Source organism: Heteronotia binoei, chromosome 1 (genome assembly GCF_032191835.1).
Source record: "Heteronotia binoei isolate CCM8104 ecotype False Entrance Well chromosome 1, APGP_CSIRO_Hbin_v1, whole genome shotgun sequence".
Lineage (NCBI taxonomy): Eukaryota > Metazoa > Chordata > Lepidosauria > Squamata > Gekkonidae > Heteronotia > Heteronotia binoei.
The window spans coordinates 82,260,751-82,332,839 of record NC_083223.1 but is presented as its reverse complement, the minus strand read 5'-3'; the positions used below and the strand labels follow the sequence as shown (position 1 = coordinate 82,332,839).

Below are 72,089 nucleotides of genomic sequence, written 5' to 3'. Positions count from 1 at the left end.
ACGCAACAAGTATCTAATCTGCTCATGATGCCCAACACTCTTGAGAATTGTTCAGCTTTATCAGTCCCTCTAACTCTTCTCATTTCTATGGAGGTAGACCAAAGGAAAACAGGAGTAAACCACTCACCCTCCCAACAAGTGAATCCTGAAGAGAAGACTGATTTAATTTCCACCATAGAAGGTAAATTGGATCTCAAGGAGAACCTAAAGTCATCAACACAAGCTGAAATTCATACATCTCCAGTAATGGCTGAGAACCCCCTTCTGAGCAGCAATAGTGAGATCATGTGGCCAAATACAAGTCAACTAATTAAGAACATCTCGAGCAGCTTGAGTAATGGATCTGTGTTTCATGATACCAATGGCACCCTTGAATAAGGAACTAGAGAAGACTGACTCACCACCCCTTTCATACTCTCGTCATCCAAACCCTTCACCATTCTGGATATTAAGATCGTCTCCTGGAATGTGGCCGGCTGGCAGAATAAGGCCAAGGATGCTGAGTTTATAAAATATCTTAATGGGTTAGATGTTATACTACTACAAGAAACCTGGACTCCACACCAAATCCAACCACAGAAGGGTACAAGTCCTATTCCCTCCCAGTCTTCAGTAGTAATACAAGGGGTCATTTTCAAGCAGGATTGTCTGCTCTTCTAATATGACACAACTTATAGTTGCTGATTTTTATGAAATCAAGTGAGGCTGCTATGTAGTTCCAGTGCCCATAGTTTATTTGCATGCAGTCAAAATGTACTGAAGCTGTAATATAATTGTACACAGTTGAAGAGCATTGAAGACTGCATACAAAAGATCTGTTTCCTCCCCCACCCCGACATAATGAAAATAGAGCCTTAGTGAAAAAACCCTCTATTTTCTGTTCAATTGTACAGACAATCTGTGCTTAATAGACTAACGCGTTTTCATATAATTTGGCCTTGATAATGATTCTTCACAGAGTAATACTGGCATACAGAAATGAAATCATAACAATAACAGCAACAGCGACTGTGCTTTGCTCTCTTTCTGTACTTTTCAAGGACTTTAGAGAAATGTTACACAATTAATATTAATCTTACTTTTCTAAAAAAATCAGGAGTTTGTTCACACATTACACTGCAATTAAGTATAGCTTTGATAGTTTAGTCTGATCTGAGCATGTTTATTGGTGAGCAAGTCCTGATGACTTCAGTAGAATTTACTTCCAGATCTCTCTGCTCATGACCTGAGTTTGATTCTGGCAGAAGCTGGATTCAGGTAGCCGGCCCAAGATTGACTTAGCCTTCCATCCTTCCGAGGTCGGTAAAATGAGTACCCAGCTTGCTGGTGGGAAAGTGTAAAAGAATGGGGAAGGCAATGGCAAACCACCCTGTAAAAAGTCTGCCATGAAAACGTTGTGAAAGCAACATCACCCCAGAGTCGGAAATGACCAGTGCTTACACAGGGGACCTTTCCTTTCCACTTCCCTTTTACTACCTATTCATAACTGAACAGACCTAGGATACTGTAGCTGTTATAGTTATATTTCCTTTAACATGGAGGATAAGTTAGAATGATGAAAATGATACTTTGCACTGAAGTTTGTACCCCACAGCTAGCATTCTGCAGCAATGGGTAGAGAGAGATTCAGCTAATTCCTAAAGTGAACAAATGCATAGGCCAAATGGATAGGAATCTGTGAAATCTAATCTCACATGGTAGGAAATGTGCTGGTTAAATTGACCTTTTATCTTATCCAGCAGGGCCATTCTCTCATTCATATGGCCTGAAAATGTGAATTGGGGATTGGAGGGATTCCTTGGCTTCCACCCTACCTAAACAGTATCCACATTGGCATGCATAGATCAGAATTATCACCAGCATATTAGCAACTCTAAAGCAAGACTATCCAATCTGATCCATGTTGATATATCAAAAACTTGCCAGATGATATAAGAGTCCTCTGTTCTGAGCAATTGTCAGCCAGGAGTAGGCAAAGCCATGGCAACTTCAATAAACCTCAGCAAACAACTGCAGACAAGTCTACCACTTGATGATCAAGAGCTTTGTAGACTGCAAATTACAGCCAACAAAAGCAAAGATAAATCAGCTTTGTCTATCATCCTTCACTAGGTCATTCACATTTATCAACCCAGTCTCTTACAAATTCCTGAGTTTTGCTTGAACCATAAACATTTTTAAAAGCTTGAAGATGTACACCCACTACCCTCTCAATAACCCTTCCTTAAAGATAGGTTAGAGAGCAACTAGTAATTAAATCGATCACTCGCCTCCAGCTATAGTTTTCTAATTAGCTGACACACTTTTCTGTTCAGTAAGCATTACCTTTCACACTATCCTAGACAGACTGACCTAAATTCTTTCCACTATCCTCGGTTACCCATGAGGTACAGGAACAATTTCCTTAGGGAATGGCTTTAGATTAGCCATAGTGAAGAATATAGTGCAGGACAGATTGGTTTTAAGAGAAATTATATACTTTGCCACTATGGTTTTAGCACTGTTTGGTAGTAGCAACCAAATCCTGATTCACTTTTCTTTTCACCAAAGATGATGATGTAGAGGCATTAAGCTCCAAAACAATGGTATATTATAACTATATTTTGAGCTGTTTAATAAGATTGTAAACAGAAATATTTCTTCTGGCCAATTCTTTACAGAGCTAACAGCAGTAACCAAAATTATCTTCTTGGTATTGGTCTGTATTACTTGTTGTGAAATGGTAAGTCAAGGAAGTAGGATAAAAATAAAAATTTTGGAAACAAATAATTTTCACTCTGCTGATGTCCAAGTGCTAGGTTGGCATAGCCTTCCCAGCTGGACAAAGACAGGACTTTAGAGTACAGAGGGACTCATCTGTCTTTAGAACCACATCCAAGGCCTTCTAGCATTCCTAACTCCGTGTGTGTGTGTGTGTGTAAGAGATCTGACAAAGGTGCTGTTACAAAGTGAAATGTAAAATGGCTGTAATATCCAGCCAACCCATCACTGTGTTACTTACCTCTTCATCTTTGGCACTGGAAGCTCACACAGCACAGGGCTTCTTCCTTTCCTTGCACAGCCCCTGATATCTCAAGTTGAGGATGTAGGGTTGGACCAACACACGTTTTCTTGGATTCTGGTGGAGCTCAACTTCTTTAATGATCTGCAATTCTTCTTCCAAGTGCTGCAGATGATCTTTCCACTTTCAGTTCAACACCACATCTTTTATACAGGCCACAGTGAGCTCCTGGCAGTACTCTGGGTGGTCCTCTAGACATTGATATGTAATGGCTACTCCATGCAGACTAAAGGGCATGGCCACAAGCTGATACAGGCTACACAGGATAGCAAAGATGTCTTCTCTTTATTTTGAACCCTCAGAGGAACCTGCCAGCAGCCCTTGGTCATATGCAGTGTGGTTATGTATCAGGTTTGACTGAGGCGCTCCAACAACTGTGGAACTTGGGGGCATGGGGTAAACATCAAAACACAATACCTTATTGATGTCCTGGAAATCCAGACACAGTTGGGTGGACCTATCAGGCTTGGGGACTAAAACCATAAGATGGTAAGAGGAGGATTTGGCAGTGACTGCTATCTGGGCCTCCATGGTCAGGTAAGGCTCCAGTAGCACCCCCCCCCTCAAGCTTCTGACCCTGGGCACTGTTGTAAGTGGCACACTGTCAAAAGTTGGTAGGGGGATTTCCCTACCAGGACCATCACAACTCAGGCAAAAGACCTCTGTCTTCATCGGGTTCAGCTTCAGATGACTCAGAGTCATTCTGCCACCACTTGCAGCACCAGGTCCAAATTTTCTGGGACAGTCAGACCGGCAATCCATCAGTAGACAGAGCTGGGTGTCATCCGCATAGTGATGGCAACCCAGCCCATACCTCCAGGCAATCTGAGCAAGTGGCCACATGTAGATGTTAAACAACATTGGGGAAAGCACTGCTCCTTGAGGCACACCGCATAAGCGGGTGCCTCGGAGATGACTGCCCCCCAATCACCACCTTTGTCCCCGACCTTGGAAGGAAAGAGCAAAGCTATCATAAGGCCAACCCCTGAATCCCTGTATCATCTGGTTCTGAGCAACCTGTTTGTCCATCAAATGCTGTGTAGTTCTCCTTGCGTATTGGCCAGCCACAACTCACAAGTCCACTATGGTAATCACTGGTGCCCTAGGTCCTGGATTTGACATGATTACTCAGCCCCATCAGATCCCATACAATCCCTCACTTGTGACAATTTTCAGGGCTTCAGACTGCTCAAAGGCTTGGGTCCCAACAGTTTCTCTCTTAGCCCTTCTGTGCCTATGTCTTCCTTGGTGCCCTTCCCTTTCAATGCTAGTTCCTCAGCGTAAGCCTATCCCACCTGTTCTAATATCCTCACCTTGGATTTTCTGGAAATTGGTTTGCTGTGTCTATGCCAACCAGTCTTCATCCCACCTCCTCCAGCTCAGTCTCAGGCTCCATCTTGCCTACAGTGAGACGTTGAGGTCACTTGCCTTTGGCTCTTTGGTATCCCCAGGCTTGTTTACTGCACAGCCACTCCATCCTGACCTGTCAGCCACTGCTGGTAGTGCCTCCTGCTTTATTCTGGACACCTCTTCCTCCAGTCTCACCTCATCCCCAGTATCTCTCTCCTGCTCTCCAGCTGCTCCTGCACTGCTGTGGTCTTGCCTCATGCCCCTTCTGGCCCAGCTGTGTTTCCATCCAGCTAAGCTGCTAAAAACATCCTGCTTTTAGTTGCATCTTACAGAGCTAGCCACATCTATTATTACCCGCCCCCCAAAAAACCCCAAGCCTTGTAGCAATAACCTTCTTTCCCTTTGCTAGTTGTTTTCTGTTATTTTTCTTTCTACAATTAGCTTAAGTATATATGGTTCTGCCGTTCATTTTATTTTCATTTGTTGGTGAGAGGTGGGTTCAGGGAAAGAAAAAAACCCTTCCCATTGCCAGGCTCATTTAACAGAGAATCTCCACTTCCAAGGGGGGGTGGGAGCAAAAATGATTGCTGAAATGCAGGCATTGTCCCCGTAGGGTATAAAAGACCCCAATATATTTGGGTTTTAAAAAACTTTTTTCTTGCACACCACTAGTACAGAGATTTCTGGTTTGGTATAGTTAGAAATTGCCTTTATGGATCACAAGAGTCAGTTAAAAACTCAAGACAAGTACTGGTGTTTCAAGAGAAGGAATCTGGGTACTGGAAAGATTGTACCAGCATTCTGGAAACCAAAAGAATTAGAGAACACTCAAAGCACACTGAAATGTTTGGGGGAAAACACTGGAACAGAAGCCTCTCAACATAAAGATTTACTGTGAAAAGCTTAAGAAACTCTCAGTCTGAAACATAAGAACTGAATTGTGCATGTACTGGTTTTATCTCAAAAATTTTAACCCATGATTTCACCTGACCATTCCCCTCTATGTTAAATAAAATATTTTGTTATTTTTGCATTTCAAAACACCTCAGGTTCCTGGACTGAGTCAACAGCCAAAGTGCTGTACTATGACAGGGTGGGACAGCCAGAGTTCTCGAGCAGAGAAGAAATCACATTACTAGAGTGGTTCAGTTAATAAAGGGAAAGAAAAACAGAGGGGAAAATCTTGCCCCTGAGGGAGGGAAGTGGCTAGGGCGATCATGGTAACCCTGTCAGCCATGTTATAGATTCTCTCATTACTTGCTTTGGCGAGTGAAATCTCTGCCTCAGACTAGGGGTGTGCATTTGGTTCAGCCGAACCAAATAAACCTCTGAATACCCCGATTTGGAAGTATACGGCGTTGTACACTTCCGAATCCAATTTACAGGCATTATACGGGATCCGTACATGGCTCCTCGTATACTTCCGAATCAATATTCGGAAGTATACGGAAGAACATAGAAAAGGTGGGAAAAGAGCTTCTGCAGCCTCAGGGGAGCTGCTTGCCTCCTTTCCCGCCTTTGGAAGCCTTTTCCCGCCTCTCCCATAGCCTCCCTGGGATCAGGGAGGGAGGGGGAGAGGAGCCAATCCAAAGCATACATTTGCAAAATGCATTGCAAATGCATGCTTTGCAGGGCTGTTGTGTAGTTGATGGCTGGGCTAATCCCATGAGAGCAGAGACAGGTGCGGTGATGGTGAGGGACTATCTTTCGGAGCCCAACGAGTTGCAGGAAACATCTCCTTTGGACTACTGGATTGCGAAGGAGGGGGTCTGGCCTGCCCTCTCCTCTGTAGTCCACCGACGAGTGTGCAGAGTGAGCGCGTCTTTTTTGCATACAGGCGACATTGTCTGCCCACATCGCAATTGCCTGCAACCCTGGACAGTTGAGCAGTTGGTCTTCCTGAAGGTCAACTTGCCTCTGTTCGGCTCTCCGAACGGAGACTTTGAGAGTGAATGAAATGAGCACTGACTTGTGCCTGCATCCTCTCTTGGTCCGCGCTTGGAAGATGTTTGTAAAATGCTCTCCCACTAAACATAGACTAGAACTCAAAGACAGCCCAAAAACTCATTCACAAACTGATTAGCAGTGCACCCTCCACCCCTCATCCATCCAAACCAAAAGTGAATGCTGTTTTAAAATCTGCAAAGCAATCCAAATTTCCCCAGTCCCCATCCACACATGCCTAATAATACTGAAAGGGCCATTGCAGCCCCCAACTATAACCAACAGCACCCAAAGGCCCAGCCAGGATAACCCAGTTTTTTTTTCAGGGGCGAGAGGAAGAAAGAGGGAGGTGCCAGTGATGATGACAGGCAGCCAGCAGTCATACCAATGCTGAGGTCCCTCTAATGGGACAGTGATAGCTGGTGTGTTGCTGCTGAGTTGAGAGAGAAGGAATGGTTCCCTTCCTCTCACACAATCTGAGGCCCTCCCGGTGATCTTTCTCATTTGGGATGCAACTCTGGCTCGCCTCCTCGTGGTGCAGCCTGGGTAACGCAAAAGAGCCTGGACCAGCCAACCATCCATCACTCAAGGTAAGTCTAAATGCTTCTTGCTTTGTCAGATACAGAATGATGTGGAGCTTCTCTTGTTTGAGAGTTGTGTTGTTTGGGGCAGGGCTGGAGAGCTGGCATCTGTATGTAGATTGTGTGTTCTGTGGCAGGGAAGCTGGCATCTGGGTGAGAGACCCAGAACCAGCATGCTTGTTGTGCTTGGCCAGCTCTCCCCATGTTGTTTGGGGCAGGGCTGGAGAGCTGGCATCTATAGATTGCGTGTTCAATGGCAGGGAAGCTGGCATTTGAGTAAGAGACCCAGAACCAGCATGCCTGCTGTGCTTGGCCAGCTCTCCCAGCATTGTTTGGGGCAGGGCTGGAGAGCTAGCATCTGGGTTTGCTGCAGCAGAGCAGACCTTGAGCAGATTGCGTTTTGTGTGGTAGTGACGTTGGCAACTGGGTTTATATTGGCTCCAGGCCAGCAGGGTTCATAGAGTAGATAGATGAATGTAGTGCATTTGGGTCCTATAGAGATTCTCTGGTGTGAAGTTAGGTTTGGCATTGGGTGCCCCAGGAATTGGACCCCCTGGTCCAATTTTTTTTTGGCCTTGTGGGTTTTGCCCTGAAGCTGCACATCAGTTTGGGGGGCTCTCCTCAAAACTCCTTGCTCCCCAGAGCCACTTTTCCCACAATAATTACAGTGGGGGAAGTGGCTCAAATTGGTTTTTTCTCACCATTGGGAACAGTGTTCCTTTTGGAGTGCCCACAGATGGGTACAGTCTTTTGGGGCCGGGGGACTGCATGCGGGAGAGTCCCCTGAAGCTGCGCTGCAGTTTTGGGGCCTCTCCCTCAACCCCCCCTCTGGCCAGAGCCACTTTCCCCACAGCAATTATAGTGGCGGAAGTGGCTAATTGGGCTTTCCCCAGCATTGGTGACAATGGACCTTTTGGGGAGCCCAAAGACAGGGACCCCGTGGCCCAATCTTTTTGGGACTTGAGGTTTTTGTAGGGGAGAGTCCCCTCTGAGTTCCCTGCAGTTTTGGGGGCTCTCCCTCAAACCCCCTGTTCCCCAGTAGCCTCTGATTATGCCCTATGTTGCCAATGATTTCAACGGACCATAGCGTATAATGGTGGGATAGGGGCACCTTCTTTGGGTGCCCCTGGAATGGGAACCCCTGGCCTAATCTTTTTGGGACTTGGGGGGGTTCATAGGGGAGAGTCCCCTGCAAATTTGGGGGCTCTCCCTCAAACCCCCTCCCCTCCAGGTGGCTTCCAATATACCCTATTTTGCCATTTATTTCAATGGCCCATAGGGTATAATGGGGCCATATATTCGGAAATAGCCGTATATCTCCTGTAAATACGGCTATTCCAAGACCGGAAATATACGATATTCTGAATATTTTGGCCCCGCATATTTTCAAATCCGATTAATTCCATTTTTTTGCACACCCCTACCTCTAAGCTGTGAGTTAGGAGAACCTGGTTGGGAGGGTGAGGCTGTCTTAGTACTGATAAGATCATACTGGGCAGAGGCGTGGATGCTCGGCCAGGGGATTCCAGTGCTCCTGGGGAGGGGAAGGTATGATGGTGGGAAGGGACAGAAGTATAAAGGAAGGAGGCGGAGACAAAACAGTGCTCGGCCCTCTTCCAATCTACTTCCCATCCCAACGGTGACAGGTAGTGGGGCCAAGAGGAATTGCCCGTCTCCATTATTGGTGTTATGCAACGCCAGGTCCGTAAATAATAAGACTTCGATCCTTAGGGAGTTCCTGCTTCGGCAGGACGTGGACCTGGCTTGCGTGACCGAGACCTGGGTGCGGGATGGGGAGACAGTTGCACTCTCCCAGATGACCCCCCCAGGTTACTTGGTCTTTCACCAATCGCGGACCAGCGGGCAAGGGGGCGCTTTTCATACGGGAGGGTTACTCCTTCCGGGCTCTCCCGGCCCCAACGATCGATGGTATTGAGTGTGCTGGTCTGGTGTGGGATGTCGTAGAGGGGTTGGCGATCTGGCTGGTGTACCATCCGCCTAACGCACCAGCCAGCGCCTTATCATCCCTGATGGAGGCGGTGGTGGGCTGGGCGTTGGAGTACCCAGAGCTTATGGTCCTGGGTGACTTCAACGTTCATGCCAATGACACTGCCTACAGTCAGGCAATGGGCCTGGTGTCTTCCATGGCAACACTAGGACTCTCTCAATTTGTTACGACTCCTACACATCAGGCAAGGCACATGTTAGACCTGATCTTTGCGTCTGGGATCTTGGTGAACGATATTGCAACAGAAGTGGTACCATGGTCAGATCACCTAGCACTCAAGGACTGTATGGAGACGCCACCTCAACCCTGTATGGGCGAAGAGCCTATTTTGGCTCGCCCGCGGAGCCTGATGGACCCAGAACGGTTCCAAAGGGCTCTGCGGGATCCCTGGCCCCCTGGAAATTCCCTTGATGACCTGGTTGAGGCCTGGCAAAACCGGCTATCCAAGGCTATCAATGAGGTTGCATCTCGACGCCCTCTGCGCCCTCGTGTGAAGCTGGCTCCATGGTATACCTTGGAGCTACGACAACTGAAACAAGGGCTCAGACAACTGGAGAGGCGGTGGCGGCATACTCGTGACGAAGCGACGAGAACATCCTATAGAACGTTTATAAGGTCTTATGAGATGGCAGTCAAGGCTGCAAAGAAAAATTACTTTGCGGCCAGGATTGGGTCTGCAAATTCACGCCTGGCACAATTGTTTAGAATAATTGGAAATCTTATTACACTGCCTCAAGGCAGACCAAACGTGAGAGAATTAGAGATAGGCTGGGAGGCTTTTGCGAATTTTTTTGCAGATAAGATCACATCGCTCCGCCAGGACCTGCCTATCACATTGGATACAGTATATGAACTTGAGGCTCCGTGCCTGTCTTCTGATTTAGTCCTGGATCCCTTCGACTCACTCAGCCTGGAGGAAGTTGACGGAATTCTCTCTACTGCACGCCCAACAACTTGTGATTTGGACCCTTGCCCCTTCCGGCTGATTAAATTCTGCCAGAGGGAGCTTAGATGTCCTTTACGGGCCATCATAAATAGATCCCTCGTGGAGGGGCGTTTTCCAACACCCTTGAAAGAGGCTATGGTCTGCCCCCTCCTGAAAAAAAGCACAGCAGACCCGGCCGAATTGGAAAATTACCAACCAGTCTCTAATTTACCGTTTTTAGGTAAAATTATTGAGAGGGCAGTGGCATTGCAGTTGCAGGGTTTTCTGGAGGATGCTTCCATCCTAGACCCTTGCCAGTCCGGCTTTCGTCCAGGTCATGGGATGGAGACAGTGCTGGTCGCTTTGGTAGATGACCTCCAGCGACATCTGGATCGAGGTGGCGTGACGGTGCTGATGTTATTAGATCTGTCGGCTGCATTCGATACGGTCGACTATCAGCTACTGACCCATCGCCTATCCCAAAGGCACACACTAGATTGTGGGGTGCTGCAGGGAGCAGTCCTCTCCCTGATGTTATTCAACATCTATATGCGCCCCCTTGCCCAGATTCCCCGGAGGTATGGGCTTGGGTGTCACCAATATGCAGATGACACTCAGCTCTATCTGCTAATGGACGGCCAGCCTGGCTGCATCCCAGGGAACTTGGACCTGGCTTTGCAGGCCGTGGCAACTTGGCTAGGCTGAGTGGGTTGAAGTTGAACCTGACAAAGACAGAGGTCCTTTGCGTGGGTCGCAGCGCTCTGGGGAGGGAAATTCCTCTCCCGGTTTTTGACGGTGTACCGCTGAAAGCGGTGCACCAAGTCAAGAGTTTGGGGGTTCTACTGGAGCCTTCATTATCAATGGAGGCCCAGATAGAGGCCACTGCCAAGTCGGCATTTTTTCATCTGAAGCGGGCACGGCAGTTGGCCCCCTCCTAGAACACTGGGACCTAACAACAGTGATTCATGCAACGGTCACCTCAAGATTGGATTACTGTAATGCCCTCTACATGGGGCTGCCTCTGTGCCAAACCCAGAAGCTGCAGCTGGTGCAGAACGCAGCGGCTAGGTTATTAGAGCTCCCGAAGTGGGAGCACATATGGCCGGGCCTGCGTGGACTGCACTGGCTGCCAGTAATATATCGGGTTCATTACAAAGTGCTGGTTATTACCTTTAAAGCCCTATATGGCCGAGGACCTGTCTACCTAAGGGACCGTCTCTCCCCATATGAACCCCAGAGAGCACTGAGGTCAGCGGGGAAGAACCAGCTGACTATCCCCGGGCCAAAGGAGGCAAGACTTCAAAACACCCGCACATGGGCCTTCTCTATTGCAGCGCCACACCTTTGGAACCAGCTCCCAGAAGAAGTGCGGGCCCTGCGGAGCCTTGAACAGTTCCGCAGGGCCTGCAAGACCATCCTTTTTAAGATGGCCTTTGCCGACTGAATGATCGAAGGATTTGCTTAAAATGATTTGCCATCATATTCGCTGATAGAATAGCACCAGAAATATTGATTTTAATTTATAATTAGAATGTTTTTAAGATTAATGTTGTTTTAATATCCATTGTATAATTTATTGTATGAAATGTTGTTAGCTGCCCTGAGCCTGCTCCGGCGGGGAGGGCGGGATATAAATAAAATATTATTATTATTATCTCAGACTACCTTTTTGCATGCTGTGACTCTATAACATTCACAAGAGCCTCATCTTGTTCTGGGGTGATAAGCCTTTAATTTCATAGGGGAATTTTCAGGATTTTTTTTTTTACTGCTTTCATTCCCCATTTTGGATCTTCACAAAGCAAAAGACTAGTTGTAGAATTTCTTCTGTGGTAGTTTTGCCTTTTCCACCCCACCCAAGTCCACTTCTTTGTGATAGAATTTACCCCAGGGCACAACATTCTTTTGTATTCTGACAGTGTCCCAGATTGATGGGAAGTATGGGTGGGATTTGGGAGCCAAAAAGGGCTCTGGAATAGGTTCTCCCAACCTCTTCCCCCCATAGAGGGCGTAAGGGGAGGATCCCGCTCACCACAGCATCCAGCACTGCAAAGGGTATTTTTACTCTGATCCAGATGGCCCAAACTAGCCTGACCTTGTCAGATTTCAGAAGTGGAGTCAGCCCTGGGAAGTACTTGGATGGGAGACCACCAAGGAAGCCCAGAGTTGCTATGCAGAGGCAAGCAATGGCAAAACCACCTTCATCTCTTGCCTTGAAAAGGGTTGCCATAAATTGGCTGTGACTTGATGGCATTTCCCACCACTATCATTTATAAAAAGATATTTTAAACTACCAGAACAAGAAAGAATATACCTTTACTTACCTCTGCTGATGACAAGGATCAAAAGTTATTATTTAGTTGGGAAAGGGGCGATACAACTACACAGGTGAATTCCCCATAGAAGTCAAGTGGCTAGGGACCAGGACCAATTAGGTAAGTGCTATTTGTCATCGAACAGAGGTGCCTGTGGAACCTGTTCTGTCACACACCTTCATAAGCTGACTTAAAACATGGATTGATTCCTCACTAGCAGTTGCTCCACCGTGGGCTTCTGCTTCCCCCTGCTCACAAGATCAATTCCCCACCAGTTGCTGCCTGGGTGCATTTTGATCCACAGCTCCCTCCAATTTCCCTCACAGCTTCCAGATCTCCAAAAAACAAGAGCAGGAAGCTGCAAGGGAAATTGGAGGGAGCTGCAGATAAAAATGCCCCTGTGCATCAACTGGTGAGGAATTGATCACTTGAGCCAGGGAAGCCGAAGCCTGGGGGCAGAACAACTGCTAGTGAGGAATCGGTCATAAAGCTGCTTCCACACAAGGCTTCAGTCCAGTGTGGATGGTTGGATGCTCTTACTGGTTTTGGAAACAACTATGTAGTCAAGTCAGCCTTTATTTGCATAAAAATAGCAATGCAAAATTAATGTAGTATAAACACAGGATAAAAACACAACTTTCATGTACAATTATTGCTGTGATATCCTTTGGTGCAACTTTAGAACAGAGTACAGAAACTTGGCTGACCTCTCAGTAACATTGATAGAAAAATCATTCAAGAGTCTATGGAACTTAAGTACATCAGGGCAGTCAATCATACTGGCTAAAACAGGGTATAAATACGTGTAACGTATATCCGTATACAAATGGCAAAAACTATGTAGTGGCATTGTGCTCATTCCAAGCAAGACTTGAAGGTCTTCCAGAGCTTTCTCCTTTGAGCTGCATCAAAGGAAAACATTGTTTGATCTGGCTCAAAGGAAGAAATGGAGGGTGTAGTTCTGTACCCATACGATGGAGAGAACACAGAGTTGCCTTTTTTGTTCACTGACCTTTGCCATTTGTTTATCTATTGTATTTATATCCTAATTCCCCCCCCCCTAGAAACTGAAAGAGCCATTTCATTTATAGTCTTCCATTCTTAAGACTCAAGGTAGATTAGAATTTTTTTAAAAAAATGCATCAAAAGCAGTGTGATATATTCAGCAAACAAGGCAATAAAACTGGGTTCCATAATTAAAGACAAAACAAAAAGAAAATGTAATATGTACATTTCTGGACATGCATGAGAATTCTGTTATGAAGTATTGTCCTACAATGGACATATGCACTATCCGTACACACAATCTGTACAAGTCCTACTGTCTGTCTACTTCTGAAACTTTTGTTTAGTGGCTATTTTTTCTACATTTACTCAGTAGTAATCTATATATAATAATAGTATCTATATACTATTATTCACTCAAGTCCCCATCTGCGGATAGCTAAATCCATTGGTCAGGATCACCCAGATACTAAAGAGATTTTTCTTGGGGAATTTCCCAAGTGTGCAGAAAAATCTTTAAAAAAATAAACAAGGGGTTTTATCCCCCCCTCCAAATATAACTATCTGCCCATGCACAGACAACACACTAACCAGAACTGCTCTAGGCAGCTGCCACCGTGAAGGAATACACCTGGCCCAGCAGCCACAGCCACAGGAAGCCACTGAAGGCCCCATGGCAGAAAAAACTGGCAGCCACTACAAGTCCAGCAGAGGGTCTTGGCAGCCGCCACAGGCCCAGCTTTGGGAGATGCCAGCAGCTGCTCTGAGCATGAGCACCATGGCAGAAGATGCTAGCAGCCTGTCTGGGTCCAAGGACTGCAGTGGCAGACACCCACAGCCACTGCGAGCTCCAGGGTGGTGGCAGAGGCTGTCAGCTATTGGGGTCAGTGTTGAGTGGTGGGGCCTAGAGCCTTGCCAGCTCAGCAATGGTTGAGGTGGGGAATATAGGTCCCCCCCACCCCGGTCTCACAGGCCTCCCACTTTTATTCAATAATAATCTAGTCAGTCTGATTCTGGACTAATGTATTTTTGTCAATTACATATTCTTCTAACACAGAGCAAACATAATGTAGTGGTTAAGAACAGCAGACTTCAATCTGGAGAACCAGGTTTGATTCCCCACTCCTTCACATGAAGCATGCTGGCTGACCTTGGACCAGTCACAATTCTCTCAGAACTCTCTCAGCCCCACTTACCTCACAAGGTATTTGTTGTGGGAAGAAGAGAAGGTGATTGTAAGCTGTTTTGTGAGTCATTAGGGTAGAAAAAAGCAGGATATAAAACCCGACTCTTCTTCTTGCAAATGACATACCAAGTAATCTTAATCCAAACCGCAATAGTTCCATTTGCGAGTTCAGCAGAGATATGCAAGAGGGAGATATACATTATTTCTACTTGAAAAGATTGTTTTTATACACAGTAAGGATAAAGAAAAGTAAATGTTAAGAATGATAAACTGAAAGAAAATATATGCATTTCTACAAAAAAAAAAATCAATTTACTAGTGTCTTCTTAGCTGCAGAATTTTTTTTCCTTTTCACTGTTGCTGGGTGATCTGTATCTTCACATATGAGTTAATGTTTGAGATGCAGTCTTGTGCTTGCTTCTGAATATTAAAGTATTCACTGCTTTCAGAATCATATGGAGAATTTCCTGACTTTGATGTTTCTATACAGAGTTTATATACTTCCTGGAAAAAGCTTTGTCACTTTATTTTGTCACTTCAGTACTTGTTTGGTTCAGACTTATTTTTAAAGCAACATTTTAAAAGGAGATGTATTGATGTACAGATTTACGATGAACAGATAATATACATCCATTACAATTCCTGTGTTAAATGATGGGGGGGGGGGTGTTACAAAGAGAAATGCTTCTCAGTCAGCTCATAATGTTCCCTGCTGTTCAGCTGGGACTGTAAAAAAGTATGCCTTAATGAAAGCAGGTAAGAAAGTGAAAAAAACTAATGAGGGTGGTTCTTCTGTATTGAGAGATTGCAGAGGAGCTGTACCAACTTCCTTTGTGTTAGAAGAATGCACAAATTAGGTCTGAAACCAGCACCTTGAAGGTCATAGCACCTCATTCTGTGCATCACAGTTCCCTTCCCTATCTCATAACTGGTTTTGCATTTTATGTCACTTTTCTGCTAAAAGTCCGATTTTACTAGTGGTCAAGTGAAAAGGGAGCTAAACCTCTCATACTCCCAAGTAAGGAACTACACCTCTGCCAGCTTTCAGTTTGTATAGCCACTGCTGTCATTTGTCCCTCAGATTTAGTTTGAAGTGATAATGTTACCCAGGCACTATTCAAACACCCAATATCAAAGGCTTCTTTCATAGCAGAAAGCCAATTAGAGCTGCTGAATGCTGGAACATGGATTTCCTCCCCAACTCACTATTAGTGCAATGCATAAACAGGAAGGATACTTCATGATTTTCTTTTACAAATTATTCTTACAAAATATTTTGTGAAACTTCCATTGTTGAGGGAAGGGAGGGACTTCAGAAGGGATATAATGCCATAATATATAGGCCCTTCTGGTCCACATTCAGACTAGTCTCCCCCCAGTTGCTCGCAGGTCATATAAGAGCCCTGGATGGGCCTGTTTCAGCCTGAAGATTGTATATTTGACATGTCTTCTCTAGTATAATCTTTACTAGGGGTGAATCCTTTTTCTAGATTTCTCTTTAATAGAGACCACCACAGATTTTGTCACATTCCCACACTTAATGCCCAGGAATCTCATAGGGAATGGAGGTTTAGGTTTAAAACTCTGGCTTGGATATAAGAGCCACCCAAGCCTGGGGCCAAGAACACTCATCTCCACATCATACTTCCAACAGACAAACCTCATTTGTCAAAACTTAACAGACTCCTTGTGTCATAGCCCAAAGTCCCTACTGGGTGGTGAAGCCGTGGCCTCAGTGGCTCCTCTACTGCCAAGTGGTTTATTCCTCCTCCCTGGTGCATAGCTGGTACGGGACTACTCATCTGAATACATGTCCCTCAAAAACTAACACAAATTGGTGGCATACACATCTTAATGCACACCCAAATATTATTAATTTGCACTATATTACTTTCAGCAGTATGCACTTAACCAGCCACAGCTAGTCACACATGACTGCAACTGGATTAAAGTGCCATGCCAATGAGCAGTGCAGTGCAGTGGGATGAAACTTGAAACACTGACTCATTTGCCTGTAATCATATAGCTGAATATGATTAGCTATGCAGCACCGTGATGTCATTGGGTTCTCTGCATGAACACTGATTGGTTGAGATCATGCTGTGAAGGAGTTAAGAGAACCAATGGGTGCAAAGAAATATGAAAAATGTATGCAACTGAAAGGTGAGGAATTTTGCAGATGCTATTATCTCTTAAAATGGCAACTTTTTGTACTAAAAATCAAATTTGGGGCACCAATGTCATAATTTTATACTTTCTTTTTAGTGCATATGACCTGAGGCATGCGGCTTAGAAAAGGAATAAGAAATCAGAAGGAAATAGAAGTACCATAGCACGTTTTCTCTATATTAAGCAGCTTGTGACAGATTCTAGTTCAAAATTTCCAAGTGGTAATCGTTTATAGTTGTAAAAAAGAGGGCCTTATCTTTTTACCAACTTACTCATTTATCAACTCACGAGAATCACTTTGCCTTAGAAAAGGAGGAAAAAAACAAGGAATAGGAGTAGCAGAAGGAATAGGAAAAAGTACTAACACAGCATCATCAAAACAATCAAAAACCCCTTGTTAGTAATCAGTACTGTAATAACAGAAGACTATTCTCAAGCACACTTGGTCCAGCCTACCTAATAACAGCACTGCCAAGAATAAATTGAAAACTTCTTTTAAAAAGAATAAAAGAGAAACCCTTAACTATATTCCATGTCTTACGTATCTTCTTGATTTCAGTCAATGCACAACTGAAATTACAAAGAAAGGTGGCTAAAATGGCATTCAGGTTCAATTTAAAAGGACAAAGCAGAAAGAGTAGGCAGAATATTGGGGAGATGGGATACCTTCAGGGTATAGTTAATGATGGAAAGAGAGACTTTAATGTTTGCATCAATGGTTTTAATTTGTTTCAGGTCAGTAACAGCAGAAAGTCATTAACGTATGATAGCTATCCTTTTCCCTATGATTTTACTTTCAGCCTTTGTCCTAATAAGCTGAAATCTGCATTGCCAAAAAAAAAAAAAAATCACCAACCTAATTGGCACTTCTGTGGCAGTACTACCAGATGAGCAATGAATGTAGTCCACTACAGCTTTTCTGCCAGCTCTGCTGAAAAAAATCTGAAAAGATCTGAATGCTAGTAGAATTTTGTGGATTGCATACCTAAACTATATCCCTCCTACATGCCCAGTATAGGAAGAGTGATACTATGGTTAGAGCAAAAAGCTGTCTCTATGCTGGTTGGATAATTTTCACAAAGTTAAATACTAAAGAAATGAATGGGACACTTTCCACAAAATTTAAAGTCAAGTAAAAGACAAGAAGCAACATAACAAAACATGTTATAAAATGTAAACAGCTTCTTAATTGTTCAGCTATTTGTGTAATGAAATTAATCAGCAAGTCAGATCCTGGAGGGCCAATTTTGTGGCTAATTCATTTTGTGGATGTGCTTCTGAAACAACGAATGACAGTAAAATTATCTCTAAATAGAACTACTACGTATTGTGTTGATCTGGTTATTTCTTTTGCAACTGTAATTAAAGTTATTGCCTAAGAATATTGCCCCAAGATACTATGCCAAATTGGAGAGATAAAGACTTAGAGGCTAGCAGACAAAAGATTTGGAGGGACAAACAACATGGCAACAGTATTCTCAATTTACAGATATAAAACAGAAGTAACCCTCTAATCCTAAAACATATTTATGCTACATTGATTCCAAGTATACATACTTAGAATGGAAACACGTAAACCACATTCTCAGCAACAAACAATATCCAGAAGATTGTGGTTCCAAGTAAAGAAAACATGATGTCATTGGGCAGCTAACTTGGAACTTTTCTTGCACAAACCCAATTGAAATGGATGGAAGTTTCACAAAATCATCAATGTGATGTTGTGCATTTTCTGTTCATTTGAGTGTGTGGGAGGGTGGAAGGGGAGGGCAAATGCCAGAATGAGCAGCAAATGTTTTATTTATTTTTTCTTGGCAAGGAGCGAGCTGACTTTCTTACACCAATTTGTCATAAAATGAGGTGAGATGCAAAGCATTCTTGCCTAAATTCACATCTGAAGTCTATAGCAGAGACAGAAATGCAAGAGAAAGTACAAATCAATGCAAAAAGTAGACTTCCTAAGAATGAATATGTTAAATTACAAAATGCCTCCTTTTCTGTCTGTTGCCATGACAGTTGCAGTATTCAGCCCAGGTACTAAAGCTAACAGTTCATTGTCTAATGAAGCAAAATATCCTTGGCTATTTTCATCAGAGGGGGCCTGAATTCTGGAACCCAATCTCTTCTTAAATTCGACAGAGTTCTTTTGCTAATCTTTGACTTTTATGTATAGTGGAGGAATTCCTTTATAAGAAAGACCGCTCTTTCTCTGCACAAACACTAAATGACAGTTTCCCTTAAAGAATCAGTGGCAGTGTGAATACTGGTTTTAATTAACCCCGTAGCCTTAAATGGCTTTAGTCCAAAATACCTGAGGGAATTTAGTCCTGTCAGAGAGTGATGCTTTCCTGGGGGAACCCTCATACTGTAAGATTCAGATGGTGGATAAGGGCCTTTTCAACTGCTGATGCAAAGTTATAAAACTCCTCCCCCAGGAGGTACAAGTGGCATCATCTTTACAGTTTTTTTGGCATTTCTAATATCATTTTATTCTGGAAGTCATCTGAATGCAATTGTTATCTTGCCTGTGGTCTTAAAATTATTGTTTTCTGTGGTGTTTTAAGCTCTTTTTACTGTATATTGTGGGGTTTTTCTAATCAATTGTTAGATGCCTTGACTGTTTCCTATCAAACAGAAAGTCAGCATGTAATTTAACCAAGCATGAAATAAATAAGTTATACCTGTTCAAATAGGCAAGGTAGGTGATGACCTATATCCTTTCAGAATATTCACAAAGGTATACAGCAGCAATGTGCTGTAGTATTATCACCCATAGCAGCAGCTTAACACAAGAAAGAACCAGTGAGATAATATATTTCTACAGTTAAAAGCCCTTGTGGTATCACTATTTAAAAGTGAGAGAGAGAAACAAGAATTATTTTGCTGTTGGAATCCATCTTCCCAGTTCAGGTTAAGGCTCTTTAACAAGCTGTGAACACGGAGGAGGGATGAGACACTGAAATAGCGCATGCCCTTGAGCTCTCTCTGTGGGCTGGTTCTGGTCTGTTGATATTCACTGAATGTGTTTTACCTTAGGAGGGGAAGAGGTGAGCCTGAGTGTACTTGCAAAGCAAGGAGAGCCCAATGGGTTTTAAATTAAATTAAAAACAACAACAAACCTTGCAGGCAATCCTCTGTTAAAACAAGAATCAAATAAAAATGACTAGTCCCTTCAGGAGAATAAGAAATGTAAAACCAGAGAAATCTGTTATGATTTGCTGCAGTGTTAAATAACATTCGGGATTTTCTGCACAGCAGCCTTTCAGAATTTGCAAACATATATATACTCTTCTTTGGGCAAAAATGAGCTAGTTCTTCCCTCCTCCAGTTAATGATGCTATTTCTAAAGTAAATATATTTGTCTTTTCATTGCAAATTTAATAATTGTGTTCCCATAATCAGTAAGAAGCTTAAGGATAAGAAACTCTTGCAGAAAGCCATGATCTAATGGACCATTGGCTCAAACTCAGAACTAAGAAGTCTAGCTCAAGTCACTTTCTTTTTTGATGCTCTATTGATGTGTCCATATAAAAGGTGCACACAGATAAAGAATAAGTACTGTAATTTTAGTACCTTTTTTGTGAACTTTATTTGAAGTCCAGAGGGCAGCTATTTAACACAAAGGTTAATCTTGAAATAAATTGCCTTCAATATTATATACCCTGCACCACTTGCTGGAATTCAGGGCACTATAAATTAAACAATGTTTCTGTCTTAGTTTGCCCTTTCCTTAAATTAGCAGTTCACATGACAAATGTATTGAAATGTACAGTGAAAGGATATGATCTATTAAATTCAGGGAAAATACTTTGTGGGTAATGGTCTTGATTACCTCCAAAAATTAATCACCTCCAATGGTTCGATCCTATGTGTACTATAAGAGCAAATTCCATTGAGAACAGTGCTATTTACTTGTATAAAACCTTGCTTAGAATCATATTATGCATCTCATTATACTATTCAACCTGTGTCTAAATTCAAGTCCCATTGCTTTCAACAGGATGTGCAGCCAGATCCTACAATCCTCATTATTGTTGTATTCAGTGGGTCTTTCTACCAAGTAAGTGGGTATAAGACTGGCACCATTAGTGGTGATTAACTTTATCTGGATTGGGGGCCAAATGATCATTACTGTTTGTTCAAATCAAGCATCTGAACTAAATAATTGGTGATTCTTTTTACATCCTGAAGTCTGAAGAAGTGCTGTTTACTGGATTATTACCAGTGCATTTCTTTAGCAATGTGTCATATTTTGGTGGGAAAAATCACAATTGTCCGTACAACAAACTCATGGAAGTAGGCTATATTTTTTCAGTCTTACAATTTATTATTTCATTCATACCCCACCTTTTTCCCTAATAGGAGCCAAAGCAACTTACATTGTTCTCCTCTCCTCCATTTTATCCTTATAATAAGTCTTTGAGGTAGGTTATGCTGAGAGTGTGCAACTGGCCCAAGGTCACCCAAGCAAGTTCCATGGCAGAGTGGGGATTTGAACCTGAGTCTCCCAGGTTCTAAACAGTACAGCATGTTGTGAAACTAAGGAAAAAGTAACTTGCCAAACACCAGTGAGTCCATGGCCAAGTGAAACCTAGACCCTACATTATATCCCAGGACAATGTAGTTCATAAGAGAACAAACAGATATTCTCAGAGAAGTAATACTGGATAGTTCTCTATGTATTTAAAATGTATGTGCCGCCTCTCCAGAGACCTACACAAGGCAGTTTATAAGCTTAAAAATGATAAAATTAAAAATATGCAAGCCATAAAAATAAAGTCAAGAGTTTGCAGGGGATGTAAAAATGATACAAAATCTACATTAAACATCAGCAAGCTAGAAGAAGACCATTAAAATACTTCAAAAGAGACACACAGAGGAAATCCTTCAATAAATAAGTTAAAAGAGAAATATTTTGGTCTGGCACCTACAGGACAATAAAGCAACATGCCAGGTAAGATTCAAAAGAGAGGGCATTACAAAGACAAGATGCCACCACCAAAAATGCTCTGTCACTGGCTGCCACCTACTTCACCTCTGTAGGCAAAAACAGAGAGCAGGGCCTAGGAAGAGAGTGAAATTTGTCAACTTTTGTTCCCTCTTTACCAGTCCTTGATCAGGCTTACCTACATCTGGCATCAATAAGTCCTTAAGAAGGGGGAGAGCACTTCTTCCCACCCCTCATATATCTGGGGGACACTCCCAAGTGCTTGAATAATTCCTCTTTATATCTGCAATGTGCCACAGGTGGTAGCTCATTGACAGACCACTGATCAATCTATAGATCATATTTTGATCCTGTCCTTTGCTTGAAGAGTGCACAACAGCACACATTATTCTGCCTTCCTCACAATAGCCCTGAGACATAGCCCCAATCCACCCCAAGTAAGATTCATAGTTAAGTTAAACCCAAGTCTCTGCAGGCTAAGTATGAAAAGTCCATCCATTACACCACACTGGTTGGCCATGTGATGAGGTTGCTAAACTGGTATAATTTAGCATCATTCATGGGATCACTGTGTAAAGTAACTATGACTAACGTAACAGTAAATGTAAGAAAAGCAGCATGGCATTTGTAATATTTCATTTCTTAAAGCTCAGTGTGGTTTGCACTGAGCCAGTAACTCAGGTCTGCTACACATCTTGAACAAGGTTCTACCCTGCTTAGATTCAGCAGTGCCACAGCATGGAGCCAATGCAGCATAGTGGATAACAAACTGAGTCATAACTTTGGAAGCCCCTGGTCTGAAGGTTGCCTCTAACATAATATAAAGAGGTGATTTTAAGAAAACCATTTCCCCCTCTCCCTCACCAATACAAAAGCAATAATATTCACCTACCTGACAGTACTCTTGTTCCTGAAATAATGTTAGATGCTTCATGTATTACAGAAGCACTCTACAAATGATAGGCTTTGTGGTAGGCTCTCAGACCATTCACATAGTTGGGATACACCAAAATACAGGAGAACACAGATAAGAGGTTGGAGAGAGATTCCTGTTGTGGAAATAAATTTACAGCACTAATTAGAAAAATCCAAAAACAAAACCTAGTTTCCACATTATAGGCCTGCATACAGCTTTGTTCCTGATCATTGCAGAGCCCAGGGAAGGGTTGATAAGTGCTTAAGGGAAAGAGGCCTGGCGGCATTGTGACCAGCTTTTATTAGCATCTCTCCCGCCCCTCTCATTCCACCTGCTGGTGCAACAGCCTGCCTCATGCCCTTCGCTGGCCTCCACATGATATCCTTCGCTTCTTTTCCGCACTTCGGGGGGGGGGGGGCACCAACAAGGAGGAGGGGGTTGTGTCAACTTTCTGGGCTCTGGCCTTGCTACTGGCTGGAGAGTCACAAGACCCATTAAGCCGGGGCAGAAAATACCGCGCGGGCTGTGAGAATGCCGCAGGCTGGACAAGAGCGGAAAAGTGCAGCCAAGCGCCTGAGAGTTGGTCACCCCGCGCCACTCCGGGAGGAAAGCAACAAAATAGCGGCAATTCCAGGGAGAAAACCGCCCAGACGACAAGGGTAGCAATAACAATAATTAATAATTTAAAGCTCCTAACTAGATGAATGGGCGGAGAGGTGGGGGGGGAGACGCAGTTTTGCAAAAGCGGGCTATCAGGGGAAGCGGTGGGCGGGGGGAAGACGTTGCTAGGCTGCTAGTGGTAAGGAGGTATGGGGGAGGGGAGGGGCAGAGGTCTCGTGCAGGACACTGGGAGCCTCAGGTTGCCTTTCAAAAGAGAAACCAAACAGAACAGCGTCAACAGCCCCTCGGCGCAATGCCTCAAGGCAAATATCCCAGTACATCCCGCGCGACTCCATTCCATCCCCCGTCACTACAGCCTGGCTTGAGCCAGTAGTATTCCCACTCCTCAGCGCGCCTGTATGGAAGTGCAGGGTGCCTTGTTTCCCAACGCGCAAATACCTCAGTCCCTACTGCACTCTAGCGTCTCTTCTAGAAGCCCATTTGCCGCTCACCCAGCCCACCTCATCACTCTCTCAGACACACAAACGAGCGCACACACTTGTTCCAACCATCAAATGCAGTGCCACTGGTTTCTTCGCGGCACATTTTGTACCTATTTTTTTCTTTACAAAAAAAAAAAAAAAAACCCTCCAAAGTGTGAGCGCGTGCACAGCGCACGCCTTGCTCCTCAGGGGAATATGTGTAGCCCAAGGCGCGCGTGGTCTCTCTTGCTGGCTCTCTCCACCCACACGGATTGACGGCTGGGCAGCTCTCCTTTCCTTACTTACCCCTCAAGACCCTAGTAACATGTGCACAAAGCCACCCCTTTCTTGACCTTTCAGTGCCCTACAAAGCCCCACCGTCTCTTCCATTCAGGGCCACTCTCTCTTATGCAAAGGGTTCGTGTGCGTTCGACGCCCCCCTCCCCCCGACACACAGCGGGAACGCATCGCTCCTCGTCCCACCCCCTTGCGCGCGTGAAGTTTGGCGCTCTTCTCTCCCCCCTCCCTCCCGCTGCGCTAGTTACTGTTGCCGCGTTTCTGCCGCTGCCAGGCACAGGACAAAGGCACATTAACACGTGATGGCAACTGAGCTTCATAAATGGGACCGGGGGGGAAAGAAGGGGTGTGCAACGAGGCAGACTGTTAAGAAGGGGAGACGTTGGGCAAGCAGCAACAGTAGTAGGAGCAGCAGCCGCCGCGGCGGAAGAAGACGAAGAGGATTGAATGTGGGAAAGGGCGGTGGAAGCAGCTTCTCCTCCTCCCAGCCCAGCAGGAGTCGAAGAGAAGCACATGGCGAGGAGCTCGGCGGACGGCACAGGTCGACGCACGCCTTATCCGGCTGACAGAAGAAGTGACTGACCCTCCGTCGCCTGCCTGCCTGCCTTCCTCCTACCTTCGCTCCGCGGCTGCAGGCAGCACCGCCTTCTCCCCCTACCCCCCCCCCCCCTTTCATTTCCTTCCTCCTCCTCCTCTCAGTGCCGCCTGGCGGAGAGGCTCCCCGGCTCCCCACTGGGTGTTAGCCTTCGAGTGGCTCCTCTCCCAAGTCAGGTGGGAGGTTCCGTCAAAGGGAGCACGAGGCGCGCAAAGCTTAGTCGAGAAGCTCGCCTCCTGCGCTGAGGACCCGCAAGGGACGCTGCCATCTGAATGTTGAGAAAGGTAAAGAAGGGGCGCGTTGGGGGAGCGTCCACTCCTGAGAGCTCTGCTTTGGTCCGGCAGTCAGGCAGTTGTATGCCAGTTAGCTTTCCGGGGGGGGGGGGGGATGCAGAGCTCAGGCTGAAACCGGTCCTTTATAGTCTTGATGCGAGCGTCTTTTAAAAACAGGCTGCAGGGATAGTCCGTATTCTTCTCAGCGGGCGCAGAAACTTGAGAGGTCAGCCACCATACTATTGAATGAGCAAAATTCTGGCTGATGTGATTGTATCTGGATTAGACGCTTAGATTCTGGTCATAAGCCTACTAAATGGAAGTTACTTCCAGCAAGTAATGTGGTTGCCTTGTCAATTCATGCACGATCTATTCCCCTAAAGTGGACGGATTTTTCTAATCCTTTCCTTTAGGAACGCTCAGGGAGTTTATGAGTCTGTCAGTACAAGGTAGCTCACTGGGTGCTTGTGTTTGTGCTTGTGTGTCTGCGTCACTATTAGAGCGGGTTAGAAAACGTGTATGTGTTTATACCCGTTCTCCCACTCACCCATTTTTTAAGCATTATATCTTATGTACTGTCGGGTCTTTTGGGAAGCACCCACAAACAATTCAGATATAGTATGCGTATAAATATTCCGTATTTGAAAACTGGGCAGTTTTAATAAATAGAGTCAATGCAAATGTCTGCAGCTGATATCCACTGGACCTTTTCTGAAATCTCACAGCACCTGATGAACCAGGAAAGTTTCTTTGCAGCAGTAGCATCTAAATCCCCACCCTGATGTCCTTTGTTAAGAGAAACCTGTAATCGGACTTGAATTATGCAGGAGCGTAAAGGGGGAGGAAATTGTTACAATGAACAGTTATTAGTTAGTGATTATATGGAGATATCTTTGTGGACCATGAGACTTTAGCCTAGACTTCTGGAGTGGTTCACCCATTTGAAATTAAAATGGCAAAATTATATATCCTGTCTTTTAGATGATTTGCTGGGTTTTATCATGTCTGTTTGATTAGTATGCTTGGGTGAGCACCATTGCTGGTCGCTATCTGCTAGAATGAGCCATCAGCAAAGACAAGTAATTTTGAAAAGATACCAGGACGTTGCAGGTGCTGGCATATTCTTCATCTTTCTTTATTTCGAGAAAATACCATTGTGTTAGTCCAGAGAGATCAAGGCATTGTAACTAAGTGGATGTAACTAACAAGACTGGACATGTGGAAGGTTTATTTCATAGCTGCCTTTAATGGATATGTAGAAAGGGGGGATATATAAGATCTGACAAGCTTTGTAGGTACTAAAGACTGGTAGTTTTATGGTTAATATGCATTCATTCTTCTTCATGCAGAAGCTCTCAAAGCAGTCAACCTTCTAGATTCCCATAGGATGTTGCCTGACATGGAAGGTTTCATCTTTAATCCTAACCCTTTGGTGATTAATAATGGAAGACATTGCTATTGATTTTTCCTGAATTATCCCCATCCCCTGCCAAACTCTCAGCAGCTAAGGTTTTAAATAGAAAAAAAATAGCCACTATACAATTATTCTAGATGCAGAAAAGCCCACTGAGGTATCAGAAGGGAGGGGGGACCAACCACAGTTAGCCAACATATTCTAAATATTTCAAAGGCCTTTTGTTTTAACACTCATATCTAACATACTTAGGAGTGATCAAACCTTAGTGTCAAGTATCAGGTATTTTGCAAACAAACATTTCTGGGGGAGGGTTTCTTTAAAAAAAACAAGCTAATCAACAATGAAAACCTTCCAGGGTGAGGTATGAATAAAGTCTTGGATGGAACAATGCTTCCTGACACCATTTCAGTGATATTAATTAGACAAACTGTCCAGTGATGTCAGGATGTCCTTGTTTTTCTTCAAACACCAATAGGACTATTAGTTTAATGGGCGGGGGAGCCCTACATGCTCATGTATTATGGTTTAATTGTCTATTGTGTAGATATTCCAAAATATCTATGGAAATATTTGATTGAGTCAGATATGGAAAAATCTTTCTTTTGAAGTTAGCTATATTCATGTTAAGAAATAATTGTATAAAGTTTGTGTTTGTGAGATTTTAAATTAACTTTTAAATATGATGCTGTATTTTTCTCACTCTACTTGTACATTCTCCACTGTTATTGTTCTTCTCTGCCTGAAGGAACATCTGTGTATGCTGTTATGTATTATTGCTATTGTCTGGCAAAAAAAGTAGCATTTTTGACATTTAGTACCACTGAAGTAATCAGATTGTTAACATTGCAACAATTAGTTGAGTATAATTATTTTTTTTTCACAAACTACACATAATGAAAACTGCTCAAGAAACAAACACCCCCCCCCAAAAAAAAAATGCTGGTGGTTTAATGTTATGCAGTAAGTGTGAATTAAGTACAGGAGAAACAGCATGAACAGCTAATTAATTTAAGGCCATATATGTTAAAATTGTATTAATTTGAGATTAGCTTGTAAGAGAAACTACAATAGCGTTATTGTTTAAAATATATATGAATAAGATGCAGAACAATTTGAAAACAGTTATCTCATGCTTAATTAGTAAAACCAATAATTGCACTTCAAAGCTTTTAAACATTAAAAAGAGGGAGTTGTGCAGGTATAGATCCCCCCCCCCGTTAATGTATAATCAACACACAGTTAACACCTCAGATGTATCAGAAAGTAATGGGAAAACATCCAAGTTGGAAAGGCTCCAGGATTTTGTAAGGAAGAATATGTTATCTTTGATCTTCTGAGTTCTTTGGCTAATTATTGCATAAAAGACATCCTTTTAAGAGTTGTAATGATGCACTAAAGTATGGCATATCCAAGACAAAGTCTTCTTTTCTGTTTCTTTTCTTCACTTTTCTAGTTAAGCCAATTAAATTTTAGTTATAATATTGCTTTTTATTTTTCCTTAGTATTGTACTCTTGATGTAGCTTTTATTTAAAAATCTAACAGACTGAGATAAAACTGAAAATTTCCGCAGTGCTGGCATCCTGAAACTTTGAGTACTAGTCTGCCTTCTGTTTTCAGAGGAGCTTGGTAAAGAGATTAAAAAGCAAACAGAAATAATTGACAGGTTATATACTTACTTAATTTTGCCTAAGAATTATTTAGTTTTCTCTTCTTTTTTTGCCGGTACAGGTTTACTTTATCTACTCACTCCCACACATTTCACTAATTTCTTATGGGGAAAAACTTTAAAGATTTATGTCCTTTTCAAAGCAATGGATTCTATGAATTTTCTCTAGCAAATCAGTCAGACTTCAAAGTGGCTGCAAATATATTTTTCTCTTGCTGGGTGCAAGGTTCCCATCTCCATTTTTTGTTGTTGTTGTTCTTTGCTTTATTAATCTGGGAAAGAGGTAACCTCCAGTGTTTCGGTATTCTTCCCCAATATCTCGCAGCTCCTGTACACAACAAAATAATCAACTATGTATCTAAAGTGATAACTTGGATTCTCCCCCCCCCCCCCTCTTTTTTGGTAACATATATTTTATACCGCCAAATGCTGCAAACAACCCTAGCACTGGGATCTGGCCAGGTTCAAAGCAACTGTACAGATGGACACAGAAGGCAGAGAGAAATAGACCCTTTTAATCATAACAAGACTGCTCTTGTTTCCCTATCTGTGGTGGACTGCATGCCAGGTCCTTGTACTTGCAAATGTGCCAGAGCAGACCAAGAATGGGCATCATGTTATCAGTATGAAGATAAGATGTGATAAAAATTTAACCCTGCCTTTTCCTATACTGCTGGCCAGGCTTGGCGTATTTGTTGCTATGAGCAATGACTCTAAAAGTGCATTATGATTATAATCATAATTGTTTATATATTTTGTTTTTCAACACATTGATCTAATCTCAGAATAGATGAAGTGAGATGACTGATTGCATTATCTCAACAGATTACTACATCTGTTTCTATTAAATTACTCTGGTAACTTTTAACTCTATCTGAATGAATTCCCCTCCCTCCCTTAAAGCTTCTTTTTTCTGCATCAACAAAGAATCCAGATAGAAATAGTCACCTGAGCTACATTTTTTCTATAAGGAGGCCTAAAAGTGGCCTTTAATGAGTTCATTTCTCAAATGTCACTAGAACCCAACCATACGATGCCATATTGACCATGTATCTAAGTACAATAGAAACAAGGATCTTCTTAATAGAGAGAAATGGCCTGTGGTTATGGAACTTCATCAGGTGCATTTTATTGTGTTATAATGATCCAGGGAGAGAAGAAACTGCATCACCAAAATTCCCCTTCCTACACAACTGTTGAAGGTTACAAGAACCTTGTCCTGGGTTGCGCCTGGTCACTCAACATAATGGTAATAAACAAATTACAGCTTTCCTGCTATATAATTCAGTATATTGATTGCACATGCTAAGTGGTTTGAGAGCAAAAAGGCACCTACTGAAGACACAGATTTTGCTTTCTGGATTTGCGTGACCCAGTGATAACCTTCTCTCCAGCAATCATGGTTTTATTCTGATTGAATTAGTCATGTTTACTAGAAAGATGTGAGTAGATTATGCTGATTAAGAAACACTGTACAAATCTGTTTTTACCCAGATGGAGTAAATTTTCACACCTGCATTTTAGGAAAGCTTGCAAAGTTTTTCTCCCCTTGATGACTATGTAAAATTAACCTGCTGTAGAAACAAATCATTATTTTTAGCCACGACTGCCTGATTTTAACATAGTGTGCTAATGGGATATGTTTGCTATATTCTCCATGCTAAGAAATAATGTGAACAAGATAATTATCATGTCCTAAGAACAAGTTTAAATATGTTATGCAATCTTATTGGAGCCGCTCCACCCCAGTCCCTCTTATATTCCTGTTTTTATAATAATTGTATATCAGTTTCACATGCAACAGGAATTCCATGTGAAATATCTTTTGTATCATTTATTATGGTTTGTTAAACACATTTAAACAGTGGTTAACTTGATTAGCAACACTTTGGTATCAAGAATTTTGATTTGCTGGTACCAAGAGCTAATGCAACATTTACTAGTTTTTCCTCATTGTACAACAAAACCTTAAATAATTGTCATGAATATGTATATAGATAGATGTATACAGACACAGGCATCGCTGCCAAGGAATATGGCATGGTATTTTAATATGCTAGAAACTATCCATTTCTCCAGTTGTTTGTTTCCTTAGGGCATATATCTGAATATCTTTTAAACTTGAATTCAGCTTTGAAAAGAGAGAAACATTTATCTGGAAAAAGGTCCCTCTCATGGTTAGAAGATGTCAGATTTAGTAAAAACCCTTTTTTGAAAAACAAAACCAAACCTGGAGCTTTATTAAAAATGACAGTATATCAGTCATTTTCTATATTAGCGTACCCGTAAGAGCTCAGGTGGAAAGAATAGTAATTCATCACATCCTCTGCTTTAAAAAAAAAAAAATGGGTCAGCAGCTGCAGGTTTCTGGACCAAATCTGATTCCTTGAGGTACCATATACTAGCTTTGGCACTTAAACACATGCTGAATAATGCACTTTCTATCCACTTTCCCATACACTTTAGCAGTAGTTTTCAAGTGGATTTTTCGATTTCACACAGTAAAATCCAGTTGCAAAGTGCAAAGAGACGAAGTGTGGCAAATGTGGCATCTCTAGCAACACCTTGCTTAAGGAATACAACTTTAATACGGATTTGTGTTCAGCCACTTTTCACAGAACACCCCTCCAGAAAACTAGCTACTGACCACAATACTATTCTATAATTATAAACTTCAGGTATTCTTTTATCCTTTTAATGTCTCATTTAATTTAACACTATGGATCAGACCCTCTCACAAACACACAAAGTATCAGTAACTTCCCTTGCAAGTGGCCACACACTTTCAAATTAAATCTCTTTTCTTTTCAGAAAGCTGGTCATTGTTTTCTACCTTCTTCAGTCTATTGCACAAGTTTCTCCCATCATTAAAGCATACTTATCTGGCTTTGTACTTTCGGTTCCCCAATAAAAACTTTATACATGGATAATACGGAGTTGTGTTCTAGCCCAAATCTGCTGGAAAAATAATAATTGTAACAGTTTTGTTGATTTATACAAAATATGTTGATCTTTCTGCTAAACTATTTATAAATAAAATGATTCAAATAAAAACAAATTTAATCCAATTTAGTAAAAAAAGAAACAACTGGGCAGAAGAGCATTTTACCTAATTTTTTAAAACACAGATATTGTTCTAGTTGTCTCCTAAAATAATTTCATTTCCTTTAGCATCTCTCTCTTGTCTACAACCCTCCTCACTTTTTCCTTTCTTCCCATACCTACTACAGCTGTAGATTCATAAATCCATTCATCACTTCTTCATCAACATTTCTTTAGGCCTTTAGCATTTAATTTCTCCTGTCTGATGAAATCCTTATCTATATTTTCATCATTTTTGTCAAACTGAAGGATACCAACTTAAGGATAATATAAATGAAATGCAGTGGTTTATGGCTTCTGTAAACCTCCAGCTCTCTAATCTGTAACAAGTTATGTCAAATGTATAGCTTTCCATCCTTCTTAGGTTTCATTTTGCCTTTTTAAATATCTTTTTGATATTAATTTTTTAAGCAATTGCCAAAATAATGTAACCCATTCAAGCCTTTCAGATAAAGTGCACCTAAGTAAATGAGGAGGCATATTCTCAAAAAGAGTCAAATACTCTAGTGTATCATGTTAAAAATGCTCTTCAGAAAGCTTTCTGTATACTTGCTTTAAGGCATTCTAGGGATCTTGCCCATCTCTTATCCCAGCACTGTGTTGGACTAAACTATCAACCAAGCCATGAACTGAGTTTCTATACTGGCAAATCTTTTTTTCCTCTTCATTTTAAAAACCTTTTAATCTCTTTTCATGTTATCTTGAAACCTGGGCAAGAACATCAAAATCATGGAACACATGGCACACTCGGATTCCTAACATATTCACTGATATCCCCAGTTGATTTAGGATTTCATGCTAGGAAGCAGTGCTTGAATTCCAACAGTTTCCAAGTGGCAATCATTCTGTGATCAGAACAGGTATGCAGAGATTAAAAGAGGAATATTGTCACTGGAGTTTGCTAACTGTGCTGAAGGATGAAATTTTTAAAAACATCTGCAGAGAACAGAAAGATCTATCAGAAAAGAAAATGTCTGGATCACAACTTCCACGTGTGTTCATGGTTATATTTTTGTTACTGAAATTTTTAAAGTTTAATTTTTGCATGAAAGTTTCTGTTTACAGTTTGCAAAATATCCATCTGTGATAGATTGTGTTGACAGGATTTTGTGATCAATGAAGGCTACCACATGCTCTGAATCCATGTCCATCCTGGTTGATGAAATCATATAAGGACCGTATTAATGAATCCTTGATGGCCATCATAAATCAGTCACAGATTCAAGGAGCCTTTCCTTGGTCACCGAAAAGCAATAATCTATACACTGCTTATAAACCATTGCTACAGAAAAATGGGCAATTATCACCTGGTCTCTGATCTGCCCTTTCTGAGTAAGGTGGTTGAGAGCAGTAGCAAAACTACTTCAGGTCTTTCTGGATGATTCATCTGCTCTTGAACCTTTTAAATCTGGTTTTCTGATAGATGGAATGGATACTGTCATGTTCTCAGGGTGCAGGCAGGCAGGAGTCCAAAGCTAGTCCAAGGTCAAAGTCCAGGAAGTCAAGCAGGAGCTGGGTCACCAATGCAGAATCACAAATCGGAATCAGAAGTCAATGTCCAAAAGCTAAAAGGTCAGGGTGCCAAGGAAATCAAGCAGATCAGGAAGGAGCGTGGATGCAAGTCAGAGAATAGACTTGTTGGTTCCACAAGGTTACCAAGTCCTGGGTGTGAGCTATATGGGAGTCTCAATCAGCCTGCTCCCTGGGTCGCAGTGACTCTGCTAGAACTCAGGACTGAGAGATCTGAAGCATCGGCATGCCTCATGTCTTCGCTCTGAAAGTTCTTTCTGGAACCTGTTTCAAACTTTTGAGATGGGAGGAGGAGAGCTCAGAGGAGATTGATCGTCAACAGCTGACATTGGTTCCTGGAGAGTGATCGATGGGCCAACTGCTGTTTGTTCAGCTGAGGAACTGGCTGGCAACTCTTCCAGCTCTGTTAACCCTTCCAGCTCTTCCTCGTCAGCCTTAGAAGAGTATCCGCATCTGATTGTAGACAAACATGCTTATTCAGAGGGCCTTGCTTCTTCATTGTTCCTACTGGATTTATCAGCAGTAGGGATGGGCCCAAACCATGAACTGTGTTTCAAGCACGAACCAGCCCAGGGGTTTTGTAGAATGTTCCGTCCACAAGCCCTCTCTAAACTTCCATGGAGGTTTGTGAGGTTCAGGGAGGATTTCTGCTGGCTCCAAAGGCATTTAAATACCTTTAGAACTCAACCAGAAGTGAGCTATGAAAGGCATTTAAATGCTATCAGAGCCTACCACCAGCCCTGTAGCCTGACTTGAGTGAGCTCTGAAGGCTTTTAAATGCCTTCAGAGCTTACTTCTGGGTTGGGTTGCTTGACTGGAAGTGAGCGCAGTCAGGTCAGCTGGCCCGACTTGACTGAGTTCTCAGAATGAACTCTGAAGGCTTTTATAGTGCTATAAGGCTTTTATAAGCTATAGCCCAGGGGTGACCAAACTGTGGCTCTTTTGTACATATTGTGTGGCTCTTGAAGCTCCCACTTCTCAGTTGGTTGACTTGAAGAAGGCATTTCTCTCTTTTAATCACTTCACCAAGCCAGCTGATGGCTCAGAGAATGCATTTAAAGTTGTTTTGTTTCCACCTCCCCTTTCTATCCCTTCTTTCCTTCCTTCCCTCAAATATCTGACATTCATGTATTGCAGCTCTCAAACATCTAGCATTCATGTATTGCAGCTCTCAAACATTTGGCATTTATTCTATGTGGCTCTTACAGTAAGCAAGTTTGGCCACCCTGCTATAGCCTATAAGGCCGCTGAAGGCTTTTATAGGGCTTACAAGGCCTCTAAAAGCCTTTAGAACTCACTCTGAGAACTCAGTCAAGTCAGGTCAGCTGGAGTTCAGATGGGCCTGCCCAACCTGGAGGTGGGCATCTTGCCCTTTGAACTCACTTCCAGTCAGGCTGCCCACTGGATGAACCATGGACCTGTTCATCCAATGGAGGAGTTTGTTGGAGGTTTGGTGTTTGTGAAAACCATGAACCTCCACTTTCCTGGTTTATGTCCGTCCCTAATTAGCACTCTTTGGTATAGTGGACCATGCCTTTTTGTTGAGGCATTTGGATGCAGAAGTAGGGATTAAGAGATGTGGTTTGGGTTGAACACATGAAGCTGTCTTATACTGACTCAGACCCTTTATCCATCAAGGTTCAGTATTGTCTACTCAGACTGGCAGCAGCTCTCCAGAGGATCAGGTAGAGAGATCTTTCACACCACTGCTGTCTGATCCTTAAAAAAAAAAAAACTGAATATGCCAGTGATTGAATCTGGGACCTTCTGCATGCCAAGTTGATGCTTAACACTGAGCCATGGTCCCTGACACAGTTGGTTGCAATAGTTCTTTATGGATCAGTTTCAAACTCTAGTTGGTATGAAATGCTACAGCTCAGTTACTGTTGGAAGCTAGGTAGGTATGAATATTACACCCATGCTGTTCTTACTGTATTGTTGATCTGTCGGGCACTGTGTTCAATTCAAAGTAATAGTTATCATATACAAACCTCTTCATGACCTTGCGCTCTCATATCTGCAGGACTATCTCTCCTGCTATGTTTGACCATAGCCCCTTTACTCATTTGAACAAAGCCTTCTGAAGGTGCTGTTTCTAATTTCTTAAACCCAACCATTGTATTGTTTATAGGATGTCTCATGCTTTTTGATTGCATTAAAACATAAAAAGAGCCCAACTAGATTAAACCAATAGCCATCATCATCCTGCCTCCTTGCTCTGGGATTCAGAGGATTAGTGCCTCTGAATGTGGAGGTTCCCCTTAGTCACCATGGCTAGTAACCATTGATAGACTTATCCTCCATGAATCTATCTTGCTTTACACCATGTAATCTACCTTGAGCCCTCGTGAGAAAGGAGGGATGCAAATAAATGATTTCTGGAAATGCATTTATATCACACTTCTCTCTGCAATGGGGAACCAGAATGTCTTACAACAGTGGACCCCAACCTTTTTGGCCCCGGGGACTGGCCCCAGGGCTGGTGGAGGGGCACCCAATTCAGCCTCCCCCCACGGCATTTCCTCCTCCCTCTTCTGTCCCCCACGCAGCCTCGTCACCTCCTCCTGTTTTCCTCCTCCCTCCTTCGCCCCTCCTGCACACAGCCTTACCACCTCCTCCCCCCATTTCCCTCCATTTCCTCCTTTGCTGCTGCCGTCCACACAGCCTCGCTGCCTCCCCCTCCATTTTCCTCCTTCCTCTGCTGTTTGCACAGCCTTGCCACTTCCTCTCCCTGTTTTCCTCCTTTGCTGCCATTGTCCATGCAGCCTCGCCTCCTCCATTTTCCTCCTTTGCTGCCACTGTCGGCACAGCTTCGCCTCCTCCTCCTTCCCCCATTTTCACCATTTTAAGGCTGGGGAAGGGAAGGCCTTAAAATGGTAAAAATGGGGGGAAGAGGGGGCGGCGAGGCTGTGCAGCCCATCTCAAACAGGCCACAGCCTGGTAGCAGTCCCTGGCCCAGGGGTTGGGGACTCCTATCTTACAACATTATTCTCACCTCCTCCATTTTATCATTGGAGCCACAGTGCCAGGGTGTTGACTTGTCCCACCATTTGGGATACTTTTTTTTGTTTATTCAGTGTAATTATATGGACAAGGAGGTTTGTATGACTCTTGATCTTCCTGGCTACTTAAATCTGCCATGAAAGGGTACTAGACAGCTGACAGGGCCGAAGAGGTGATCATTGCCTCCTTGAGATACAGGGTGGTCGCTCCAGCCTTGAAACAGGCTGTGACATGTCCACTATTAAAGAATCCTACCCTGGACCCAGGAGATTTAAGGAATGCTCAAGCAGCCTCAGATGTTTCATTCTTGGTTATATGAATGGATGGTGGCTGGGCTACTTCAAGAGTTCCAGGATAAAGCTGATTGTTTGGATCCTTTCCAGTCTGGTTTCAGCCCTGTTATGGGATTGAAACTACTTCGGTTGTCATGGTGAATGGCCTGCACCAGGGATAGAGGGAGTGAAGCTCTGTTGATTCTCCTGGACCTGTCAGAAAAGTTCATTGCCGTCAACCATGGCGTCTTCTGGATCACCTTTTCAGGCTGGGACTAGAAGGCACTGTTTTGCCTTGGTCCTGGTCTTATCTGGAGGTTAAGATTCAGAAAGGGGTGCTGAAGAGCTGCTGCTCCTTTGTCCTGTGGGGTGCCAGCAAACTCCATTCTGTTTCCTGTGCTTTTCATTGTCTACATGAAACCACTGAATGAGGTGATCTGGAGATCTGGGCTGAGTTGTCACCAATATGTGGATGACTGTCAGCTTTACCTTACTGGAATGTTCATTTTGGGAAGCCCTGCTTTGGATACTCTGGTCTCTCAAATTACATGGGTGGCAACCTGGAAGAGGGGCCACCTCAGTTGTAACACCAGCACTATAACTCTCGCGCCAGAAGAACTCACCTGTCACCTGTTCTTGTCTCCTGCCAGCATGTGAATGTTTTTTTTTTCTCTAGTGTTTCTTAGTGATCCCTTCTCTCTGTCCTATTTTAATTTTTGGTTTTATGAATGTGTATTTACTGTACCATAGAGAGCCCCGTGGTGCAAAGTATTAAAGCTGCAGTACTGCAGTCCTAAGCTCTGCTCACGAGCTGAGTTCGATCCTCGGTAGGAGTTGGGTTTTCAGGTAGCTGGCTTGAGGTTGACTCAGCCTTCCATCCTTCCGAGGTCAGTAAAATGAGTACCCAGCTTGCTGGGGGGAAAGTGTAGATGACTGGGGAAGGCAATGGCAAACCACCCCATAAAAAGTCTGTCGTGAAAACGTTGTGAAAGCAACGTCACCCCGGAGTCGGAAATGACTGGTGCTTGCACAGGGGACCTTCCCTATTTACTGTACCATATGTATTTTTTAGCTTGTTTCTTTCGTATTATGATGATGTTTTAATTGTTTTTAAGATGTATTTTTATTTGTATGTTTTTGATCTGTTTGCTCTCTTGGTGGGCTGGATCAGGGAAGAAAGGTGGGTTGTAATTTTAGTAAACAAGTGAACAAGTAAATCATGTGATGTAAGTTAGGCTGAGGGTTACTGGTACAGGTTCACATAGTGAGTTGCCATTGCAGAGTAGGGATTTGAACCTGGGTCTCCCAGATTATCATCCAACAGTCTGTTCTCTGTATCGTAATGCAATTGCTCGACAACTTCTGATTTCAATAAGGGTGTAGAAGGCAAAATATTTTTAACAGCTTGGTCAGTGTGAGCCATACAAAAGCATCTGAGGCTTGATCCTTCATCTGGACAGTGGCATTGGATTTTTTTAAGTATATGTTTTCAGTAATCATAAACAGCTGCTGTTTTATGATAAACTCTATGGCACTCCTTGTAATCTTGTTTATAATTGTGTGTGAGTGGTTATTTGCACTCACATGACCCTGCCATTAACTTCAGCTGAGTGCTATGTAGGCGTTGAAGTGCACACTATGGATTCAACTGCAGAGTCAGTGTTTTATGGGTACACTTAGCTGATGTAGCTGATTGTTTTGCATGTTTTAAATGGAAAATAAGTTTGGAACTGCTTCCAACTGACTTCATGAATGCACACTTAATAGTAGCAAATGTTATATAGCTAACAGGTTGCCCTCAAAGAGAAATGAGTTTCATAAAAAATGAAATGTAGCTAAACAAGAGTCTCCTTAAGAGGGTTAATTAAGACTGTATTTATTTAACAACAGAGTTGATAATGTTTCTTTTACAAATATAGGCGCTTTCTCCCTATAGAAAAAGGTATCAATATGGTCATCCAGCACAGTTGTATAATTATCACCCTTTTTCCACCATCACTTTCTCTTGCTTGTTTGTTGCATCATATCAGCACATGATACGTTTTTATGTCTTTGTATGTATTTTAGTTCTGGGGTTAATTGTTCTAATACTGTTTTGGTTTTAATAGTTTTAAAATGTGATTTTATTCTGTATGATTTATATTGTTAACTGCTTTTGTGGCCCTTGTGAGAGCAGAAAGATGCATTATAAATACTGTAAATTAAATAAATATACTGAGTTAGACTATTGGTCTGTCATGGTCTGTACTGTCTACTCTGACTGGCAGCAGCTCTCCAGGTTGTTGTTTTTTATCAGACTTCCTCTAATTGAACCCAAGAATATCTGCACATAAAACAGATGCTGTGCCACTGAGCCACAGCCATTTCACAATCACCCCTATGCAATTGTTGTCCTAATATGGGCCTCTGTTGAATATGTTCTATAAGTTCCATTCCTTCCACTGGGAGAGATGAAATCAGTGTGAATTAGCGACATATATTAATGACTTAATTGTACTTTCTCATAGTAAGTTCCTGGAGCCTGGAATTAAGTCAGGGGGGCAGTTCTTAGTGTTTAAGAACTCTGTTTTGCAGAGTCATGTGAAAAAGTCCAGGTTTTCTCTGTCCTAGAACCTCAGTAAAACATTTTTTTTTGTGGGGGGGAAAAATAATTCTTCACTTTCTCTGTTCCATGTGTGTATTGGAAATATATTCCTTTGAAGGGCTGCTTCACATGTTACATAGTGGTAAACATGGGTTTGGAAATACTTGTCCCTTAAGGGCCTCTCTCTCTAAATCTCTGAAATCTAGCAATCTCTAAAACAGATTCAAAATTAGCAGCTGCTTCAGTGTGTATACGTGTGTGAGAGCAGTATAATATATATGTCAAGGCAGCAATCAATGAGAGGGCTGATTGAAGAGATGGGAGTACCAGACCACCTCACATGTCTCCTGAGAAATCTGTATAAGAGTTAAGAAGCAACTGTCCGAACGGGATATGGAACAACTGATTGGTTTAGAATAGGAAAAGGAGTTTGACTAGGAAAAGGAGTTCGACAAGGAAGTATATTGTCACCCTGCTTATTTAATTTATATGCAGAGTACATCATGTAGAATGCTGGCCTACATGAAACAGAAGCCGGAATTAAGATTGCCAGGAAAAACATCAACAACTTCAGATATGCAGATGATACCACTCTAATGGCAGAAAGTGAGGAAGACCTAAAGAACCTCTTGTTGAGGGTGAAAGAGGAGAGCACAAAAGTAGGCTTGAAACTCAGCATCAAAAAAACTAAGATCGTGGCATCTGGCCCCATCACACCATGGCAAATAGAAGGGGAAGACATGGAAGTAGTGACAGACTTCACATTTCTGGGATCCAAGATCACTGCAGATGGTGACTATAGCCATGAAATTAAAAGACGTTTGCTCCTTGAGAGGACAGCTATGGCAAACTGGGTAGTATAATAAAAAGTAGAGACATCAGCCTGCCAACAAAAGTTTGTATAGCCAAAGCGATGGTATTCCTGGTAGTAATGTATGGCTGTGAGAGTTGGACCATAAGGAAGGCCGAGCGCAGAAGAATAGATGCTTTTGAGCTGTGGTGCTGGAGAAGAATCTTGAGAGTCCCTTGGACTGCAAGAAGATCAAATCAGTCAGTCCTAAGGGAAATTAACCCTGACTATTCCCTGGAAGGTCAGATGCTGAAGCTGAAGCTCAAATACTTTGGCCATCAAATGAGAAGGGAGCACTCACTGGAGAAGATCCTGATGCTGGGAAAGACAGAAGGCAAAAGAAGAAGGGGACAGCAAAAGATGAGATGGCTGGACAGCATTACTGATGTAACAAACACAAATTTGAGCAGACTTTGGAGGATGGTGGAAGACAGGAGGGCCTGGCGTAACTTTGTCCATGGGGTCGCAAAGAGTCGGACTCGACTGCGACTGAACAACAACAACAAAGTAGAATCAGATTGTAAAACTTAGCCAGTTTAAGCTGCAGATATATGATTCATAGTACAATGCTCTAAACAGAGGTAAAGGTAAAGGTAGTCCCCTGTGCAAGCACTAGTCGTTTTCGACTCTGGGGTGACGTTACTTTCACAACATTTTCATGGCAGACTTTTTATGGGGTGGTTTGCCATTGCCTAAACAAGAAGATGAAGATATTGGATTTATATCCTGCCCTCCACTCAGAAGAGTCTCAGAGTGGCTCACAATCTCCTTTACCTTCCTCCCCCACAACAGACACCCTGTGAGGTGGGTGGGGCTAAGAAAGCTCTTACAGCAGCTGCCCTTTCAAGGACAACCTCTGCTTGGGCTATGGCTAACCCAAGGCCATTCCAGTAGGTGCAAGTGGAGGAGTGGGGAATCAAACCCAGTTCTCCCAGATAAGAGTCCACACACTTAACCACTACACCAAACAGAGTTACATCCTTCTAAGTCATTGAAGCCAGTGGATTTAGAAAAGAGTATTCAATAGGTTTAGAAAGGTGTAAATTTTCCCTACACAGAGAAGAAAATAAAAAGCATTTGAGGGAAAAGACAAAGATATACCCATTTAAAAGACCTAACCTTGTTGGCTGGAACCAAACACAAAGGTTCCGCTTGCATGGGAAAACCACACACATTCAATATTCATGAAATTGATTGAATCATTTAAATATTACAGGAGTAGAAGGGAGGGCATCAACAAACAGAATCAGTTTTGTTTGTTGAGGATTTAAATATTACCCCAGTCATTCAAGAACTGTATGGAAAAACTAGATAAAAATATAATTGGTATAATGAATAAGTGTCTGACAAAGTAGGCTGCTGCTTATGATGTCCACAGTACAGTAAACAAGAATGGAAAGACATCAGGAATTCAGAACCTAAGAAAACTAACATACTGATAGTAGAACTTGGGGTGAGGTGACAGTCATTGTTCTGAGATAGTTATAGGTATTGAAGACTGGAGTTTAGTGAACAGAGCGCTTATATATGGTTGGCTGGTTTACTATATTGTTCTTCCATGTATCCTTTTTACCAGTTTGGAGAATAATATAGATAGCCAAACTGCTTCAGGGTGAGAGAGCTCATGCAGAGATACTTTCAGCATCTGTAGTGGTGGATGTAAAGACTACAAACCAACAAAAACTATGCCATTGTGTTGTAACAAATGGCAAATGGAATTCATGTATATCCTATCTCCTGTCCTTTTTCCTGTAGTCCCCTGAACTCCTGGAAAGCTGTTCTAGAGCACTAAGGAGCATTTGAGAATGGCATGAGACATGGCACAGGAGGGTTCACCTTATCAAGAACCACAGCTGTTGTTATTACTAAACACCCAGCTGCTGACATGTCATAACCGACATCCAGACCCAGGGAGTATATGCCATGCCCTAGAGGTTGTCAGACCTCAGAGTCAAGGAACACGCAGTTGGTTAATTCAGACGTTTATTCCCAGCATCTTAAGACAATACAAGAAGTTGCTGAAACTGGGGTGCCAGTCCAAAGGCGCCACCTATATACCCTCGGTGGGCCATTATCAATTCAAGCAAAAAGCGGCGGGTACATTTGGCGAGCATTACACACCCCTCTTCCCCCTCCCCTTTTACTCTAGTCCAGGTGCAATATCTATTTCTCTTAGTCACCTCCAGCACAATCTTGGTTGCCATGTTAACAAGCCGCAGAGATAACTGTTGGGGATGTGCCGACTAACAAAAGCGAAAGCAATGCAGAGTGAAGCAACAATAATAAATTTCAGATTAGAGTACAGACCCTCTCACTTCCACAGTTACCAATTGCTCAGGGTCATTCTAATAATAATGACAAGTTGTTACATGACAAGAGGATGCAGCTTGGGATAGACTCTTGACATTCTGCCCCCCCTAAGATCCCTTTTGACTATTTGTTATGAAAGTCTTTAATTAATTGACGGCAATTGGTTTCTGAAGCTGGAATCCATTCGTCTTGACTGATTGGAAAGTGAGTCCATTTAATAAGATAGAACAGCTCACCCCATTTTATTTTGGAATCAAAAATCTCCTGCACTTCATGATGAATTTGACCACGTATCAGAGTCAGAGCTGGTGCTGGTTGCTGCGGGTGCCAGGGCGAGGGACCAGGGCTGCGTTTGAGGTAGCTGGAATGGAAACAGGGGTGGACATGTTTTAAGTTCTTATGCAATTCCAGTTCAACAGTCACCTAATTTATAATCCTTTTAATAGAAAACGGTTCCGGATATTTCATGCCTAGTTTTTTACAGTTTTGTGTGTTAGGCAGGTGCTTGGTAGAGATGTAAACAGTATCTCCCAGTTTAAGGTCCCATAGTTCAGAATGCTTTTTGTCATACTGTTCCTTATATCCCTCTTGGGCTCTGATCAATTCCTTCTGTATGGCCCCCCAACCCTGTGAGATCTTGGACCACCATTCTGTACATTCCACGGGGGCAGAGGGGGGAGATGGCAATTCGGGAAAGTGTTTTTCTTCATACCCATTCACAATCTGGAATGGGGACGCTTTAGTGGCATTATGCACACTTTTATTATAGGCATACTCTGCAAATGGTAGACGTTCCACCCAATTGTCCTGCAGGACATATAGCATTTCGAACTGTTCAAGCACCGCGTTAGTTCGTTCCGTCTGGCCATTGGTCTGGGGGTAATACGCTAAACTGAGCCCCCACTCGACCCCTGCCAGACTGCATAAGTGCTCTCAGAACTTGGCAACAAATTGTGCTCCGCGGTCGGAAATGACCTTATTTGGGAAATCGTGGAGACAGAACACGTGCTGTATAAACAGCTTGGCTAGCTTTTTGGCTGTGGGCAGCTGCTTACATGGGATGAAGTGGGCTTGCTTGGAAAAGGTGTCCACTACTACCCACACTACCGTCTTCCCCTGCGATGGGGGAAGGTCTGTAATAAAGTCCATGGAAATGCACTCCCAAGGTCTAGATGTGTTGTAGTTTTCTGGGGGGAGGCCCCTCCCCCATTTTTAACCATCACGCAAATGGGGCAGCTGGCTACATATTGCGCTATGTCCTTTCATAAGCCCGGCCACCAAAACTGTCATTGTACTAGATGAACAGTTTTCACAAAGCCAAAATGCTCCCCCCCAGTTTCGAATCATGGGTCCTTCAGATCACTTCGCCTCACAAGTTGTCTGGCACAAATAGTTTATCCCCTTTCATCCACAACCCCTCTTTGGAGCATTGCAATTATAATCCATCATCCGGCGGCTCATACACCAGGGATTTTTTAATGGTTTCATAAAAAGTGTCAGGGGTCCCCACCTCCTTCCATGCTTGCAAGCGGGTGCTGACCAATGTGCTCAGTTGGGCGGGGGTAAAGAGGGAGTCGAGTACTTCCTCCCTTCTGCTGTCATGTTGCAGGAGGTAGCAGAGGGCATCAGCCTGGAAGTTCAACCTCCCAGGGATGTGACCTAGTGTAAATTTGAACTGATGAAAGAACCCTGCCCACCGGATCTGCTTGTTATTGAGCTTTTGGGCGGCGATGAGGGCCGCCAAATTTTTGTGATCTGTCTACAGTTCAAACGGTTCTTTTGCCCCTTCCCAATAATATCTCTATTCTCTAGGGCCAATTCAATAGCAGAAACCTCCTTGTCCCATACTGACTAATTCCGCTTGGTGGAGCTGAATTTTTTGGGATAAATACATGCAGGGGTGTAGCTTTCCATCCTCCCCCTCCTGGAGCAACACAGCTGTGCGAGCCACGTTGCTGGCGTCACATTGAACCTCGAATTTCTTATTTTCATCTGGGTGGATCAGACACGGCTCGGACATGAATTTAGCTTTCAGTTCCTCAAATGCCATCTGGCATTGATGATGATGATGATAATAATAATAATAATAATACTTTTTATTTGTATCCCGCCCTCCCCGCAAGAGCAGGTTCAGGGCGGCTCACAACATATGAATCCGGTACAATAAAATTATACATAGTAGTTACATTTATAATTATAAAATCGACATAAAACCATTTACAAATTTTATTAAAATTAATTAATTGTGGTGCTATAATTTCGATCTTTAATACATTCTGTGGCTAAAAACATATCCAGCAGCATTTCCTTAGCTCAGCATTAGGTGAAGGCTGTTTTAAGGGTCTTACAGGCCCTGTGGAATTGATCTAAGCATCGCAGGGCCCGTACCTCCTCCGGGAGTTGATTCCATAATAGTGGGGCTGCAATTGAGAAGGCCCGATCCCAAGTGGTCTTCAATCTGGCCTCCCTTGGCTCGGGGACATTCAGCTGGTTCTTCCCTGCTGACCTCAGCGCTCTTTGGGGCTCATATGGGGCATCCAATTTAGGCTGGTGTTGCCTTTCAAGGCTGGTGCCCCCTTCCTTTTAGTTTTCAATAAGTCTGTCAGGGGGAGGGTCGCTTCCGCGAAGTTGTTTATGAACCCCCTGTAAAAATTGGCGAACTCAAGAAAACTTTGGAGTTGTCTACGGGTTTGGGGGGGGGCACCCAATCAACTTCTGCTTTTATTTTGGTGGGGTCCATCCCTAACCCTTCCACTGAAGTTCGGCACCCAAGAAAGTCAAGTTTCGTCCGGTAGAACTCGCACTTAGACAATTTGGAAAATAGCTTGTTCTCGTACAATGTCTGTAACACTTGCCGCACTAGTTTAACGTGTGAAGGAAGGTCTTGTGAATAAATTAACACATCATCTAGGTAACAAACCTTATACAGGAACCATTGCAAGACTTCATTGATCAAGTTCATACCAGGTGCACCCTAACACCCCAGGTGTGCCCTTCAGCCCAAACGGCATCACCAGGTACTCGTATTGTCCCAACGGCATGTTGAAAGCCGTTTTCCACTCATCCCCCTCCTTAATCCGGATGCGGAAGTAGGCGTTTCGAAGGTCCAGCTTAGTGAAGATCTTCCCCTGGGATATTTTGCCCAACAATCTCTTATTAGGGGGAGGGGGTATGCATTACTCATGGAAATCGCATTCAAACCCCTAAAATTCATGCAAAGCCTCAGGCTGCCATCCTTTTTCTTTCGGAACAGGACGAGGGCAGCATGAGGGGATTTTGCCTGTCTGATAAACCCCCTCTTCAGGTTGAGTTCTAAGAACATCTGTAGTTTCTTCCGCTCCGCCCTACTCATCGAGTATAGCTTTGCCTTAGGGAGGGACTCTCCCTTTACTAGTTCAATGTCACAGTCAGTGTCTCGGTGTGGGGGTAACTCATCGGCTTCCTGTGCCTTGTAGGTCTTGGTACTCTGGGAGAATGGAAGAAGCCTCCATCACCGTTAAGCACAGTCTCTCCCCTTGCCGGGGGGGGGGGGGGTTGAGGCCCCCAGCTCTTATCCCACTGGTGGTGGTCACATCCCTTATCATGGAAATAGATTGCGCTGCCACTCCATTGCACAAAAGTGTCATGATCCGCCAACCATTCCAGGCTGAGCACGGTTTGGAATTTGGCCGCCGGGGTAATCATGAACGATCGCAGCTCCCAGTGCTCCCCCACCTCGAGGGCACAGGGCTTGGTGCCTTCCATGCAGGGCTTCTCCTTATTGCTTGTCCATCCATCTGCTCAAATACTAACGGGTTGGGTAGGGGGGCAGTCTTCAGTCGCAGTGCTTCCACAAGGCTGGGGGAGAGTAAGTCTTTAGAGCACCCTGAATCCAACAATGCCTTTACACAGGAGAAGCGCTTAGTCATGGGGTTCGTAATTTTGGGACATAATATAAAGTGCCTGAAAGTCTCACTCAAACTGGCATGGCTGTCATGCGGACCTGCTGTTGCGTGCACCTCACAACAGGTCATTGTTGTTCCCTGCCACCTGGCCATCGTTGTCCTCTTCTCCTGACGCCTCGGGAGTGGGATCCTGGTATGGCAGAGCCGCCACCTTCCCTCTCACAACCACTGGACCTGCTTCCCCCGGCTTCTTGGCGCTCACCTTTATGGCGGTTGAGGTTACCGGGCCCCTTGGCTTACTGGGGCATTCGCTAGCGATGTGATTTTCCCCACACACACTTGAAACACAATATGGCTTTGGCCTGCTGGTCCCTCTCAACTTGGGAAACCATCGGCTCTGTCCCCCGTTTGTGGGGATGGACTGACTTGGGGGGCTTCTCCTTCCCACCTTGCTGCCCTCCTCCTTATTGCTTGCGGTGGAGAGCGATGATCTTGTGCTGGTCCTCAATTTTGCAAGCTAGTTGGATCCAATCCATCAAAGTGCGGGGCTCCCCCATCTTGAGGGCCTCCCCGAAAACATTGAGTTCAGTCCTTGCTTGAACTGCTTGACCCTTGCTCCGTCGTCCCAACGGTGGACCTTGGAGTTGAGGGCGCGGAATTCACTGGTGTACTCTAGCACGGATTTTGCCCCTTGCCTCAGGTCTTGCAGCGCCGAAATGGCATTAGTTTCTTGCAGGGGGTCCTCAAAGTGGTGCTGCTGGGCCCTCACGAGTTCCTGTGCCAAATTGAGTGCAGGGGAACGGCTCTCAAACAGGGTGACAAACCAGTCCATGGCGGCTCCCTCCAGGCAGCCGCCGATGTTGACCACTCTTGACTGTTCCAAGGAGAAGTTACAGGCCCACACGCTCAGGTGCCCCCTCACCAAAACTATAAAGTAGGCTAGCTTGGCCAGGTTCCTGTTGAATTTGACTTCACTCACCTGGGGCCTTCCCAGTACGGGGACAGGTTCCTCCGGTTGAGGAGGGGGAGGCAGTACTGCTTGTTCTCCCCCAGCTGGTGGCTCCCCTCCCACAGGCGGTCCCACCAGGCACCCTGGTTGTTCAGCCGGGGCCTTCCCTTGGTACTCCGTCCGGGGGTGCTTGGTGAGGCAGCACCCCCACCACTTGTGCAGCGACCTCTTGTAGTTGGCGACTGAGTCCCTGCATTTCTTGTACCAGGTAGGCGTTCATGGCCAACATCTCGTCTCACAACTGATGGCTCTGGATGGCAAGTGCCTCCTGCACCCACTCGGTTGAGCTGTCTCCAAATCCACTCCTTCACGAGTGATCCAGGCTATCATCTTCGCCTTGGAACCCCCACAGCCGGAAGGATCGCTGTAGGTCTGAGGTGCGGAACCACGAGGGAGCATCACTGTGGAAATCTCCGATAATACTCTCCCGGAAATCTGTTGCTCCCCACTTCTTTCTCCTGACTATTACCGTGGATGGAGTCATCTTAGGCCCCTCTGGATTGGGCTCCTCATCCCCAGTCGTAGTGGTCATGGTTGTTCCCATGGCTTGATCCTGCTCATCAGCCATGGTCAGGTAGCATGGGATAATGTGGGAGTTTCAGCAATATGTCAGACCTCAGAGACAAGGAACATGCAGTTGGTTAATTCAGACATTTGTTCCCAGCATCTTAAGGCAATACAAGAAGTTGCTGAAACTGGGGTGCGAGTCCAAAGGCGCCTCCTATATACCCTCGGTGGGCTGTTATCAATTCAAGCAAAGCACGGCAAAAAGTAGCGGGTACATTGGCGGGCATTACACATCCCTCTTCCCACCTCCCCTTTTACTCTAGTCCAGGTGCAATATCTATTTCTCCTAGTCTCCTCCAGCACGACCTTGGTTGTCATGTTAACACGCTGCAGAGATAACTGTTGGGGATGCACTGACTAGCAAAAGTGAAAGCAATGCAGAGCAAAGCAATAATCATAAATTTCAGATTAGAGTACAGACCGTCTCACTTCCATAGTTACCAATTGCTCAGGGTCATTCTAATAATAATGACAAGTTGATCTATGACAAGAGGATTCAGCTTAGGGTAGACTCTTGACAGAGGCCTGCTAAAGGGAAGGGAGAAAATAAAATAACTTGGGGAAAACTTAAATGAATATCACGTAGGTTCTTATGGTCGGTGTGTTATCAGGTCCTAGGTCTACCAAATAAAAGGCAAAACTTATGGGAAAATATATATAATTTATTTGCAAGATAAGGGAATAGGGAAGCATAAAATGGGATATAAAAACCAAGTAAAATAAATACAATATGCGCAGAGGAACACCAAAGAAAATCCTGAGGCAACTTCCCTGCTTCCCCTACACTGGATTGTGTAGTCAGTTTCAGCTAATTACTTATGCTATCCTCACTGACGCTTATACAGTCAGGCCCATAACAACAGGAGATGCCTCAGAGTCTCGTCCTCCTTGACCTTGTTGTGATGATACCTTCTTCTTGATGTCTTGTCTTGTCTTGAAGAAAACTTCTGAGTTGACTTACTTACTGGTGAGTACCTAGCCTGATTATATCCTGGCTAGTCAATTGGTTAGCCAAGCACTGACGTGATCTAATCTAGGAGCTGTCATCTAGTCTTGGCTTAGATGCTAACCTGTCAAGGCTAGATCTAAATGATTTATCTGTCACTGTGGGCTGGCTTCACAGGTGTGACAAATTACCTTTCACCCTAATTGGTAAGTGTCTGTTATCTTAGTTAATGCTAGTGCAAATCCTGGCAAAATTACATACACATACAGACATTGAGTCACACAAACATTTAGGTGTTTTACAGTTTCTTGACACACCTGGAGGGGAAATCCACTCTTTTGATGAGTGGAAGTATATTTCACTCTTATAACAGGCCCCTTTGAATCCAAACCATTGAAAATCTGAGTATAAATGTGCCTCTTTGCTGGATTGGGGCCAGAAGTTACCAAAAGCACTTGCTTTTTAAATGTTCTTTTTTATTATATATTATGGCTACAGAACAACACTTACTGCTGATATATTAGAGAGAGATGGAGAACACTGGAACTATTTATTTTATTTATTAAAACATTTATATCTTGCCTTTCCTTGTGCTTCAAGGCAGCTTTCAATCATAAGTATATTTTTGTGGACATTAAACATACATTTATATCCTCTAATTCACTTCTGAGTTACAATACATTTAGCAAACTACTTGTAAGTCAGTGGAATACTACAAAGAATAGAGTGAAAAAAAAGAAATGAATGGGTTTAATTTGTTGCTTTTTGCTTCCTTGTATCATTAGCACTTGGTAGCATCAAAGAACACTCGTTATTTGTGCATGATCCATTCTTTTACTGGCCCACTTCCACATTCCTTCATTATTTCAAGTTATCTCTTCCTCTTTATCCTCCTTCACCCTGTTTGCACCCTGTACTTCCATTCTACTATTTCCTTTATCATCTTTCACATCCCTACCTCATTACTTCGAGTGGATTCGAGGTACTCTAATGGAGAGATTGTGGTGGCAAAGGGATACAGGGGAAGAGTTAATCTGCAGTCATCTCCCTGAAAGACTAGGCAGTAGTTGCAGTTTAAAGGGTATGTGCTTGCTTAAAGCTACATTGCTATGGCAACAGCTCCATTACCTGTAGAAAGGTAGAGGGGGAGATAGGAACTCTTACTATGAGAACTAAAAAAGAGCCAGAGAAGAAGAAAAAGGGGTAGTGGGAAGAACAGAGGATTTAAGATCTTTTGTTCTTACTCATGAAATCCTACCTACTACCCTTGTATAAACAGGGGATTTATGGTAGAAAAAGCCTAGCAGAAATTCATTTGCATATTAGGCCACACCCCCTGATTCCAGACCAGCCTGAACTGCATTCCTGTGCATTCCTGCTCAAAAAAAGCCCTGAGTAAAAGGCATTTTAAAAACATCTCTCTTTCACACACACAAACTTTGAGAAAATATGCATGTGAAGGGTTAGGATTAGCCCCTCCCCATGGCAGCCATTCTTGGGTTCCTACTTGGCTTACTCTTTCTTAAAGTTCTAAGTATGTCCAATGGCTTAAGAACTCTGGGGACAGTGTACAAGGTTCCCATTTTAGATTACAGCTAGGCAGGTTTGGATATGGTCATTATTGTTTGTGTTGGACTTAGGTCCAGCAGGTGAAGACAGGATGGAATTACAGGAATCTGGTGAGTGATCCATGACTGCTGCTTAACAATTGGAGGGCATGGATACTGAAGAAATTTGCAGGATTGAACCTTAATCTATACCCAGTTTGGTGTAGTGGTTAAGTGTGCGGACTCTTATCTGGGAGAACCGGGTTTGATTCCCCACTCCTCCACTTGCACCTGCTGAGATGGCCTTGGGTCAGCCATAGCTCTGGCAGAGGTTGTCCTTGAAAGGGCAGCTGCTGTGAGAGCCCTCTCCAGCCCCACCCACCTCACAGGGTGTCTGTTGTGGGGGAGGAAGGTAAAGGAGATTGTAAGCCGCTCTGAGACTCTTCGGAGTGGAGGGCAGGATATAAATCCAATATCTTTTTCTTCTTTTTCTTCTACCCATGACTCTGAAGTTGTCTTTTGTGACCATTCCTTATTGCCCTTTATTATATGTAGCTCTTTGTAAATGAAGAACCAGTGGAGGAAGGTCCTATATTTCTCATCTACTTGGTTTTCCCTGAGATTCTGCTCTCATTGACTATACCCATGTGGCTTTTCCCTTAATCTTTCTGATTTATAAGACCTGTTAGAGGTTTAGATGTTCATTCATATTACTGTCTCCATTATGTCTGCTTGTAATCCCTGCTGGGTCTCATGCCATGGTCAAGGTTTTGAACACCTGACACATAAGAACAGGACTGAAGTCCATATAAAGGGATAGCTTTCACTTTTAGCACTAAATTCTGAATGTAGGAAGATCCAGTGCAGATGTGGATGCAGAAAGGGGGCACTACTGGTTTATGCTGTTGTCTCTGCCTCTCCCCCTTTTGCACACACACACACACACTGCATTTTTCATTTCCCTTTTAATTTTTTAATTTTTATTTTAAAATCTTTTTGTTTCTTTTTGGGGGCTCTGCTACTGTATCATTCAAGCTCAGAAAAGAACATCAAACGTGTTTTCTGACTGGTGAATATGAAATTCTGCTCCACCGCATGCAGCAATGCCCCACCATTTTGTAACACTTCTTGGTTAATTTAATTCTTTAAAAGCTGCACGTGGTCCCTCTCCTGTGCAGGCGTACTCTTCTCCCCTGATCTCTTTTAAAGTAGCCATCAAGATTCTGGCTTTCTTCCATTTTTTCACTCATCATCCATTTTGGAAATATGATATAGGACTACTGGCATTAGGTCATACTAGCATGAACATAGCCCTATGGAAAAAAACAACTGTTATTATCTGGAAGGGACCCAAGGCACGTGCTACATAGTCCAGTCAGTCAACTTACAGATATCATTGTTTCAAGGCACATAGAGCGCTTGGTATAAAAGATTTCACTGTCATTTGAATGACTGTTTTCCTTAAGCTTTAATTTTAAAATTCCACTGTTGTTTTAATAGATGCATCCGCATGCATTGCCAGTGATTCACAATTATGTTCTTTCTGCTACAAAACAAAAACAAAATTCTTGTCTGCTACAACCCCCAAAGTCTAAATTCTATTACTAATGTACTTCCTAGCACTCTCACAGAATTTTTTCTTTGCAAGTACGATAACTTGAAAATTACTGTAATAATCTAAATGCAGAAATACAGGAGCGGGAATCATTGAAATGCAGGCTAGAGTCGCTTGTCATGATCCCATTAGCTAGGATATAGGCACAGTATGTGCATACAGAATAGTGTTTTGCTGAATTCCCTAAAGAAACTTTCCCCCCATAAAACACAGAATATGGAGGTTTTGTTTGTGTTTAGTTACATTTGAATAACCTTTTGTTTTTTAAGATGAGAAAATATGTACTTAACATCAGTTGACTAGGAAATCTCTATAATTTTGTCATTGAATTGTTTATTTGCATGAAAATGTTATGAACCTGTCTTAACTTTCTCTACAATTTAATGATTAAAGCCTACTATAGAAAAAGAAGCCTATTATAGAAAAAGCAGAGTTGACTAAGCTTAAATAACCATTTTTCTAAATTTTAAGTGGTTAACTGAAAATGTCTTGTATAACATTTCCCTTGTATTATAGACGAGTAACATTGCAGTCTCCCAAATATATTCTGTGTTTGGTTAAAAAAACGCCACATTTTTCCTTAGGGTTGGCTGTAGGTTAGTGAACAGGAAATTAATTTTATTGCTTCTTTGTGTTATGAAATCTGTTCTGAGCATTTGTAAATGAATGCTACATTAAGTGCAAATTCATTCTCATATATTTTAAATCTGCTCTTGAAGAAGGTTACCTGGTTTGTGAAGATTTTGTTGCAGCTTCCATTTATGTGAAGAGGAAAGGACAAGACAATGACCCTGTATTAAAAAGCAGAGTTTAAATATTACAAGAATCTATAACGTATTGCAGCTGTGCTTCTGACATAGGTTGGCTGTTGCATGGAATGTTTATGGATATTCTAGCTGCTAAGGAACAAAACCTCTTAGGATGTTTTCTTGTAATTTTACTAAATACAGAACAATTTAAGTTCCTATTTTAGCACTTCAAAATAATAAAGGATCACACACACACTTTGTCCTTTCACATTGAGGACTTCTGACTTGTGCCAGAATTATCCCCACACAGACGCACACACTAGCATACAGACCTTAGAGTAATGCCACAGGACTCACACCTTTGAGTACTCTAACCAAGCCCCTCAATCCTGTATGTGTCAGTCCCACCCAGCTAGTTTTGTTGTCTGTCTCCTGGGTTTTGCTGTCTAGTCTCCCTCTCAGTGTGTGTTGGGGTTCTTAATTGACCCAGGAGTATGCCCTGAAGTGCTGACAGGTCTCCTCAGAGCCTTCAGTTTTCTTCTGCTTCCCTCAGAGAGTTTCTTCACAAAGAAAGAGCCTCGTGTTGCCCTTTCTTCTCAATAACTCTCTCCAAATCCAGCTCTGCCTCACAAGGAACTCAGCCCAGACTGTCTCAGCTTCTTCCCAGTTGATTTTCACAGGTGATCTCCTTCAGTACCTAGACTGAACTGAATGTGAGGCATTTTTTCTCCCCCACAGCAAGCCTTCTAGAAATTGATATATTTTGTAACCATGACTGCAGTTCAGCCAATCTCAGTGAGCTATTCCCTGCTCACCAGCTAACTGCCTTAGTCCATCACAACTACCTATTCCCATCCAAACCTACCTGGCCACTGTGATCAGCTTCCAAGGCTCTGCTCTAAGTGCCTTCTCCTGCTGGGAAAGCAGAGAGGTAAAGGAAATTTTCCAAAATGGGGGTGGGGGGGAACAGCATGAAAGCTAAGCAGGCAAGGAGCCAAGGCATACCAATCCTGTGGTAGAGGAGAGGCAGGGCAATTACTAATTAGATTATCCAACCTACTAGCGGCTAGTTGGCTGGCGGGAGAAGCCCAAGCCCCACCACTAATGGTCACCCCTCTCCCTTCCCTTCTGCAAGATTTAAAGGGCCCATCAGCTGATTGGCAGAGACCATGTGGCCTGTGTGATGTCATCACGTTTGGACTGTCTTCATCCCTCCCAGACTGCCTCCAAAGTCCCCCACTGGGGACTCAGAGGGACCTGGCAACCCTAACTCCCCTGCCCCAGCACCCTGGCCCCTGCTCCCCAACTCAAAAATTCCTGGCTAATGTCTTGTTCCAGCCTAGTAATGGGATCCCCCCCAAGAGCAGAATTCCCCTGATCCAGCCATGGGAGGGAAGCCTTAGTGGGCCTGATGGCAGAGGCTGGGAGCTATACAGGGCTGTGTGCCAGCAGTGGTGGAAGAGGGGAAATAAAGATAAGATGGGGAAGGGATCTCTGTCAGCCTTTCTTTGATTTTCATCAGGTTACTGGGTGGTGAGTAGAGCACTAAGGGGGGGCAGGGTAGGAAGGCAGAGCAGTGAGAGGTGAGTGGAGTGCCAGGGTTTTGAGTAGGTATATAGAGCAGTGAGATGGCAGTGAGAGGAAAGGGTATTGAAAGGTGAAGTGTCACAAGTCAGAGGACTAAGCAGTGACTAGTGGGGAAATTTTCCCATGAGTTTCTTCTTGTTTTCCTCATGATATAATGTATTTAATGATAATAAATTATTTAAAAGCTGAATGTTTTCAGGGTTATGAACTTTAATTTTATATCTATATATGCTAGTTGTCCAGCTATACAGGGCTGTGTGCCAGCAGTGGTGGAAGAGGGGAAATAAAGATAAGATGGGGAAGGGATCTCTGTCAACCTTTCTTTGATTTTCATCAGGTTACTGGGTGGTGAGTAGAGCACTAAGGGGGGGCAGGGTAGGAAGGCAGAGCAGGGCAGGAAGGCAGAGCAGTGTGACTGTATGGAACCATTGCTGTCCAAGTAATAATCTTTATTTTGTTTTACTAGACTTTGTTTACTAACTTTGATTTTTATTTCACCTGTTTCTCAGATAACAGAAATTAAGAAGCAGGTGCTAAGGGTAGCATAGGGTGCAAGAATTTGCAACACTCTAATAAATTCAGAAATCAGCTACGAGTTCGGCTAAAGTGTTTCAATCCATGTAAAAAAAAAAACCTGGGAAGATGTTATGTAGAAAAGAGTTTGATGTAAAATTTGCTATTCGTATGTAAACTTTTAAAAGTTATCTGGTGAGTGCATGCATGGAGGAAAGTGATAAGGAACTTGATCGACGTACCAGGTGAAAACTTATAGTCTTTTCAGATGCTGCTTACTGAGGGTGAGATCACACAAGGGATTTGGTCTAACCTAGCCACACCTCCCTTCCAGATTTAATGTGCACGATCACACATGCACATCTGTCCCCAAAAATGTGCATGATCACACATGCACAGACTGTCTCTAAAGCACATGCAGGGCACATTTCCCGGCTGTCTGAATGACCAGGATACTTGATGCACCCGCACCACTTGTGCAGGAGCAGTCTGAATGCTCCTCTTGCATGTGTGTGGCCCATGCCTCTCCTGGCAGCAGGGTAGTGACTGCATGATTGCCTTGGCACACCGGCTTTTTCAAAGCTGGAATACTGCCACACCAAATTCCCAGTGTGATCCCACTTTAAGTCATCGTAGAAAGAATTACATTAATATGGGGACAGTTTTCATATAACTTTTCAAGAGGTGTGCATTCTTTGGATGGCTTGATTGCCTGACAAAGTCATTTAATGATCACTAACTGTTACATCAGATGAGGCTCTAATGGCCCAGAATGAATAATGTCCAGGTATCTTACAGTGTAAAGAAGTTGATGCCATTGACCAGCTTTGATAAGGAATAAAGCCTCAATCTGATTGCTGTTAAATGAGCTGAACAATAGTTGGATCACAGACCTCACTTATAGTTAAAAAAAAGAATATCCAATAACTTTGAGGACAATGAACAATTGATTCAAGTGTCCCTCTAAATCATAGTTAGCATCTACATTGCAGAGGGAAAAAAGCATGCTGTTAATAACTAGCTGTGTGCTAATCCTCTGCAGCAGCCATTGGTGTGGCCAGTTTGGGGGTTTTTTAAGTGGAGGAATTGGTTTAAGAAAGAGAATAAAATGTTCGTTTTAGGCAGTGTATCCAAAATATCTAGCAATTAAAATTAGAAATAATCCAATGCTTTATCACATTTTTCAACTTCTTTCTGTATTTTATTATATAGCCATGCGTTGTATTTCAGACATTCTGTTGCTGAATAGTTGTTCATCTGCTGCAGGTAAGTAAAAAATGATCCAACGTTAGGTAGAAGGAGAGCAGGACATTACTGGTATTGCTCAATTAAATTTGTAGATTTCTTTTCTTTTTTATCTCCTCTTTCATCCCTGCTTAAACTTAATTAAACTTGATTTTTCTCCCCTCTCTACCAGGATTGCTTCATACATTTTCTCCCAAACCCTGCATAATTGAAATCTGGGGTTATGAAGTCAGTCCTGGATGGGCTCGCAGATACGACCTTCAGAACAATTACAACAGATCTTCTTTCCATGGGTTCCAACGATATCCAGTACGAAGATTTTAAAAGCGACATGGCGTCCAAGTTAGGATACTACCCACAGAAATTACCCTTCTCTTCTTTCCGAAGTGATTTCCAACAAAAAATGACTGCTGGAGATAATGCTGTCTTGAGTGTCCATCCATCGGATCAACTCAATCTTACAGATATTTACAATAAAACTCTGTCCACCTTCAAGGAGAATGATGAGAATATACAATGTGGGGAAAATTTCATGGATATGGAGTGCTTTATGATTCTGAACCGTAGCCAGCAGCTAGCAATTGCTGTACTGTCCCTAACACTGGGTACCTTCACTGTCCTGGAAAACCTTCTGGTGTTGGTTGTCATCCTGCACTCCCGAAGCCTGCGTTGCAGACCCTCCTACCATTTCATCAGCAGCCTAGCAGTGGCTGATCTCCTGGGTAGTGTAATCTTTGTCTACAGTTTTGTTGACTTCCATGTTTTTCATCGGAAAGATAGTCCTAATGTATTCCTCTTCAAACTGGGTGGAGTTACAGCCTCATTCACTGCCTCGGTCGGTAGTCTTTTTCTTACTGCAATAGACAGGTACATATCTATACACAGGCCCCTGTCCTACAAAAGGATTGTTACGAGGTCAAAGGCTGTTGTAGCATTCTGTGTGATGTGGACCATAGCTATTGTGATAGCTGTTCTTCCCCTACTTGGTTGGAACTGCAAAATACTCAATTCAGTTTGTTCAGATATATTTCCTCTAATTGATGAGAACTATCTGTTGTTCTGGATTGGGGTCACCACTGTCCTCTTGCTTTTTATTGTGTATGCCTATATGTATATATTGTGGAAGGCTCATAGCCATGCTGTTAGAATGCTCCAGCGTGGCACTCAGAAGAGCATAATAATTCATACTTCAGGAGATGGTAAAGTGCAGCAAATCACTAGGCCTGAACAAACACGAATGGACATCAGGTTAGCCAAAACCTTGGTCCTTATTCTTGTGGTTTTGATAATCTGCTGGGGTCCTCTTCTTGCAATTATGGTCTATGATGTCTTTGGGAAGATGAACAAGCTTATCAAGACCATCTTTGCCTTCTGCAGCATGCTCTGTCTGCTGAATTCAACAGTGAATCCCATCATCTATGCCCTCAGGAGCAAAGACCTGAGACATGCTTTCAGGAGCATGTTCCCAACTTGTGAAGGGACAGCACAACCTCTTGATAACAGTTTGGAGTCTGACTGCCAGCACAGACATGCTAACAACCCAGGTAACGTCCACAGGGCTGCTGAGAAGTGTATTAAAAATACAGTTAAGATTGCCAAAGTGACCATGTCTGTTTCCTCAGACACTACTGCAGAGGCATTGTAAAGTAAAGACCTCTCAGCATCGTGAGAGAACAAATTAAGAGAAAACAAGATAAATCAGTGACTTCAAAAGTGTGTGTTTCCTCAAATGTACCATTTTGAGTATGTTGTCATTTTTTTTAAAGTGACTGTTTTTGTGATTAAGCAGTAGCCCCTTCTCCAAGTTCTGCAAATAAGAATTTGAACTGTTTTTTTTTTAAACCCAACAGATTTTCCATTGACAAAATTCTAATTGAATAATAATGACTACATCCTGTGATGTAAAAAACAATATACAAATCAGTGAGAAAAATCTGCACACTTAGGTAAACTTATATAAAATTTCAAATGTGTAATCAGATCAAAATTCAAAGTTATAATTGTAGTTTGATTTCCAGTGTGAAATGTATTAATTGTCTGTAACATAGAGGGTTTCATTCTTCCCAAGCGGCAGTACTGGATTGTAGACGTTTTGTATCATGTCTTGTGAGATGTTTTACTGTATGTTACTGATATTTGTCTAACCAAAGTGATTAGGTAGACTTGTGTGAAAGTAATGTAAAGTTTGTGATGATGTAATACCCTTACCCCCATCATGAAAATAATTCCCATATTTTGAAGACTCCTATAAGGTATTTTGAAAATTTTACATTCTTAGTGATTTTTAGTGAATTTAAAAGGAAAGGCTTTGTATTTCTTCTGATAACATTTGAAATCCCTATTAAGTTTATTCTTGTAAATAAGGGAATAACAGCAACAAAGAACGCATTGCAAAAGAAAATAATACCCTGGTTCAGACTAACAAAAGGTTGTATTTTTGAAACCTTTCTGTTATTTTATTAGGGGTTGGTTTTTTGTGGGATCTTATTTGAATTGCAAATTCTATCCCAAATGAAGGTATCAGGTAATGTCTTCTTTAACTGGTAACTATTTTTACTGAATCCCTGGAGACAGAATATGTCAATTCAGTGTACAGTACAATGTTATCACTGTGATGTATACTTGAAATGTGTTGCATTTCTAAATCCCAGGTTTAAATAGATTTCAAGCCTGAGATGCCAAGCATCAATCTTCAGTAACAAGAGGATCAAGTATTAGTACTATACTTTTAAAAATGTGTGAGTTTGTATATAACTAAATAATATCTATGTATTTTGTGTATGTTATATACGTATCCTAAATAAGTGTGGGTTACATTAATATTATTAAGGAAAACAATTGTGACCAAATTAATTTCCCCTTATATTCCATGTTGCACTCTTTGCACATGAATTCTTTTTAAAAGTGAGTTCTTCTGACCAATCAGAAACAAAAATTGAGATTGGAAAATTCAGAATTTAATTAAAAATCCATACTTAAAAAGTTAAATCCATACTGAAAAATAAATCTGATAACTAAAGAAAAGTAGTGTTTTAGTAGAAGATAGACAAAACTGCTATGGCCCATGAGACTGACCTGCATGACACAGTTATTATGGGAAATAATGAAAATGAATTCTGCTGTCTATTGATCAGTCAACAGTCAGATATTGCAGTGGAGTTTAATAAGAAATGAGCACGTGGGGAAGAAGTGAAGTCTCTTTCCATCAGAATTTTGTGCCAGTCACTGTTCTGTGCTCATAAGCTTGTAGGTAGAGACCAGTTTCCCTCTCCTGCATGCACATTCTATTATTGTAACATCCCAAGACTCTGTGTTATATGGTGTGGAAAGGTGAATGATGGTTTCCTCATGACTAGTTTGGCCCTTAAAACAGGCATCCATAACTGTTCTAAATAAGCTACTGTCAGAGCCAAACTGGTGAAGCCCTCAATGTGAAATACCATCAGAATGTAGGAGAGAAGAAATTGAATGGGGGGAGGGGGCAGTATGTGAAATTAAGTAGTATGAGAGAGAATATTCAGCAGCATGTACACAGCTCAGCCCACTGTTGTGTTTGAAAAAACTGAGTTGGACTGGCAATACATAGATGGAAACTGGAGCTATTGCAAACTAAGAGAAGACTAACTGCTTTTCATTTTGTAGCAGAGTTTAAAGTATTACTAAGGCTGTAAGTGCAGTGTAGCACACTGAGAACTAAAATTTCTGAATTGCTATAACTTCAGGTGAAAGGAAGTTATTAGAATGTCTGCAGGTGAGCCTGTAATGCTGAAGACAGCCCTTTGGTTGGAATGTGGGGGGCGGGGGCGGGTCAACAGTGAAAGTAGTTTAATCAAATAGTTGTTAGAATCAAATATCAGTTCTATGAGAAGACACGTCTCAGTCCTCTGCATTTTGAAAGTTTTATTTCAAAATGCACTTCCATGGGGCTGAGGAGTATCTGTGACATATACTATGGAATTCCAGTGTGATATAATGATTAAAGTGTCAGACTAAGACTGGGGAAGTCCATGTTCAAATCCTCAATGAAGTCTTTAATACGGGACATGAGGCCAGTCATGCTGTCTTTCAGCCTTACCTGCCTCTCATGGTTATTAGTGAGGCGGAGATGTAGGGGAAAAGAACACTGGATATGCTTCACTGACTGAGCTCCTTGGAGACTGGATTTTTTAAAAAAAGATAAAAACAAAAACCCCTTCACATACATCTTCAATGTCAGTATGATATTTTAAAAACTTCTTTTGGTTCCAGTCAATGATCCCAGGAACTTCCAAAGGAGAAAAAAATACAAGGCAACTGAAGTGATATATTTTGCTTTTGTTGCTTTTTTTTTGGCGAGGGGGTGTGTTATAAATTCCCTTATATAAAATCCAGCAAACTAGTTAAGGCTGCCATCCTTGATTAAATTATGGTGACTTTATTCTGCTCACACTATTTACTTTGCTAAGAATGAAAGCTAATAATGAAAATGGATCTGCCTCCTCCATATCTAATCAGTATACAGTGAAGGTAAATTGAGAAGGTGGCATTTTACATTAATTGTCTTTAGGTATACTGAATACAGGAGATACCCCTGAGACTTAGGCCTACTTGCTTCGTTCAAGCCTTGCAAGATGGATACCAAACAAGGCATGTAACAGTTCCTTGTAAGCAAGCAGCTTTCCATAGCCACCAGTTAAGCTGTCCTAAGGAACATAGATATCTCTAGAGAGGCTAACTAGTTAAGAATTTCAGTTCACTAGTGAATGATTTGTGCAGTCTTTTGACTAGATTGACAATGTGTCATTTTATTATGACCCTGGAAGAACATGGTGATGTAACTGAAAGGACTAGTCCGTTCCATATGTGTCTGAAGACAAACATGAAACCCTGGCACAAGAGGGCTTCCCTACAGTTTAGAGAACAGCTGTAACTCATGTACATTGATGGAAATGAGCACATTCTTGCAAGCAAGCTTCCTCTGTATGAATAAAGGAATCCATCCCAACATATGCATACCTGAATTGGGTTGCTTGATCTTATTTGGTGTGTTCCCTTTAATGAGCATGGGAGAACTGTTCTCATTTTCCCCCTGCTAAAGACAGATTAGGTGTTTCCAGAAGACATTTACTGAATATTATGGTCTTGATCCAGCCCACTGTGTGTGCAGTACCCATACGCTGAGGAATGCCCATAAGTCCTGATAGAGCCTTGTTTCATTCCACTTCCCCTTGGCTTCAACATACAAGCACTCAATGTGCCATGCCACTAATAAGAATAGCAGGTCTGAGTGTGTCTTCTGTATCCTTGTCCAACCCCATTCACCCAATGGTGTAGCTGCTACAGTCCAGTTCCCACACCAAGGTGTGTGAGAGTAGAAATAGAGCTATGCTATAGGCCCTCTCAGGAACACCTTCTGTTCACAGTCTTTGTATCCATAGTGGGCTGGGTTGCATCTTATTCCATTTAAAACTTCTACCATTAACTATTTAATGTAATCCTGAAATAGTTATGGAGGACAGAAAATCCAAAGTACAACAGAAAGGTATTTCAAGAGCCATTTTTGAAACTGTCTTATTGTGATTTTAATGCATATTGTATAGGTTTCTGTTTATGTAGCCAGTTTTATGTATTTTTTAAAACTATGGGACAATGGGGCTGTCTTGGCACTAAACATGGTGCTTATTGATATAATAACATCCTGTGAAATAGTATTGTATATTCATCAGTATATTTCATTTACATATGCAAGTTATTCAAAAATCTGTTTTAACTGTGCTTGTCCTAACACCATTTTACAACCAAGCTGGCTTTGAAGTCCTTACAAAATGTATTCTAAGTATAACTATTCTTAAAAGCTGTACTAAATCAGCTAGACTTCAACCCATACTTTAGAGCAGTTGATCTCAAAGCTATAAAGGCACTTAGAATAAAGACATGTGCAGTTCTGCTGAGGGGAGGCTCAAGCTCTTCTCTGATTCATCCCACAGGGTGCCAGATATCAGAATAGCTAGTCCAATGCCATCGATTGCCAACCAATAAATACTATTTATATTATAGTGCCTAAAAGATGCTTTTGCTGTCAATGCCAGGGACTGCTGGGGCACCCCTTTGTTTCTTGCATGTTTTGTAAGTAAACATAGTTTCAACCTCTGTTATTTGGGCCTTAAGTCGCACTGTGGTCTACATTTTTTTTATTCCATGTTCTGTGTACTTGTTTCTTTCTGGGCTGAGACAGATAAACATTGCCCGATGACCAGCCTGCCCCAAACCAGAGCTTCATGCATGCTGATGGATACCCCAAGCTCCTATGCAAACAGGATTCCCTTCTTTGAGTGAAAAGAAGAGGCTCTTCCAAGTATATATAGTCTCTCTGTCATGTATCTGAGATATTTTTTGTCTTCATTAGGAGGTATAATGCCTGTGTGTGGAGTTTCCATTTAGCAGGTTATCAGCCTGAGTGATTCCTAAATGTAGTAGTAATTAAAGCACAAATTAAAACAGCCAGTGATGGCTGCTGCTGAATTTTGATCCCATCTTGCAGGTATGCAGATTGGATATGGCACCTATACCCCAAGTAACAGTGAAACATGAGTTGCAGGTTTAATGAATTATTTAAGAAGTTTATGTCATGCCTTATTTTATCATCAGTCTTCTGTGCAGTCCCACATGGGGACTGTGCATGAACAGGCCTGCCATTGGATAGGTTTTTACAGCTAAAAGCCTCCAGGGGGTGCTGCATGCTGGAAGGAGAAGCTTGTTTTTCACCCAGGAACCAAGTGCTCTGGCTCAGCAGCACCCCCTTGCCTTCAGTTTCTCTTTTGCTGCCAAAGGATAAGGTTGTGGTTTTTGGAGTCTCCAGCTACAGTTGAGAGGATTTTGTCCAGGTTTGTTGAAACTACATCAGCTTCTGAGTTCATTCTATGACTCAGAAAGCTCGTTTCAAGAAGTGCTCCTGATGTGGAATGAAGAAGACCCAAACTGACGAACTTGACTTCTGTCTGTTCAGTTTGGGTGAAGGGCTAGTGTCTCCACATGTAAGGTCTGCCAAAACTTTACCCCTAAAGCTCAGGGATAGGGAGTAAAAACTTAAGGCAGCATTGTGGGAGAAAGCACTTAAAGCCTCGGAGCCCACATCCAAGTCAGCTTGGAGAAAGCCCCCAATTCCATGTATTTGGAATCGATGTGTTCAGCTCCATCTTGGATCTGGATCTCAGTGGATCTGATCTGTCACACTCCCCTTGGGTTCACCACACCTCTTCTGAGCCTGCAACTATGGAGACTAAAGGAAGAGTGTAAATCGGCTCCTCAGCAGAATGTTCCCATCTGCACTCCTGAGCCAATGACAACCCTATAGGAGAAACCCAGGTCCCCATCTCCGGGTCTGAGATCTCCACCTCTTTCTAATGCCAGTGGGGATGAGGATACTGGCCAGGTTCCATGTGAGTATGATCCAGAACAAATGGCCACGGTTCTGTGTTCTCAGCAGTGAGCCTTGTTTTATGCATTCTCTTCATTTCTGCTCCTTACCAGCATAATAGAGAAAGACAGGTGGGAGAAATCAAACATGATCCTGGTAGCACCATTTTGACCTCATCAAATATGTTATATGATCCTTATGGAGATCTTCAGGGGCCAGTTCCTTCCCCTACCAAACCAACCAGATTTAGTTAGCTTTGATCAAGTGCTTCATCACAATCTGAACTGTGTCAGCCTGATGGCTTGGAGCCTTTAGACAGACCTAATATATTCTAAGGTGGTTAATTACATTCTCATGCAGTCAAGCAAGCTAATGCTAGAAAATCCTATATGTATAAGTAGAGGCAATTTTGCCTCTGGTGTAGTGAAAAGGACATGTCTCCTGGTGGTGCCACTTTGCAGGTCATATTTGATTATTTATTACACCTGAAAGCTAAAGGCCTAGCATTTGGTGTAGCCAGTTTGGTGTAGTGGTTAAGTGCATGGACTCATATCTGGGAGAACCTGGTTTGATTCCCCACTCCTCCACATGCATCTGCTGATGTGACCTTGAGTCAGTCACAAGTTCTCACAGAGCTGTTCCTGTTTCTGTCAGAGCTTTCTCAGCTCCACCTACCTCTCAGGGTGTCTGTTGTGGGGAGGGAAAAGAAAATGAGATTGTAAACCGCTCAGAGATTCCTTCAAGTAGTGAAGGGCAAGTTATAAATCATAGAATCATAGAGTTGGAAGGGACCTTCAGTGTCATCTAGTCCCAACCCCCTTGCATGAACTCACAAATACCTTCCCCTAAATTCCAATCTCCGTCTCCTCCTTCAAAGATTCACCTGGCTGCTATCGCCATCATAAGGGAATTGACAGAGGATCATTTTCTTCCATAATTTGTTTTAAGAGGTTTCTTAAGGGATTAGGTAATCTCTGCCTGCACAGGGATCCTTTAGTCCTCCAGTGGTCTCTATCTGTTGTGTTAGCACAATTAATGCTCAAGTCTTGAACCTCTTGCTACCTTTTCTTTGACAGAACTTTCTATGAAAATGTGGTTTTTAGTAGTTGTTACCTCAGACAGGAGGGTGAGTGATCTAGCAGTTCTTCAAATAGATACCATATTTTTAAAGTTTTTCCCTGAAAGGGTAATTCTATGCCCTAGTGTTGCACTGATTCCTCGCTCTGCCTCCGGGCTTCTGCAGATTTTGATCCATGGCTCCCTCTGGTTTCCTTCATGGTTTCTTGCTCTCCAAAAGACAAGAGCAAGAAACCGTGAGGGAAATTGGAGGAAGCCACAGTTCAAAAAGCAACCACTCAGCAACAGGTGGGGAATTGATTGCTTGAGCCGGGGAAAGCAGAAGCCTGGGGGTAGAGTAACTGCCAGTGAGGAATAGGTCTTAGTTTTCTTCATTAGATGATTTCTGGCTTCCATTTATCCCAATATACTGTTTTGCCCATAGTTGTTTCTGCATCAAGCTCTGAGAATGAGCAGTCGTTGCATTCTTTAGAAGTTAGAAGGGCATTATTATTTTCCCTCAAGAGAACCCTGGAGCTTTGTGGGGACAGAGCCCTGTTTGTTCATTTTAGTGGCTCTAAGAGAGATAGAAGAGCATTATCTCAGACTCTGTCCGAATGGATTGTCAGGATCATTAGGGAGTGTTATGATAGGGCCAGATTGCCATACCCATTGAACCTTCAAGCCCATTCTACTAGGGCAGTGGGTTCTTCAGCAGCTTTCCTGGATGGAGTACATTTGACAGAAATCTACATAGCTGCCACCTGGTCATCAGCAACCACATTTGTACATCACCATGCTTTGGATCTGCAGGCAGGACATGAGGCTCAAATGAGTAAGGCAGTTCTTCATTTGCTGTTCACCTGGTGAGTGACCTGCTAGAATCCCCATATAGGACTGCATGAAGTTGCATTTACCTGTAACTACTGTTCATTGAGTATCTTCTGTGCAGGCATACATGCCCTTCCTCCTGCCTCATTGCATTCTCTAACTTTGGCGGCAGTAGAGATACTAAAGGTAAGGGGGTGCTGCTGTGCAGGAGCATGTGGTCTCTGGGCAAGAAGAAGCTTCTGACTTCAGCACACAGTGTCCCCTGGAGCTATAAAAACCTGTCGAATGGCAGGCTTGCTCATGTACAGACTCCATGGGTGCCTTCACAGGAAATACTTGATGAATAACAGTTACAGGTAAGTGCAACTTTGTTTTCCTTGGATGCAAAGTGGAATTATGGAGGGGAGAGACTGAAGTCCAGTCACATGTTTCATGCCCCATCTAGTTCTGCCACTGCATTTATGGGAATTGAAGAGAACCTGCAATTCATGTTTGTTATTCAGGGTTGAGAACCCAGGCTCAACCTGCGTGCTCTGATGTGTGAATTAGGTATTTACGTGTAGAAGGGAACCCTGACATTTTACCAGCATCTATCTGTTGGCAGGAAATGGCAAACAACTTCTGAACATCTTTTGCCTTGAAAACCCTATAGCAGGGGTGGCCAACGGTAGCTCTCCAGATGTTTTTTTGCCTACAACTCCCATCAGCCCCAGCCATTGGCCATGCTGACTGGGGCTGATGGGAGTTGTTGGCAAAAAACATCTGGAGAGCTACCGTTGGCCACCCCTGCCCTATACAGTGGTCATAAGTCAGATGCAACTTCACAGGGTAAAGAAACCTGTTGGAGGAAGTTCAGGTGGAGACTCTCTTCCTTCTTGTGATTGCTGACAGTTTACTGCCTACTTCACCAGCTGCTGCTTTCTAAATGGATGGTCTCCATATTCTGAGGAAATATAGTCTGGTAATCAGATGCTGAGAAGATAACTTGATGCCCAAAGGCAGGTAGCTAGCTAGCCACTATGAAAACCCTTTGAAAGGCCTGTGCAGTTTTGCCAAAGGGGGGCACAAGCTGCTCTCTGATCAGTGTGTGCCAGAAATCAGAGCAGCTAGTCCAGTGCTGTTCATTCATAACCAATGTCATCTGGAGACAGAGCACTGGGCTAGATTGAGTTTAATGTGATTCAACAAGGTAGCTCTCATGCAGCAAGAGCAAGGAATTGTCTTCACTTTGGTAAGCTTACTATGACAAGAACTCTTCCTCTAGATAATGCTGTTTCCACTTGCCCATGTTCCCTTGGTAATATCCTAGCAGCTTATTCACATACTGCTTCATATCCATCCACCCACTCATAAAACAAGTAGCTTTGTGGTTAACAGTTCTGTGTATTTATTAACTTTAAATGTTGTGTATATCTGTACCAGAGACCATCAGTATTATGTGAAAAGTAGATTCTCAACAGTCTTAATGTATATTTGTATATTGCCTCCTCAATGCTGTGCGATCATTATGGATTTCTTTTTTTCCCCTTGCACTGATTAAAATGCCTCTTGTATGATAAAACCTTTCATGTGGCGACATAGGATTGAATGTATGTAAATAAAATTTAAAAGCTTTTAAAATGTCAGCTATACAAGCAGTGGCCTAAAAATGTCTGTAATTGTAGAACAGAACAATTAAGTTGCTGTGACATCTGAAAAGATTTAAGGGATGCAATGTTAGAGGAAGGAAAGTCTTTCCTTGTGATAATATGAAATAGCAAAATTGAATTTCTGTATCATTTTATTTCCATTGTTTCCAAGTGAAGAGCCTATCTCTTTTAATGTCTGTAAATCTAACATTATTACTTTCTCTTTGAAGTATATTGTATTGTTAGATGTTTGTTTGAGCTGGTAATATCCTTGCAACTGCTGCAATATGTTTCTGTTGGCAACTTGTATATTACTTTGTACAAAAGTACTAGTAAGACTGTCATTAAAAGTAGCTTCTACATTAAACTACTATAGCGGAATAGTATTTCTGTAATATTACCAATGTATTACTTACCATGCCATATTTTGTTTCTCCAATGTAATTAAACTGTTATTTATTCAAAGTATAAGTGTTCTGTTTGAATGTGCAGCCATTAGGAAATTGTCACATGCTGGCCCTGAGAGAGATTTCATGTTCTTAGATCTCATGCTAATATTTCTGCCTCAGCAGGGATATTTTCTTGATTGTTTGCTATACTATACAATACTGAACTTAGTTTGGGGGTGGGGATCTGTGGAAGTTATTTAGACAGATTGTTATTTAGATAGATTAATGGAGGAGAGGTCTATCAATGACTACTAACCATAGTAACTAAAGAATATCTCCACATGCAGATGGAACAAACTTTTGAATACCAATGCTAAGAGACAACATTAGTTTGTTGGCCTCTGTGCCCTATTAGTATCAGCCTCCAAGGCAACTGGTTGGTCACTGTGTGAAACATGCTGGACTATATGGATCACTGGTCTGATCTTATGCTTTTGTTTCTGCAGGTATTTTCATCTTGCTTGAAAGTGAGAGTGTGCAGGGCCCCGATCTGCAAAAGCAGTTATGTAATTTGCATGACAGCTGGATTTTCTAAACTATTATTTCACATGTTAGTTTGGACCCTAGCATTAATGCTCATTGTTTTACATTTCACGGAATGGAGACCTGACTAAACTGCTCTTAGCTTAAAGATAGGCAGACTATTTTGCCTCTGATATAAGTAGTGCTCAACATGTTTTCCATTCAAAGTTAAAACCAGTTGTATTGTTAGCCATCTACTCTTATTAATGTTCTCTTGTCCTGCTTGCAATTTTATATGGTTTTCAAGAGATTTCCCCACACAGTTGCCAATCAGCTTGTTTTTGTTTTCTCATTCTGTGGATTTGGCTTCATTGCACAGGAGTTTGTTTTTTGTGGTGGTGCTTGTGAAGCCGTGGTAACTGGTTGGTAATTGCAATAACTTTTACTGCTCAGATAGCATAACACACTGTTCAAGCTTCTGAGTTCTTCAGAAAGGAGGGGGGGCAACTGGATGTCATCCATTTGTGCTTCTTCCCAGCATACTGAGGATGCAACTTGATATCAGCCCCCACTGAAACCAACAAAGCATCCTATATAAGATACATACAGGAGAAACCTCCCAACCAAGGTATAAAGATTCCTCTCCCAACACCAATTCCCTTGGTTTTAAACAAAAGCTTGCACAATGTGTTGTTATTTTGATTGGTCTTAATAAAGGGTATTACATGACTTCTGTTTTTAATTGGAAACCTGCACCTTGCATTCGACATAGCTTATGGAGGTCCACATCATCCCTGTTTACTTTAAGAAAAGATTTGAAGCTTGACAGTTGACATACACATTTGTTTTCTAGAAAGCAGGAGCAAATCTATATAAGATAATACCAACATAATAACATTTCCCCCCAAAAGGAGTAAAACAAATGTTTCAAATAGTAAAAAAACAACATGTACCAAAAGTGCATTCTGACACCAAAATGCCATTTCAGACATTAATTCCTAAATCTCTGTGAGGCACAAGTTTGGACAGACCATTAAGCATCACCAGAGTACTACAAAGTAATAAAAGCACTGAACTTATCTAGACGGTTGTCGGCTTTCAGACAAGACCCACAGCTTAAGTCTGAGGAAAGTACTGTAAGTACAGTAAGAACATATTGCAGTGATCTTACTCTGAGCTGCTTCCACACCAAGGGTTTTCTATTGCCACCTAACTGGTAGTTGCCCCCCCCGCCCCCCGTTTTCACATGATATTGTCTTCTGCTTGCACACAGACCATTAACATGTTACCTATGCAGACATGCACACAAATGCATCTGCATTATTTTAAAGCTGTAAACATCTCATTGTTTCTTTGGCAAGATGCTATCCATATGAGCAGTTTTTTGTGTCTGAAAGGGAAACTCCAGTTACTCTTAATTAAGCCATGGCCCAGGAACCAGTCTCCCACTGAAATTAATGTAACAAGATAATTGCCTGTTTTTTGGGGAGAGGGGAGGTGATCATTGCAGGATGAGAGTTTTTTTCTAAAAGGGTTTAAAGGTATTGCATTATTGCTATCCAGTATTATTCAGGCTCATTTTAAAAAAATCATTTGCAGCTCAACTTGCCTTCTAGGAAAGGGAGAGGAAATCATTGGAGATGTCTGCAAATACATGTTTAAAAGGTTTTTAAATGTATTCCATTTTTTTCTATAAAACATTACCCGTGTTACTCAGAATACATACACACATACCTACACACACTTAAAACAGGGTGGCTGGAAAGTCTTGAGGGTCATGTGACAAAAGGGTGGATTTTCATTGCATATCAGGTATGAAAGGGAAACCACAGCTAGTTGAAAGAAAATGCTTCCACCATGCAAACTGGCACCATCCCCTGACTGCTTCTCAGTTTAAACAAAAAGTCAGGACAGTAATCATGCATCTCTATTGCTAGGGCTTTTTGGGTGGAAAAAGCCGAGCTGGAGCTCATTTGCATATCAGGCCACACCTCCTGACTTCACCATTGTTTCACACAAGGCACCACATCTCAAAAAAGATGTTATAGCATTGGAAAAAGTCCAGAAAAGGGCAACTTGAATGATTAAAGGGTTGGAACACTTTCCCTATGAAGAAAGGTTAAAATGCTTGTGGCTCTTTTGCGTGAAGAAATGTCGACTGAGGGGTGACATGATAGAGGTTTACAAGATTATGTATGGGATAGAGAAGGTAGAGAAAGAAGTACTTTTCTCCCTTTCTCATAATACGAGAGCTCATGGACATTCAATGAAATTGCTGAGAAGTTGGGTTAGAACTGATAAAAGGAAGTACTTCTTCACCCAAAGGGTGATTAACACATGGAATTCACTGCCACAGGAGGTGGCGGCGGCTGCAAGCATAGACAACTTTAACAGGGGGCTGGATAAACATATAGAGCAGAGGTCCATCAGTGGCTATTAGCCACAGCATATTGATGGAACTCTCTGGGGCAGTGATGCTCTGTGTTCTTGGTGCTTGCGGGGGACACAGTGGGAAGGCTTCTAGTATCCTGGCCCCACTGATGGATCTCCTGATGGCTCCTGGGTTTTTTGGCCACTGTGTGACACAGAGTGTTGAACTGGATGGGCCATTGGCCTGATCCAACATGGCTTCTTTTATGTTCATTGGACTGTTTTTGTAGAAAAAGCCCAGCAGGAACTCATTTGCATATTAGGCCACACCCTCTGACACCAAGCCAGCTGGAACTGTGTTCCTGTTCAAAAAAAACCCTGTCTCTCATAATGATTTGTTTGGCTCTCAAGGTCCACTTTTAACACAGTATGTAATCTTTCTGTTATTCCCATGATTCATGGGGCTGCAATCACATGCACTAAATAATGCACTTTCAATCTACTTTAAGTGCACTTTCCAACTGGTGCACTTTCCAGTTCACACAGCAAATCCAGTTGGAAAGTGCACTGAAAGTGCATTATTTAGTTTGTGTGATCACAGCCTTTCTGTTTAATCCCAATGGACCATTAGAGTTATTTGCTGAAAGACAATTCCCTCCATTTCACATGAGTAACTTTGGACAACTTGCATAGCTGGTATATTTCAAGAACTATCCTATAAGTGTTAAATATTGTCACAGAACTTAACCTTGGTACCCATGTGAGTTAAAGCAAAATTCTAAAATGCCACATTAAAGCAAAATGTTATAAATCACTGGTCAATCATATGAAGAAAGTTACTTCTTTTACAAGCTGCAGCACTAAGCCTTTCCAACTGGCAGAAAATGTGCGATGGCAGATGCAGGAAATGTCACAAATAAAATATTATGTAAGAAGAAAATAAGCCAGATAATTTCTCTGACATATGTACTTCACGTGTACTTCAGCACTGAGAGTGTATTCCAGTTTATATATGGGCAAATGTTTGTGTTTGATGTGCCATAGAAACAATGCACTTCTGGCTTCTTAGGTACTGATAGTACAACAATTTTTCCCCTTAACAGTATTGCAGGTAGTTTCTAGAGCAGCCTATGTTGCAGTTTGCCTCCATAATGTCTCCACTGCATAGTTAAGTGCAATTGTAAATACACTTCTTGAAAGGTTACAATGCCAATCATAGTACAATAGGAAAAAACTGTAATACAGGAACTGACACTATTCTTACCCCTAGTAGGACAGGGAGGATTAGAAAAATAAGTTCTGAAAAGAAACCATTATATATAACAAGTTCTGAAAAGAAACCATATAAACAGACAAGCAGTTATACTAATGAAGATGTTGTGTGTTCTGACTGCTAAAAAACAATGAAAACAGGCTTTGAAAACTGCCTGTTTTTAAGCTAAAAATGAGAACAGTGGATTTTGCAATATCAGTTAGTGGAAAAAGCTGTGTTTGACTTAAATCCATAAACTAAGTGTATTGCAAATGAAATATTCAGAAGGAAATGAACACTAATCCTATCAAACACATCACCACCATCAGCAGGAAAGCAATGCCATCAGTACCACTCATGAGACCTAATCTATACCAATTTTTACATTAAACACAAATCACTTATGTGCTGAAAACATTACTGAAGGGTATTCTTTAAACCTAAATCAAACTATACTGGATTGTGGGTCTTTAAACACAAGTCTGTCTCAAACTTGTGGTAAGTGATGAGTATGAGTGCATTTTAAAGAACCAAAGGAATACAAGAGGAGAATGCATACTAAACCATCTTCTGCCTGCCACCCTCCCAGTCATTCACAAGGAGTCACTTATTACCTAGCTGGACTTGATGTGAAGCCAGCTGAAAAAAAAAGAGGAGAAAACCTGGAGTCAGAAAGCAATTTTCTTTGTATATTTCTAATATTTTTATCTCATCCTTTCTCCAAGGAGCTCAGAGCAGCACATATGGTTTTCCACTCCCCGATTTGACCCTGATAGTTACCCCACGAGATAGAAGATGATATTGGATTTATATCCTGCCCTCCACTCCGAATTTCAGAGTAGCTCACAATCTCCTTTACCTTCCTCCCCCACAACAGACACCCTTTGAGGTGGGTGAGGCTGAGAGAGGTCTCTCAGAAGCTGCCCTTTCAAGGACAACTCTGTGAGAGCTATGGCTGACCCAAGGCCATTTCAGTAGCTGCAAATGAAGAAGTGGGGAATCAAACCCAGTTCTCTCAGATAAGAGTCCGCACACTTAACCAAATTGGTGTAGCTAGGTTAGGCTGAAACAGGTTGACTGGCTCAAGGTCACCCAGTGAGCTTCTTGAATCCTGGTCTCCTAGGTCCTAATCTGACTCTATACCCATAACATTATATGGGTTTAACTTCATATTCATGCCTCATTTCCCACTTTACACATGATTGAGCCAGACCTGCACTGCACTGAAGGGTATGAGTTCGCTACTTTCACATGTAGTTTGGAACAACAGTCAACAGACTCACAGAACAGAACACATAAATTATGGGTTTCAGCCAGTCCAAAAGGATCTCAGTATTTGCTGTACATTTTAGTTATCACCTGAAGTTAGCTTGGTGGAATTATTGGGTTTATAATCATAGACCTAATTTTCTCAGACATGGTTACTGTTTACTGATTCCTTCCAAAGAACAATGCCTTTCCTGTCACAGCTACTCACTGAGAAGATAGTGTGAGAAACAGAATGTGTTTTATTTTATAGGTGTACTGCAAACGCTTGTAGGTGTGAGGACAACCATTCTGTACTGATCTTGCTTTTCTCCCCTTCCCCTGCCTA

General features: G+C 42.5%; 1 protein-coding gene across 1 annotated transcript; it reads left to right on the top strand.

Annotated features, from left to right (window-relative positions):
- The first annotated feature begins 24,615 nt into the window (after positions 1 to 24,615).
- CNR1 (cannabinoid receptor 1) lies at positions 24,616 to 56,809 on the top strand. Its single transcript, XM_060236939.1, has 2 exons — positions 24,616 to 24,666; positions 55,224 to 56,809. The coding sequence occupies exon 2, from the start codon at positions 55,275 to 55,277 to the stop codon at positions 56,694 to 56,696; it is 1,422 nt and encodes a 473-aa protein (XP_060092922.1). The 5' UTR covers positions 24,616 to 24,666; positions 55,224 to 55,274; the 3' UTR covers positions 56,697 to 56,809.
- Positions 56,810 to 72,089: the final 15,280 nt, after the last annotated feature.

Excerpts from the sequence above, each read along its gene's own strand:
- CNR1 (XM_060236939.1), top strand. The coding sequence starts at position 55,275 with ATGAAGTCAGTCCTGGATGGGCTCGCAGATACGACCTTCAGAACAATT.